The 69,926-nt window shown below is 46.5% G+C and overlaps 5 protein-coding genes, 1 long non-coding RNA gene and 4 other non-coding genes across 13 annotated transcripts; 3 read left to right on the top strand and 7 right to left on the bottom strand.

The window, feature by feature from the left end:
* The first annotated feature begins 10,744 nt into the window (after positions 1-10,744).
* On the top strand, positions 10,745-14,072 carry LOC125548525. The gene is made up of 2 exons (XR_007301110.1): positions 10,745-11,121; positions 13,794-14,072. It is a non-coding gene; the product is annotated as an uncharacterized LOC125548525 (long non-coding RNA).
* A 2,124-nt stretch (positions 14,073-16,196) lies between these two features.
* Positions 16,197-20,352, bottom strand: LOC125544468 (zinc finger BED domain-containing protein RICESLEEPER 2-like). Of its 2 annotated transcripts, none has more exons than XM_048708172.1 (4): positions 20,187-20,352; positions 17,556-19,610; positions 17,386-17,456; positions 16,197-16,558 (listed from the first exon to the last, which is right to left on the bottom strand). In XM_048708172.1, exons 2-3 carry the CDS (start codon positions 19,585-19,587, stop codon positions 17,386-17,388), a joined length of 2,103 nt encoding a protein of 700 aa, XP_048564129.1. In that variant the 5' UTR covers positions 19,588-19,610; positions 20,187-20,352; the 3' UTR covers positions 16,197-16,558. The 2 variants fall into 2 exon arrangements, with proteins under 2 accessions (XP_048564129.1, XP_048564130.1); XM_048708173.1 differs by lacking the exon at positions 20,187-20,352 and adding an exon at positions 19,954-20,103.
* A 411-nt stretch (positions 20,353-20,763) lies between these two features.
* Positions 20,764-22,134, top strand: LOC125548524 (protein STRICTOSIDINE SYNTHASE-LIKE 10-like). Its single transcript, XM_048712106.1, has 3 exons — positions 20,764-21,031; positions 21,127-21,402; positions 21,487-22,134. The coding sequence occupies exons 1-3, from the start codon at positions 20,775-20,777 to the stop codon at positions 21,968-21,970; spliced, it is 1,017 nt and encodes a 338-aa protein (XP_048568063.1). The 5' UTR covers positions 20,764-20,774; the 3' UTR covers positions 21,971-22,134.
* Positions 22,135-30,406: 8,272 nt separating this feature from the next.
* On the top strand, positions 30,407-31,798 carry LOC125546891 (chromatin assembly factor 1 subunit A-like). The gene is made up of 3 exons (XM_048710990.1): positions 30,407-30,534; positions 30,825-30,974; positions 31,211-31,798. The coding sequence occupies exons 1-3, from the start codon at positions 30,460-30,462 to the stop codon at positions 31,796-31,798; spliced, it is 813 nt and encodes a 270-aa protein (XP_048566947.1). The 5' UTR covers positions 30,407-30,459.
* A 1,218-nt stretch (positions 31,799-33,016) lies between these two features.
* On the bottom strand, positions 33,017-33,644 carry LOC125546890 (flocculation protein FLO11-like). Its single transcript, XM_048710989.1, has 2 exons — positions 33,596-33,644; positions 33,017-33,505 (listed from the first exon to the last, which is right to left on the bottom strand). Exons 1-2 carry the CDS (start codon positions 33,614-33,616, stop codon positions 33,017-33,019), a joined length of 510 nt encoding a protein of 169 aa, XP_048566946.1. The 5' UTR covers positions 33,617-33,644.
* A 7,825-nt stretch (positions 33,645-41,469) lies between these two features.
* On the bottom strand, positions 41,470-41,532 carry LOC125549751. Its single transcript, XR_007301473.1, has one exon. It is a non-coding gene; the product is annotated as a small nucleolar RNA snoR101 (small nucleolar RNA).
* Positions 41,533-41,845: 313 nt separating this feature from the next.
* LOC125549752 lies at positions 41,846-41,908 on the bottom strand. Its single transcript, XR_007301474.1, has one exon. It is a non-coding gene; the product is annotated as a small nucleolar RNA snoR101 (small nucleolar RNA).
* Positions 41,909-45,426: 3,518 nt separating this feature from the next.
* LOC125544466 (NKAP family protein UM04995) lies at positions 45,427-50,962 on the bottom strand. 3 transcript variants are annotated; one of them, XM_048708170.1, is made up of 5 exons: positions 49,647-50,500; positions 49,373-49,515; positions 49,139-49,280; positions 48,151-48,948; positions 45,427-46,907 (listed from the first exon to the last, which is right to left on the bottom strand). In XM_048708170.1, the coding sequence occupies exons 3-5, from the start codon at positions 49,229-49,231 to the stop codon at positions 45,519-45,521; spliced, it is 2,280 nt and encodes a 759-aa protein (XP_048564127.1). In that variant the 5' UTR covers positions 49,232-49,280; positions 49,373-49,515; positions 49,647-50,500; the 3' UTR covers positions 45,427-45,518. The 3 variants fall into 3 exon arrangements, with proteins under 3 accessions (XP_048564127.1, XP_048564128.1, XP_048564126.1); XM_048708171.1 differs by having other exon boundaries at positions 49,139-49,271; XM_048708169.1 differs by lacking the exons at positions 49,139-49,280; positions 49,647-50,500 and adding an exon at positions 50,516-50,962.
* Positions 47,153-47,216, bottom strand: LOC125549749. The gene has a single exon (XR_007301471.1). It is a non-coding gene; the product is annotated as a small nucleolar RNA snoR101 (small nucleolar RNA).
* On the bottom strand, positions 47,539-47,601 carry LOC125549750. Its single transcript, XR_007301472.1, has one exon. It is a non-coding gene; the product is annotated as a small nucleolar RNA snoR101 (small nucleolar RNA).
* Positions 50,963-69,926: the final 18,964 nt, after the last annotated feature.

Genomic DNA, 69,926 nt, shown 5'->3' with positions numbered 1-69,926 from the left:
TGTGCAAAACTGGCTTGCACCCGTTGTATGTGAATGTACATCTTATCACACCCGATCATCACGTGGTGTCTCGGCACGACGAACTGTAGCAATGGTGCATACTCAGGGAGAACACTTATACTTTGAAATTTAGCGATAGATCATCTTATAATGCTACCGTCGAACTAAGCAAAATAAGATGCATAAAGGATAAACATCACATGCAATCAATATAAGTGATATGATATGGCCATCATCATCTTGTGCCTTTGATCTCCATCTCCAAAGCACTATCATGATCACCATCGTCACCGGCTTGACGCGTTGATCTCCATCGAAGCATCGTTGTCGTCTCGCCAACTATTACTTCTACGACTATCGCTACTGCTTAGTGATAAAGTAAAGCAATTGCATGGCGATTGCATTTCATACAATAAAGCGACAACCATATGGCCCCTTCCAGTTGCCGATAACTCTGTTATAAAACATGATCATCTCATACAATAAAATTTAGCATCATGTCTTGACCATATCACATCACAACATGCCCTGCAAAAACAAGCTAGACGTCCTCTACATTGTTGTTGCAAGTTTTACGTGGCTGCTACGGGCTGAGCAACAACCGTTCTTACCTACGCATCAAAAAACCACAATGCGGTATAGTGATTGCTTTTTTATCTTCAGAAAGAACCCTATTCATTGAATCCGATTCAACTGAAGTTGGAGAAACTGACACCCACTAGCCACCTGTGTGCGAACCACGTCGGTAGAACCAGTCTCGCGTAAGCGTACGCGTAATGTCGGTCTGAGCCGCTTCATCCAACAATACCGCTGAATCAAGAATCAACTAGTGACGGCAAGCAATATGTATATACCCACTCCCACAACTCTTTTGTGTTCTACTCATGCATATAACATCTACGCATAGACCTGGCTCGGATGTCACTGTTGGGGAACGCAGTAATTTCAATAAATTTCCTACGCACACGCAAGATCCATCTAGGTGATGCATAGCAACAAGAAGGGAGAGTGTTGTCCACGTACCCTTGTAGACCGTAAGCGGAAGCGTTATGACAACACGGTTGATGTAGTCGTACGTCTTCACGATCCGACTGATCCTAGCACCGATGGTACGGCACCTCCGCGATCTGCACGCGTTCAGGTTGGTGATGTCCCACGAACTCTAGATCCAACAGAGGTCGAGGGACAGTTTTGTCAGCACGACGGCATGATGACAGTGATGATGAAGTTACCGACGCAGGGCTTCACCTAAGCTCTACAACGATGTGACCGAGGTGAAAATCTCTGGAGGGGGGCACCACACATGGCTAAACAATCAACTTGTGTGTCTATGGGGTGCCCCCTCCCCCGTATATAAAGGGGGGAGGAGGAGAGGGCCGGCCTAGGAGGAGGCGCGCCCAAGGGGGTGCGATCCTACTCCAAGTAGGTTTGCCCCCCCCCCTTCCTATTCATACTAGGAGAAGGAGGAAGGAGGAGGAGAGGAGAAGGAAAGGGGGGGCGGCCCCCCAAACCCTAAACCAATTCGGTTTGGGCCTAGGGGCGCCCCCACCACTTGCATGCTGCCCTCTTTCTCTAGTAGGGCCCATTAAGGCCCATTGAGTCCCCGGGGGGGTTCCGGTAACCTCCCGGTACTCCGGAAAATGCCCGGACTTATCCGGAACCATTCCGGTGTCCAAACATAGCCTTCCAATATATCAATCTTTATGTCTCTACCATTTCGAGACTCCTCGTCATGTCCATGATCACATCCAGGACTCCGAACTACCTTCGGTACATCAAAACACATAAACTCATAATATTGATCGTCACCAAACGTTAAGCGTGCGGACGCTACGAGTTTGAGAACTATGTAGACATGACCGAGACTCATCTCTGGTCAATAACCAATAGCGGAACCTGGATGCTCATATTGGTTCCTACATATTCTACGAAGATCTTTATCGGTCAAACCGCATAACAACATACGTTGTTCCCTTTGTCATCGGTATGTTACTTGCCCGAGATTCGATCGTCGATATCTCAATACCTAGTTCAATCTCGTTACTGGAAAGTTTCTTTACTCGTTCCATAATGCAACATCCCGTAAGTAACTCATTAGTCACACTGCTTGCAAGTCTTATAGTGATGTGCATTACCGAGAGGGCCCAGAGATACCTCTCCGATACACGGAGTGAAAAATCCTAATCTCCATCTATACCAACTCAACAAACACCATTGGAGACACCTATAGAGCATCTTTATAGTCACCCAGTTACGTTGTGACGTTTGATAGCACACTAAGTGTTCCTCCGATATTCGGGAGTTGCATAATCTAATAGTCATAGGAACATGTATAAGTTATGGAGAAAGCAATAGCAGTAAACTAAACGATCAAAGTGCTAAGCTAACGGATGGGTCAGTTCAATCACATCATTCTCTAATGATGTGATCCCGTTCATCAAATGACAACTCTTTTCCATGGCTAGGAAACTTAACCATCTTTGATTAATGAGCTAGTAGAGGCATACTAGTGACATTCATTTTGTCTATGTATTCACACATGTACTAAGTTTCCGGTTAATACAATTCTAGCATGAATAATAAACATTTATCATGATATAAGGAAATATAAATAACAACTTTATCATTGCCTCTAGGGCATATTTCCTTCAAGATGCCCATAATTTGGCTCCGCACCTTCATGGTCATAGGCGAATAAGTAAAAAAAATTGCAGGAGTGTATATGCCATCATCTAATATTGTAGCATATAATGCATCTTCTACGCAATTGCACAATTTCGCAACACCTCATTGCCGAAAGAATCTAAAAGTATTGTGGAGCAATCCCTTACAAAATGAGAAATGGCTACATTAGAAAGGGATATAGCCCGAAATAACAAGATTAGTGTTCTTTTCCTTGAAGAGCATGATAGGGGGTTAGTTCCTGATTATAATGCCATAAAAGCTAGAGTTTTACAAGAAGATGAATCTTTGCCAATTGATAAAATCGGTGAGCAAAAATATGGTCTCACAACAATGCATACGCCTTCACCTAGTACTACATCATATTATAGACCCCCCGCACAATTGCAAAGGTTCGGCAACACCTGTGTGTCATTGCCAAAAGAATATAAAAGCAATGGGGGCAATCATATCCGAAGTGGGCTGAAATTGAGAAAAAGCTTAAAGCCAATTTTGTCGCTCGCTGCCAGAAACAAACAGAAAAAGAATTGGCTCAAATAAAAGAAGCATTTCCTATTGGTAGAATCAATGAAAAGAAGGATGATTCGGAATATGAAAGTGCTTCGGTTGAAAAAACCGAATCAAGTAGTATATACTCCGAGTCCATCAAATCCAAGGAGGCAAGCATTATTGAGAAAAAGGCATGGCAAGCATAGAAAAACGACCATGCTTGATTTTTCTGAAGTTAATGGGACCTATTTCCTACCCTATGAGTTCTGTGCCACCGAGATTGACAAGCCCCAAGGACAAGAATAAGTAGCCAAACAAAGTTCGGTTCACAAGGATCTTCAAAGTAATGATGCACGGAATCAAGAAAAGGGTGATGAAAAGGCACTGGGGAGCCATTCAAAGATGGAGCAAGATATTGTTCAAGTCACACCACCATCATGCTCTCCGAACATATTTGAAGAGGTATGTCTAGCAAGTAATTTACATGTTTCCAGATTTGGTCACAACTTTATTGTTGATGCATATATTAGAAAAATTCTCATAAGTAATTGTCAAAGACCAATGAAGAAGGGTAATTTACTTGTTAACAATAAAATTGCTATAGAGCATATGTGTTAACCCATTGTGCCATTTATAAAGATCGATAGTGGCTTACTGTTGTAGTCAAGGCTTTCCCCATTGATTTATCTAAAGTTCGCATCTAATTGGGTAGCTTTTCTTATTTCTTACTTGCATTACACTTGGTCTCAATTGAGACATGCGTGTTCTAACTATTTTCGTTCCAGAAATTTAAAGCCGAGGTTAAATTCTTTTGAAGAAATTGATGCTAGTATAATATCTTATCTGATGTCTTCGAGAAAAGAATGTGAAGGAAAATTCATAGCAAGATGTCAAATTTGAACCATTCATGTGCTTAGTTCCAAATCCGTTCTCACAACAAGACCGACTAGAAAATAAAAGGTTTACCTCCAATTCAAGCATGTGTGATCAGATATTTGAGTTGTTACTGAAAAATAATTAAATTAGAATTCTTGATCACCACATCAAGCCATCAATCCAAGGACGAATGTATTGTAGGTTGCATCATTCATTCAAACATAATTTCAAGAATTGCAATATGTTTCATCAAATAGTTAAATCGGCCATTGATAAAGGATGATTGAAATTTGTTGAAACACCAAAGAATGACCAGTATATTCAGGTTGGTCCTGATGGAAAAATGTTTTTGAATCGGGTCTGTAGCGACCCGACCTCAAACGGTCAAGTCTTTGTGCTTCAGTGTCATCCCTGGATCGGTAATGCTGACACACACAGTACTCGAAGGATTTATAACAGAGTGGCAATCACACACTTATTACATCGAATGTCGAGAGAGAGAATTTATTACAATAAATATGGCTTAAGGCCATCTAATACGATAACAGCGGAAGGCTTGGAAGATAAAGTGAGTCCATCAACTCCAACAGCATAACTGAGGGCATGACACGGCCTAGCGAACCTTACTCCTCGTCTGAAAAGTCTGCAACATGATACGTTGCAGCCCGAAAACAGGTCAGCACATGGAATATGCTGGCATGTAACACAGGAGAGTAATGAACAGATAAAAACTATCACTACATGCATATATGGCTGGTGGAGGCTCTAAGGTTATATTGTTTTGCGAAAAGCTAATTTTTCCCTACAACAAAGGAATATATTTTATTTAACTATCATGGTAGTTGAACAACATTGAGAAGGTTCCTCCAACTCAATCCCAATTAAAAGTAATTATCGACCCAACAAATTAATTTAGAGTGATGGGATCCATATGATAATCCACGAACCAGATACTCAATATGTCCATAACCGAGGACATGGCTAACCATGATTACTTTGTACACTCTGCAGAGGTTTGCGCACTTTTACCCAAAAGACTTGATCTCCTCTGTTGGATTTCTTGCACTACATGGTGTTTGATAAACGGATGACCGAGACACAATCTTTCAGAAGCATTTTCTCTCTACTCCGGGCGGACCGGTACACCTACAATCCCCTACATCTGCTAGTCCACCTCTTCAAGAGCTCACGCAACCCCCTCCAACAGGGTGCCAAAGAGGGACTCGATTGATTTTTCGTGGTTATAGAGGCTTGCGGTGGCGGAACTTCCGATCTAGGGTTCTTTTCGGAGGTTTCTGTATATATAAGAGTGTTTGGCATTGGAAAGAAGTCAGGGGGACACTCGAGGGCCCCACTAGCCCCAGGGGCGCGCCCTGGGGGCGCCCCTTGGCTTGTGGCCTCCTCGGTCACCCCCTGGCACAACTCCGGTGCTCCGTGGGTCTCTTTTGGTCCATAAATGTTCACTGTAAATTTTCAGCCTATTATGAGAACTTTTATTTCTGCACAAAAAACGGCACCACGGTAGTTCTGCTGAAAACAACGTCAGTCCGGGATAGTTCTAATAAAATCATACCAAAACCATATAAAATTATTGTAAACATGGCATGAATACTTCATAATTATAGATACGTTGGAGACGTATCACCTGGCCAATGTGGGCGATAGGGGGGGTCCTTTCCGCATGACTCAGAAACCGTCGGGGATAGGTCCTCCGGTCACACACGAAGGGCAAAATGAGCTCGTGTGCGATCAGGTGAGGCAACAGACACAGTGAATCCCAGAAAAACATTTTCGTTTGTATGTATATCACACACAATTTTTTATGTGGAAACGTTTGTGCAAGGTAGCCTAACACAAACAGTTCTTTGGCCGAAATCGTGTGTGATTCTTCATTGATCCAACACGCCTACTTTCTAGAAACCGTGTGGGTTGTTTGAGTTCATCGCCCACGGTGTTGTCTGAGAAACTGTCTGCAATAGAAAACCCCAATAAGCAGGCTAATTGGCCTATGATGTCTACTACACAACTTGTTCTTGTAGACTCGTGTTGGGCCTCCAAGCACAGAGTTTTGTAGGACAGTAGCAATTTTCCCTCAAGTGGATGACCTAAGGTTTTATCAATCTGTGGGAGGCGTAGGATGAAGATGGTCTCTCTCAAACAATCCTGCAATTAAATAACAAAGAGTCACTTGTGTCCCCAACGCACCAAATACAATGGTAATTTGTATAGGTGCACTAGTTCGGCGAAGGGATGGTAATAAAAGCGTAGTAGTGATAGTAGATATTGATTTTTGTGATAGGTACAATAAAAACAGCAAGGTAGAAATTGATGAAACGGAGCACAAACGGTATTGCAATGCTTGAAAATGAGGCCTAGGGTTCGTACTTTCGCTAGTGCAATCTCTCAATAATGCTAATATAATTGGATCATATAACCACCCCTCAACGTGTGATGAAGAATCACTCCAAAGTTCCTATCTAGCAGAGAACATAAGAAGAAATTGTTTGTACGGTACGAAACCACCTCAAACCTATTCTTTCCGATCAATCTATCCTAGAGTTCGTACTAAAATAACACCAAGCTATTCTTTCCGGTCGATCTATCCAAGAGTTCGTACTAAAATATCACCATATGGTACACATCAACCAACTCTAATGTCACCTAGATACTCCAATGTCACCGCGAGTATCCGTGAGTTGATTATACGATATGCATCAAATAATTTCAGATTCATAATACTCAATCCAACACAAAGAACCTCAAAGAATGACCCAAGATTTCTACCAGAGAAACAAAGACGAGAACGTGCATCAACCCCTATGCATAGATTACCCCAATGTCACCTCCGGAATCCGTGCCAAAACACATATCAAGTGAATCAATATGATACCCCATTGTCACCATGGGTATTCATAGCAAGACATACATCAAGTGCTCTCAAATCCATAAAAATATTCAATCCGTTAAAACAAAATCTCAAAGGGAAAACTCAATTCATCACAACAAGATAGAGAGGGGAAAACACCATATGATCTAATTATATTAACAAAGGCCGCGATACATCAAGATCGCGACATCTCAAGAACACGAGAGAGAGAGAGGGAGGGAGAGAGAGAGAGCGAGCGAGAGAGAGAGAGACATAGAGAGAGAGAGATTAAGCACATAGCTACTGGTACAAACCCTCAACCCCGAGGGTGGACTACTCCCTCCTCATCATGGTGGCCGCCGGGATGATGAAGATGGCCGCCGATGATGATTTCCCCCTCCGGCTGAGTGTCGGAATGGGGTCTAGATTGGTTTTTCGTGGTTACAGAGGCTTGCGGTGACGAAAATTCTAATTATCGACTCCCCTAGGGTTTTTGAAATATTTGGGAATTTATAGGGCGAAGAGGCGGTGCCGGAGGCCACCGAGGTGGGCACAACTCACCTGGGCGCGCCTGGGCCCCCAAGCGCGCCCTGGTGGGTTGTTCTCTCCTTGGAGCTCCCCTCTGGTACTTCTTTGGCCCACCGGGTGTCTTTTGGTCCAGAAAAAATCTCCAAAAAGTTTTGTTGCATTTGGACACCGTTTGGTATTGATTTTCTGCGATGTAAAAAACAAGCAAAAAATAGCAACTGGCATTGGGCACTATGTCGATAGGTTAGTCCCAAAAAATGATATAAAGTTGCTAGAAAATGATTGTAAAACATCCAATAGCCATGTCCACGGTAACATGACGACTTGGAGCTGTATTCAAACCTCTTACAACTAAAACATGATACTTGATAAAATACACCCAGATAAGTGACAGGCACAACCCGGTGATCGCTCTCTCACAGGGAGACGAGGAGAGGATCTCAGTGTAGGATTATTGCTATACGATGATACTTGTTACCATTTCAGCTACTCTCTTCTACTACTTAAAGATGGTGGCTGCCAGAAGACGTAGTATTCGATAAGATTAGCTTCTTCCCCCTTATTCTGACATTCTGCAGTTTAATCCACATATACTACCTCTTTTATTGATAACAATGCATATGTAGTATAGATTTGATGTAAGTCTTGCGAGTACTTTGGATGAGTACTCACGGTTGCTTTGCTTCCCCTTTTCTTTCGACTCGGTTGCTGCAACAGATGTTGGCGCCGCAGATGCAGGTTACACAAGTGGAGCCTACTACGTAGAGACCGACGACCAGGAGTAGTCCGTAGGTCCCAGGCAGGAGGCCTCGCCATTCGATCTAGTGGCATTGTTTTGCTCAGACTTCTTAAAGCAAACTTGTCTAACTATGTCTGTACTCAGATAATATTTGCTTGTTGACTTGTGTATTCGGGTCCTCGTGGCCCATGGCTTGTAATATAAAGACTTATGTTTATCCTTTGTGTCGTCGAGTTGTGTTGTGATATCTTCTCGTCAGTCTCTGATCTTGATCGTGCATGTTTCCGTGTATGATTAATGCATGACTGGATCAGGGGCATGACACTTCCATCACATCCACCATGACTGCAGGCGGCAATGCTCTAGGGGATAGCCTATCGATGGCGATGAAGCACGAGCTGGCCGCCCTTGTGGCCACCTGGCAGAGCCACAGTGCCAAGATGATAGAGGTCGGTATGCCGGCCAGCTCGCCTGAGGTCTCCGACGACGAGGATTACCCCACAATGAATATGGGCTTCGACGACACCCCACCGGAGCCTGTGCCTGTGCACGTCGGCTTCATCATGGAGCAAGCGCAGGCGCACTACGCTGCCATGACGGAGGAGCAGCCTGCGTCGGTGCCTATGTCGGCGTTCCAGCAGGCGCGGGAGGAACAACAGTACAATCTGTTCCTCCTACAGCAGCATCGGTTGGCGGAGGGCTAGATCGACGGCGAGCACGCGAGCGAGGAGGTCGTGGCGGCCTTGGCCGCGGTGAACCCTAACTTCGTCGTGGAGCAGCGTGCGATCTACGAGGCCGTCACGTCCATAGGCGACAGACAAGGCGCGGACTCCTCCGAGAATGAGTAGGGCACGGGAGGCGGCAGGGCCTTGTGTCCCTTGTGGGCCGACGCATCTCCCATGTTCTACTCTTCCTCGCTGGAGACCGCAGCTTCACTTCCTCTGTCTTATTGCCGGTGGTCATGGAGGCGGCGGGTGGAGGATGACAAGGGCTTGGATACCGGACGCCGCCGTAGGATAGTTTAGGGTCGGCTCGGAACGGTCTTTTTGTTCTAAATGTTCGGAACCTAACGAAAATCGGATGTGTTTGCATGAATGTTGTCCGATATTTATGAAATCCATCGTGTTTGTACAAATTTCGTCCAGTTTGTTTCCACAATGTTTGAAATATATGCGGGTTGCGTTCGATGGTGGTCTACCACATCCATGTCCCCGAACTGGCCTCTCCTTAGGCTGGTCATAGTGGGAGTAACTTAGCGAGTAACATAACACACTTCAAGAAATTTTTGCTTATGTGGCAAGTAGTTAATGAGAAATAGTAACATAATATGTTACTGTAACATAGTGTTTTCCAGTACAAGATGAGTCTACAAGCTAATAAATGAAGCCATCTATGATACTACTACTATATTACTTTGCACTATGAAGATAGTAACTTAGACTAGTGTCATATGCATGACACTAGTATAAGTTACTCCCCACTATGACCAACCTTATCTGTGATCGGATGCGGAAGAAAATTTATGAGTCACTGTTGGAGATGCCCTAATGCTTCACTAGGCGGCACTCCCCCTGAGAACCACAGCCACATATTCGCTCAAAAAGAAACATCTAAAAATGTTTTTCTCGCTATCCGTATAGTTTGTCTAGGAACCCCAAAGAAGTGGCAACCCAGCAGAGCCAGGCTGGCCGGCCTAGACCTGAGTTGGAAAGAGCATTAAAGAGAGAGCATGCTGCATGCATACCCAAATCTTTGGCAATCTATAGGGATTCGGGCCCCTCGCCTCGCCTCGCCTCTCCTCCCAAGTTCCAACAGCGTTTCCGTCCCTCCCGCCACGACTTTTTCCCGTGTCCCGAGCCAGCCAGACAGACCCACACGATAAAAGCAAGCAAGCAAAGCAGAGGGCGGCGCAGACGCCATCTGCGGCCATGCCGCCAGGGAACAGAAGAGAGAGTGAGAGAAAGAGAGCGCGAGCTTAAGCAAGAAGACTCGCCGGCTGGCTGGCTGGCTGCTGCTCTTGCCGCTTCTCTTCTCAAAAGAAAGGAAAAACATCTTCACACCTCGCAAACACGCACGCGCGACGGCCAGTGCCCGAGACAAGACGGTGAAAAACTCATTCTCGCTTGAGCGGATGGTAGAAAGCCCCTGGCATCAGTCCTGAAAAAAGGCTTCGTGAAAACCGAAAAGCACGGCGTAACGTTGATCACCCTTGCTATTAGTAGTACCTTTTCTTAATCTAAACAAGAAAACCTACACGGATCGAAGCTCTCTCCACGGCTGGCAATGGCATGCCGCTGAGGGTTTCGAGTGTCGACTCTGGATGACATGTGAGGGAGGCCTAGCACGAGCAGTGCGTACTAGCTGAAACTAGCGGGGCTTCGGCACGGTGGCCCACTCCCAGCGAGAGATTGCTTTCGCAGCAGAGCTATGGACATCGTAGTAGACACCCGCACAGTCAGAAAGAGAGAGAGAAACAGACATGCATTGCATGCAGGGGGGCGCTCTGTACGTGTACGCGGGCTGCTGTGCCAGGAGCAGTGAGCCCTGCGCGGACAAGAGAAAAAGCAGGGGAAACAGCTGACAGCCATTGCTCATTTGCTCCCTCCCCTCCTTTTGCCTCTCTGCCACTGCCTTCTCTGCTCCGCGCGCCTTCTCTCTCCTCTTCATTCAAAACCAAACGGAGTGGGCTGCTCTGCTCTCTGCTTAGCCTTAACTCTGCTTCCTTTCTTTTCTTTGGGAGACACGCAGCCCCACCCCTTGCCTTGCCGGCTTGCTTTGCTCCCTCCCTTCTTCCTCGCTCCCTCCCTCCCCTCAAAGAGCACCACCGGCTACAACACTCTAGCTCCCAACCAAGCGAGCAATGGACGCGGATGGGGCCGACCAACCTCCCCCCAGGCCTCCATGGCCTCCTCGGAAGCACCAGGTGGACGCGGAGGAGAAGGTGAGGCCGTGCTCTCTCTCTCTCTCTCTCTCTCTCTCTCTCTCTCTCTCTCTCTCTCTGTGTGTGTGTGTGTGTGTGTGTGTGTGTGTGTGTGTGTGTGTTCGTTCTACTTGCTTCCTCGCTGTTCTTGAGCTTGTGAGTTGCCCTTGTGGCGAAGTAGCACAACATACAAACAGAGCATAGGCATGCGCAAGATACATTTTTAGAACGGGCTGCAGGTGCTAGTTCTAGATATTTTTTTTGGCGGGTGCTAGTTCTAGATTTTCATCGTATAGATTTGGTTCCTAGTTGCTGTTTCCAGCAGCGCTGAATCAGTATCATCCTCGAAAGTACATTTCCACGTATATTAGCTAGACGGCTGAATTTGCCTGTCCAATATGGTTCAAACTTCATGAAACAATGTACCGAAGTAGTATTTGGCTACACATAAGGTAGTCCAGATGATTAGATCCAGCATGCGAGAACTTGAGGTCACTAATTGGTTTAATCATCATCTTTGATGAGCCTCCAGTCGGACCATAGTACCGTTTGGTGGACGTACATTTCGTCTTACTGCACTCGTACTAGTACTAGTGCTAGTACTACTACGAGTACTTCACACATCTCACTGGTGTGTGGTAGTTTAGCGCTTGGTAACTCTAATGTTTCATGTTGCGAAATAAATATAAGTCTTTTTAGATATTCCACTATCACTATGTGCTACATACGGAGCAAAAGGAGTATCAAAGAACACAAGTAGAAAAACTTCAGCATTACTTATCTCTTGAATCGTTCATTTCATAGTTAGGCGGAGATTTTGGAGTTAGGTCATGATTCTTCTAGCATGGGTTTATTTTAGTGCTTTGATGCTTTCATCAGTATATATGCCCTCGGGTGATCTCTCTTTACCTAAATATCAGGCGATTTATTTATATTAGTTAACAGAAACATACTCCTTAGCCATTAGGGTCAAAATCTAGCTCTTTTCTTGAGCCACTGACTGCTAGTGTAGGCGAATAAAGGTTATTACACCTCGATAAGTTATATTTTAGGCGACAGTGAAATGTCTCATCCCCTTTGTGATATGCATTGCCTTGTGGCAAGAGGGCCTTATTGTGCACCCTTTTGACATTATGGGTATGTAGAAAAACCAATTAGAATTGGAAAAGATACATGGCATGCCAAAAGAAACGCAACCATAAACAAAAACCAAATATTTGGCCGCGACCCAAAAGTTACTCCCTCTTCGTGTCGTAGTGAGTAGTAGGGTTGGTTTGGATTGCAAAAAATGAATGGCTCACATTAATTGGGACCATCTTAAAATTTCTCACCATTCAAACATAGAATAAAATTATTTGCTTGTTTTTACTAATTTTATTGTTCCCATCACTGTTTGTTTAAGTAGACTTCCAGTAACTGTGGGGCGACTTTACTAATATGATCAGGATGGAGTTTATGATTGATGTAGTATCAGGTAGGCGTTGCATTAGAAAGTCATATGTCTCTACTGTCTTCTAGCACTGATCATTTTATCTTTTCCCAAAAGGTGAACCTGTGTTTTTCTCTCAAAACATAAAACACAGTAAACAAGAAGACTGCTTCAAATAAGAAATATGACAAATATTTTTCAAAAGAAACACGAAGACAAAAGGCTCATACTTGTGTTGCAATTGTTATTATGTAGACTTAAGACTATAGAAATTCCTCTTGGCATCTCATTGCAACGTGAAGACACCACATTTTCCCCTGACCAGCCTATGCATGTCATTTTTGTCTTTTACTTTGTTATAGCATTGAAATGCTGAAAAGTGCAAACTTATATATTTATGTGGCTCCTGTTTCAACTACCCATCTTTTACTTTTTCATATATACATGATTTGCCTGCCCTACTGTTAGGACCATAGCCATCAACTCACTTTAAAGCAATCTGTTTGCTGTATTTATTTATTTATTTTAGGTTTTTCTAAGAATCCTGATTGTTTTTAGAAGTATGAACTCATTTCCTCACTTCCTAGAAGATCATTGCACAATGAGCTTGTGGAGTTACAGCACTGATATTTTAGTGTATATCAACAAAACTACTCAGAAAGCCGCAAAAAAAAAAACTACTCGGATATTTAGGATTTCCTTAGATGCCATAGTCACTTCTCTTCAACTAAATTTCTTTACACATGCAAAGATGTGGCACCCAAGGTGTGGATTTCTTGCTCCCTGGTTCCATGGAGAGCCCGTTTTTTGAAGAAAAAAACGGAAAACTAAACACACACAAACCTAGCTTTGCAGCCATATTGTGAAAAAGAAAACCTCGGCTTCTTTGCCGCTTCTTCTCTAATGTGATGATGCACATGCTTATGGGTATTCTGAGAGAAAAAGAAAACCTGCCCTTAGCGCTTAATTGTACATATTTGCAAAACTGAACTTGTCCTTAGGCTTATGATTGACCTTTATACAAGCTTATAAGCTTATGGGCCGACGACAAACCATAAAATAAAACTTTATTCTCTCTGCATGTGTCCATATAAACAAACACTTTGGGCCCTAGCTTCTAGAGATGCGTAGGATAATTCATGGGGTTTTCCTGCAAAATAAATAAATAAAAATCATGGGGTTGGCTATTGTGAATGGCGTCTTTCTGCAGCGTAATTTTGTTATCCCAATTGACAAGAGATTTTAATCCTCTCCTGGTCTGCAGGTGCCAGGTCCACGTTGATCACTCGGAGGAGCCGGGCGCCCGCCGGTGGTGAAGCCCTGCTCGATCGCGGGGCGAGGGGGGGAGGAGAAGTCGGGAATGAAGCCGTATTGGTCCGGGAGCGTATACATAGTACTCATATTCTTTTGCGTAACGTCAGAAGACAATTACTACCATCCAGATGGTATACGTTTCAGTTTTCAGGTAGAGGTGTAATCAGTGACTGACCAGCTAAGCCTTGCCTATTCTTTGAATTTCTATCTACTCTACTGTTCGCGCTGCCGCTTTATTCCATCCGAATCCATGGTCCCGCGTGGTGTGGTCGCGCCGCGCCGTGCGAATGTTTCGTTCGTCACTGTCGCTGTTCGCGCGTGCTCGGGCCGCGGCATGCATGCCGGTGCCCATGCTGGGGCGTGCTCGACCGCCGGGGGTGCTGCGTCTGTCAGCACGGGTGACGGAGGGTCGCGTGCCGATCCGGCGATGCCCTGCATTTGGGGATGGAAGTATGCGCTGTGCCGCTGTTCGTGCGCAAAACTCACCGGTCGAAATCAATACACAAACTGAATTGTTAGCTAAAAAAAATTCGCTCTGCTGACTCTTTTATGTAGCGTCCGACAGCCAAACGTCACATCCTGAACTGCTTGAAAATTGTTAAGTCAGAGCAACTCCAACGCTGAGACCCAAACAGACACGGATTCTATCTGTTTTTCGTCCATATGGGTCATCTGTCCGCCTAGCGGACTTGGGGCGGACACGCGATGCACCCAACGCAGAAGAGACCCAAAGTGGACAGGCAAGCGCACAACAGCAGCACCACCAAGCGAGCCGGACGACGGGCATGTGCCCCGGCCCAGCGCCGCCGCCGCCGGCCCTAGGCGCGGGCTCGCCCCCCTCCTCCTTCCTTCTTCCTCACCGGATCTGGCGCAGAGGAATTGCTCCGCCATGGCCGACGTTCGTGCTCGACCGCCGCCGCCATGGCCTTCAAGCGCGACGGCGAGCACCGCGGCGGCTTGTGCCGGTGGCCTCGACTGCGAGCTGGGCGAGCAGGCGCGGCGAGCGGCGTGGCGGGCGGGCGGGGCGAGTGGTCGCGGCGAGCTGCGGGGCACGCGGCCGGCAGAGGGGGCCAGACGTGCCGCTCGATGCAATGCAGGAGCTCCACGGTGACCGGAGCTCGTGACGGGGCTGCTGCTGCGGAGGTCTTCCTAGTGAGCGCGGCGGGCGGCGGAGATCTCCTCGGTGCGTGGCGATGGGCGGCGGTGGCATGGCCAGTGAACAGAGGCCTCGCCGGCGAGGACGACGGAGGAGGCGGAGCCCTCGCCGTCGAAGACGGCAGCTCGTGGCGGCGCTTGGCTGGGTGGGGATCTCGCTGCAGTTCTCGGTCAAGTGGCTCGTGCTGTGTCGCTGACTAGTAGGACCAGGGCAGACACGGGAGGGTAGCAGCGGACGAGAGCAGACGAGAGGAGCGCCCGCTTTTGTCTGTCATAGACCCATTTGTGACCCAAATTTGAGCTCAGTTTAGGTCAGGGTGGATGACAAACGGACAGCAGGCGGACATGCGCGTCTGTTTAGGTCGCTCCGTTGGGCTAAGTTTTCTGTCCGGATGAACCAAACGGACAAAATGGATCGCCCCATTGAAATTGCTCTCAATGTGCAACACCTGAGAGTTAGGTGCTGCACTATACGGTGTAGCGCCTAGTGGCTACACTTTTTGCCACTACAAGATGAAGCAGACACTAGTGCAATGCCTAGGCACTACACTGTATAGTGTAGCGCCCAGCTCTCAAGCGTTGCACACTAACTTAGCAATTTTCAGGCAGTCTAGGATGTGACGATGGCCAGGTGTGTAGCGCGTGTTAGTCAAACGTTGCACAATGTAGCGTGGCGCCCGGCTATCGGGCGTTACACGAAAGGGTCTATGGAGCGATTTAAAAAAAAACAATTCTGTTTGTGAATTGATTTCGAGCACAAGTCATATTTGTCGTTTTTGCCCTGTCCGTGTATCTTGCCATCTAGGAGTAGTCTTCAGCAGCGCCTTCAACTGTACCAGAGTGGGACTCGTCGAGTCTGAAAATAAGCCAAACTGTAATAAGTCTTGACTCTTGAGGTGAACACCACAGTCCTCTTTGCGAACCCTACTCTGGCTACAATTCAGGTGCTTTGTAGAGCTCTTTGCCAACCCTACTCTGGCTACGATTGAGGTGCTTTGTAGAGCTCACGGTAAGTTTTCCCAAATGGCCCTGACGTCTTTCGGTGGCAATTTCAGTCATGCAAGGTTGACAAATTCCAGCAACAGACGGCAAGTTTCTGTCAAAAATAAACTTAAGCACGAAGTTGTCATGCTTGTCAACTAAAGTTGACATCCTTCGATTTGCCATACGCTCGTACCTGACGTGTGACAATTACCAGGGTCCTAAGTTTTGGCATTACTTTCCAAATGCTCGATGCACAATATTGTCCACTCCAAGCATTCCAGGGCATGTCCGAGGCTCCGGGGACGTCTGCAAATAGCTTTGCTGAGCAGCAGGATACACACCCAGTCAAGAATGCAGTCACATTACACCGACCAAATTGTCTAAAAATGGGACGAGATGGCTGCGCCATGTTAGCCTTCATTTGGGGGGCAACACTGATACCTCATTGTACAGACAGTGTAGAACTAGGATGATACATTTACATGATTAAGTTGCTGCTTCCTGGACAGGGGCATGGATAGATGCCATTCTTGTACCTCCGTTCTTCTCCAAACGCCTTCATCACAGATGAAATAACTGCGGACAAGTCAAATTGGTCAGCTTTTATATAATCTAGGTGGCTCGAGAAAGTAAAACGCCACAAAACATCTTTTTGTTTATTTGATGGATCATGAAATTTCAAGCTAACAGGAGAAACAGAGCCACAATGATTAACCTTGGTGTCACTCCGGATGGACAAAGCAAAATGCACAGGTCTAAAGCATTACCATTATGGTGGTAATTAGTTATACGTGCAAGAGTTGTACTATGGTGGATAAAAATGCACAAGTACGCATATGTATGCTGATATGTGTGTGTATATAGTACATCTAAATTTTAGTCTTCAACGTCTGTGATTTATAGCCCTAGTGTAATTTAAGTAATCGGTCAGCTGCATGGCAAAAGTCGCATCCTGGTAGAATTACTATTGTATCAATTTGAGCTCACCACGCAGAATAAGAAGGAAAATACATGCTATATACACAATTAGTTTATCACTAGTATTTGCAAACAAACAGATAATCTGTTTACACCAACTGTCCAAAACACATACTAGGCAATCCATACAATACAAATACCAGTTCCATTTAATTATAAGATTACTTATAGGAGAAGCTCACAAGGAAAAGGAGGCCCGTTTCGTTTTACACAACAGCAAAAGTGCAAGTTCCACTTTCTGGTAAAAAAAACACAAGTTTGTGCTTAGTGTCACTAGCATGCGGGCCTGTGCATTATGACCTAAAGTGGGAAGATTTCAAGTTGAATTAGTGGTATGGGTCAAAAATCAAAATGACTTAGTAATTCAAGGGGGGTGAGATAAAGAAACAAAATAAGTTGAAACTAGTTGCTCCCAATATACTCACCTAATTCGGTGCCACAATAAGTTCGTCGCCACGTGGCACTTTATCATCTGCATGGCCATCTGAATTAGCAACTGTAGAAACACACAGGAAACCAATCATTGGTAAGTGCACATGAGTATTTACAAGAGTAAAACTAAGTTCATAAATATATCTGTAAGACTCAGTGATACCTTCTGTGTCTCCACGTAACCAATCTTGCGCGCAGACTAATCCCTCAACCGTTGAAGGGTCCATAGTACTGAGATACTCATTCAGCACCCGGGCTTCACTGTCCAGTGGGATGATAGATACAGGGATAGCAAGAATATCACGGGCCATTTGAGAAAGGACAGGATACTTTGCCGCAAAAGACTTCCACCATCCAAGGATGTCAAAATTATCTTGATTCCCTTCTTTTTGACGATAGACAGCTTCCTCAAGATACAAGTCCAAGTCAGACTTGAAGGACTGGCCTGACGATGACTCCTGAATATACTGATCAAGTCCCCGTCGGGCATCTGATAATGTGATGCGAGAGAAGGTCTTAGAGTCATTTCCAGTGTTGTAAACAGAGCTCATGCAAGAACTACTGTTTCCAGCGTAGAAGAGAACAGCTGGATTCTTCAATGAATCTGCTGAATGCTCATACTCATTGCACAGGCTGGTAAAGCTTTGCTTGATGGCTTCTATTGTTGCCTTTGCTGTAAATTGGTCATTTCCATAAATCAGCTGAAAAAAATACTCAATTGACTTCATCTTGTACCGAGGATCCAGTATGGATGCAAATGCCATTACTGGCCTAGTAAGATCCCAGTATCCCTCAAATTTTTTCAGCATTCGGCCAGCCACTTGTGCAACAACAGGAGATGGACTATTGCGCCAGGTGTTCAAAAGAACCTGGATCTCACACATGTCATTGAAATATAGGTTAGCGGTTGGGATTTCCACTGGAAACTTCTCCATTGTATTATTGAGCGCGTCAAGTATTTCAGTGAGGGCTTTCACATCAGCCCACTCCTTAGCGGTCAAGAAAGCAGCGTAATTAGCTTCCTGTTCTGCAAGGCGCACAAGCACATCGTGATAATAGCATGCAGAATCAAACATTAAGTAAGTGGAAGGCCAGTTGTTCGGAGAATCAAGAACTAACAGTTTTTGGTCAATCTGCAGCAGCTTTGCGGTATCTAGAAACTTTTGAAGCCTTTCTTGTGAGAACTTGACATTCTGAATCATCTCACGGACTCTATTAATTATGTCAGATGTCTGTTCCAAGCTTTCTTCAACTGTGAGATTCAGAATATGTGCACAAGAGCGCACATGGAACAAATTTCCGTTTAATAGGAGAAGTCTCCTAGGCTGCATAACTCTGAGAAGTTCTGCGGCAACAATGTCACCATTGGTGCAATTGTCTAGCACAACAGAAGCTACCTTCCTTTCAATACCCCACTGTTGCAACTTCTCCAGAATGAGATTGGCAATCTGATTGGCTGTAAAATGTTCCTCGACATGCACAAAGTTAAGAATTTTTTTCCTAAGTTTCCATTCATCGCCGGAATGATCAATGTAGTGGCAGGTCAAACACAAGTAGTCCATCTGTGTACTCGATCGCCACATATCAACTGACATGCTAACCCGACAAGGGGTTTTGAGGAGCACATCCTGCAGCTTCAGCCTCTCACTTTCATAAATTGCCATGCTATCAGCTCTCACTATGTCATATGAGACCATGCTAAACTGTGGCTGGAGATTCTTGACGAACTTTCGAAACCCCAGATCATCCACTATGGAGAACCGGTAGCCATGCTGGACAATCATACGGGCAAGGTCTTGCCGGCTGAGTTCTTGATCAAAGTGTGTGCTATCATTGTCATTGTCCTCACCAGAGGCATGTCCATCGCCAGGCTGCCCAGTGGATGTTTTGTTGTGGAGAATACGGCGTACAATCAGCTTCCGACGCTTACCAGCACGGCGTGTAGAGGTGGTGGTGCATATCGCAAGGTGGTTGCGCAGGTGTGTGGTGCCTGACCGGCTGGTTGCTGTGAGCTGCTTCTTGCAATGGTTACAGATAGCAACACAATTGCCGTCGGCACGGCGCTCCTTGGTGAAGTCCTGCCAAACAGCTGACCGCAACTTGCGTGCCCGTGGATTGTGCACTGCATTCACAGACGCGAGCGTGGTGCTCACCGTGCCATCAATCGGCACTTCCATCGCTGCCGGTGCCAGCATGGTATCCCGTGTAGGCTTACTCACTGCAGCAGGTCCAAAGAAGAAGTATCATGAGAACAGTCGATAGTGGATAGTACTACACATTTTGATCCAATACGAAGTTTAAGGAAATGGCTCCATGTTTCGCTCTTTTGCAGAAACAAAAGGTCAAAGAAGGGTTTGGACACCCCCCCCTGACGAACTGGGAAACAATATCAATGGATGATGACTTCCCAGTTACTGTCCGAATAAAAATTCCTCTTTCCAACTTAACGATTGCTCATGCGTTAAGCGCATACTCACACTACATGACGGCTAAAATTTCGCGAAGTGCTGAAAGCTACCATGGACCGAAGGACCTCCTTTCACTAAATCCCCTTCACCTACCCCGTCCGAAGACCCAATCCCCAAAACCACGACGCAATCAGCCGTGGCAAGCAAGCGATCTCGGGACTCCAGGGACTAATCGAAGCCCGGAGGGGTCGGGTCCTACTCCCGCCCCCCATGCTCGAGCTCCAGGAAATGGGTTCTCAGCTACAGCTAGCGTTTCTGGCTCGGGTAAGCGGACCCGCTAAGACGGAGGAGGCGGAGGTGTAGAGAGCGTAGGGCGGGAGACTGACCTCGTCGGCGGCGGCCGGCGGCGAGCGGCGGTGATGGGTCGCGGGGAGGGGACCCGCAACCCGATCCGGTGGGGGCTTAGCAGATCGGAGCCGGGGCCGACGAGGCGTGGGTTGCGAGCCGCGACCCATTTCGCGAGTGCAGGGTGGTGGTTTTGTCGCCGTGGTGGGTTTCGGGTCCGCCCCTGCGCGATGGACGGCCCCGATGCGGCCGCGACAGCCAGCTCCTCGGTCGGGCGTGGCTGGCCCGGACCCCAGACTACTTGGGTTAGTGGTAGCCAAGGTTGGAGTGGGTGTGGGTGGACCGAGGCGAACAATACCTGAACCGGTCGGGTTCGGGCCGAACTCAGCAGAGACCACAAACGAAACGGGCTCGGTCGGACGTACGGGGGCAGCCCGTCACGTCACGTCACGGTTTTACTTACAGTTCGTCACGGTTTTACTTACAGTTCGTGTGGGATTTTACGTGGAGTTGGTGTAGGATTACTACCGTGTCTGGTCTGGTCTGATCTGATCCATGGGTCGTGGCCTCCCATAAAAGGCATGGAGGTGAGCGCTACGACTTCCCATAGAGGAAAACTTTCGAGGACTATGACGATGGGGCGCAACTTGGCGGCGGTGCTCGTCGTGCTTGCCTGCCTCGTTTCCCTCGCGTCGGCGCAGCAGGTCAAGACGACGGACACGCGGTGGAGCTACCGTCTGCCGCTGCCCGACGGCGTCAGCGGCGCCGAGAGCCTCGCGTTCGCCGGCAAGGACGGGGTCTACACCGGCGTCTCCGACGGGCGCGTTCTCAGGTGGGGCGGGAGCGCCGCCGGCTGGACCACCTTCGCCTACAATGCCAACTACAGGTCGGTGTAATTAAAAGCTCAAAATCGTGTTTTTTCTCTTAGGATCGACCGCGATCTAAAACTTAGCTTACGTGTGGCATGTGGGACGTGTGTAGGAAAATTCCTCTGTGCTCGGATTCTGGGGTGCCGTCGGAACAAAAGGAGAGCATATGCGGGCGGCCGCTGGGTGTCCGGTTCAACAGGAAGACCGGCGAGCTCTACATCGCCGACGCCTACTTGGGGCTCATGAAGGTCGGCCCGGAAGGCGGCGAAGCCCAGGTGCTAGCGACGGAGGCGAACGGCATCCCCTTCCACTTCCTCAACGGCCTCGACGTTGATCAGGCGACCGGCGATGTCTACTTCACCGACAGCAGCGCCAACTACCCCCGGAGGTACCGCACACGCCAGATCACGCCTTAAAAATCGTTTGTAGCATGAACCCCGGAGATGACGAACCAATGTTTATATGCGTGCAGGTTCAACACGGAGATCATCATGAACGCCGACGCGACCGGCCGCCTGCTCAAGTACGACGCGCGCACGAAGCTCGTCACGGTGCTCAAGGCGGAGCTGCCGTACCCGAACGGCGTCGCGCTCAGCCGTGACAGGACGCACCTGGTGGTGGCGCACACGGTGCCGTGCCAGGCGTTCCGGTACTGGCTCAAGGGGCCCAAGGCCGGGCAGTACGAGCTCTTCGCCGACCTGCCGGGGTACCCGGACAACGTGAGGCGCGACGGGCAGGGCGGTTTCTGGGTGGCGCTCAACCAGGAGAAGGCGCGGCTCAACGCGACGGCGGCTCCGGTGAAGCACTTGGTCGGCGTCCGTCTCGGCGCCGACGGCGTGGAGGTCGAGGAGCTGACGGCCGCCAGGGGCGTGACGCTCAGCGAGGTGGCTGAGCAGAACGGCAACAAGCTGTGGCTGGGCTCCGTCGAGCTTGATTATGTAGGCCTCTTCGTTTGATCGATTATGTGCCAGCGCCTTTATGGATTTGTACGGGTTCGTTAGTGGTTGTCTCATTGAGTTAGTAGACAGAGTTAAAGGTCATGGCTTCGTACGGTTTCAGGACTACATGCAACGTTTTTCTACAGATGTAATTATGCGAGTATTAGTTATCCTTCTGTCAAATCCATTTGCTTTGCTTAAGATTTTTCTTTCTGAACTTCGACTATTGTTATGTACTTAATATAATACCATTAATTAGGAAAACATGAAAGGATGATTAAAAAAGTCATCCATAATTCTTTCTACACGGAAAAGGACAACAAAAGATGTTCGATACTGGAGGGCCAGTTCTCTCTTCTCCCATCCAGAAAAGTTGGCTTACCGGAAACAGCCTCTTGTTTCTGATGTCCTTCTTTGGACTGACAACTACAGTTTCTGTATGGTTTAGTGAGATGATGCATCAACCGTGAAAAGGCTCTCATATATAAAACGCGGGGATATGATATAAAGGCTGCAATGCTGACCTGTAAATCGGACACAACATCCGTCCGCAGACATAAAGACCAGTCTGCCGCCATGAATGCGGAAGGCGGACATCTTCAATATTTTTTTCTTTTTTCTTACCGAGTATGCCATCTTCAATGCTAAGGGATTGCATGTATGTTTGATTGAGCTCAAAAAACATAGGAATATTCACACAAGATTGGAGTGGATGAAAATTTTCTTACGAAATCCAGTACAAATGAATCCCAAGAAAAAAAATCCTATGTACAGGATTTCAAGCAAATGAAAAATTTCTTTACAAATTCTTTTAATCAAAGCGGCCATATCTCTTTAAGCAACTAGATGATGCCCCGCGAGTTGCTGCGGGAATCGATTGCAATATATTTCAATGAATGCATAATATCAATATTTAGATTAATAAAATGTGAATCAAAATTAGAAATTCATTAGATTTATTATATTTGATTATGCATAATTGTATGTGGTGGTGAGTCTTTTTACATGCATGGTTGCGTGTGGTGGTGAGTCTTTTCTCATGCATGGTTGCATGTTTAGATGGGTCTTATTGTCTCATCCATAATTATATGGTTATGTGGCACGCTTGCATGTTGAAAAAAATAAGTTAGTATATAAGATTACTTTGCTTATAGCCAAGGATAAAGAAAATATATAATAATATCAATTACCAAGGAAAAGGAAAGGATATCAATTACCCGATCTTTACATGAACGTGATCTTAAGAGTTACTTAGGACATCTAGCATGTACACAACCAAATTATTAAAATAGAAAAATAAAATGCAATCAATAGACCAGCTTCATCAAGCAACAACCAAAGAACACCCCCTAGCTGACATTGCCATGCCTTGCAATCACCCGCCGATCCATCATGCATAACCGCGTGCAGACAAAAAGTCTTGACGTGGACGCAACACATGATGCCAAGCAATGCGTAAGGATGTCCACCGACCACCATCTCCAGCAATCTTATGCAGTTAAGAGTCGAGGCAGCCTGCAGAGAGCCAATTTAGTTTGGACACATGGGGAATCTCGGACAAGAGACAACCCACGCAGCAGGCAGAAGTTGAGTTGCTAGATGACATCTTGGACCATGTCGAGCACCGCAAACCTCTGCAACAATAAGGAGACATCCAATCACCAGACCGCGTCACGGGGAACCTCCAATATGGAGGCTAAAACTTCGCCGACCTTGCACTCGGTAAAGATAGTTGCCAGCCTGGGGTCACATCATCGGGAGAAAAATAACCGATGCACGTGCAACCAAGAAAATTGCAAATTGCCTCCCTACAGGGCCTGAGAAAATGTGTCTTCGTTGTTGCCGGGAAATGGGGAACCAAGAATGTTCATTGTCGGCGCAATTTATTGAACAGAAAGCCTCCATCATAGATCACTGTCGCCATCGTTGAAGTCGCGACCAATCACCGCACTACCCTCACACCCGTTGTGACATGGCCACTATCGAGATGTCCTGGGGTCACCGATGTATGCGCCATTTAGGTCCGCTGCAACACTCTAGCCAGGAGGACTAGAACTCCTGTAGCACAAGGAGATGAGCCCGCCACCCCCCATCAACCAGGCATGTTTTTTCCTACACACTTCCTCCTATGGCTGTGAGGTGAGTGGGGAGGGGAGAAGGTGGGGACATCAACTAGGTTTCTCCCGACTGGCCCCCTAGGAGCTACTCGGGTGTCCTGAAGAAAATGTTTATGATGAATATGCATTTAAATTTTCATTCCTCATAACTATGCAAACGTGAGCTAAAATAGAACTACAAAAGGTATTTTTCAGCAACAAGATATATGTTGGGTTTTCATCCAGAGAGTGCATTGAATGATCATGATCATTCGTTCACCAATTGATCCTAGCGTGTCCTGTGGCGTCTCTAGCTAGCCGGCAACCCATGAGATAGAAACTCTAGCATGACGCCACATTCCCCCCCTCTCACTGCCTCCTTGTTGTCGTATGAGAAAGACGCCACGAAGCCCATGTTGCAACCTGTGAAGCCTGGCAATGAGACTTCTAATACCGTTAGTGTTCTTGTGGGAAGATGGTGCAGTCATCGACCATCTCGCATGGGGGTGGCATGGTCATCGGTATGGTGCTCGAGCTTGTGTATCCGGTGTGGAACCGTGGCTCCGAACCACACGATCGACCATGGTGGTAAGCCCTTAATCTGTGTTCCGGCGAGCAGAAGGGGGAGTTATTGTCTGTTGTTGGGCTCTACGGTAGAACCCGTCAGGGAGGCGTGATATGTGATGGTTTACCCTATGGCGGATGTCAGTGGTTAGAGCCCACTTATCTCCTACTCGAGCGGTTCTTGAGCCATCAATGATCGGTGCAACCCTCAACTAGCGGCTGGTGGCATGGCCTAGTGGTGTTGGTGCCTAGATGCAGCAACGGGGGTTATGACGTGGCCCAACTTGGTGACGCGTCTTATCACAGGCCCAAGACAGGTGGCGGTGACAGTCATCCACACATGGATTTGGGCACAAGTGCTTCATTTCAAGTAGTGATCCATCGCTAGTGATATTCCATTTCGACGTGTTCTGCTACAGAGTGAGCGAGCCTATAGTGCGTTCCTCGTGCCAAGAGCTGACCAGGGCAAGTGTAAGCATCGCTCGTAGAAAGGTTGGACAACAAGAATGGGATATTCTTTTTTGCCGAGATAGCGGCGGATTGAAGAGGAAGTGTGCTTTCATCGGGTGAAATTCCACGATATCGCCTTCAGGCTTCATTAGACAATATCTCAGTGTAGGTTGTTGTGACTTTGTTGAAGGTGTTGGCTCTGCTTTGGGATGATAATCCCATTAATGTCATGTTTGGTTGGAATAGACAACATCGGCATACGCAAGAGAGGGGGGGTGAGGAAGGGGGCCTTTCTTGAACGCATTGTTTTCGGAGTGATGTGTTGTGTGTTGGAACCAATGTTGTATTTATTGCTGGATTTGGTCTAAGCAGTCTGCTAAAGAAGATGGTCTCCTAATTTTTATTTTCTTTTTGGCAACCGAAGTGTTTTGTCTTGCTTCTTGGCATCTTTTTAATAAAATTATGGGAAACGTTTCCCGCCAGTGCGCCGGGGGAACGGTTCCGCCGGACGCGCATGACTCGTTGTATGGCGATAGATCGTGTGACTATGCATCTATCGTGAACAAGTCAAACCTTATCGCTTCAGGCATGACCTCCGCCACTCGTTTTTTTCCTTCCCACCCATCGTCTTCTTCGTTCGTCTCCTCCCTCCCATCGCCTTCTTCCCTGAGCAAGTGGCACATTCTTTTTCCATCACTAACCATGCAAGCTTTGGTCCCTCTAGTTGTTGCGTAGCCGATCGCGTGCCAATGGCCGCTGTTCATCACCTTCAAACCATACGGGAGACGGCCACAATTTTTGCTGCAGTCGACACCATAGCCGCTGGAACCAGCCACACCGTGCTTCATGCTTTGATGATGACCAATGGGGTGCTGCAACCCAGCATGTGAGACCACTTCCCCGGACTGGCAGTAATGGGGGTTGGGGGCGAGGGCGCGAGACGAAGCAACGGCGATGGATGTTGCCGGAGGCACTGCAGAACCGTCGGATACCCTCGTGCTGCAACCGCTGACAAAAAAAGCTTCAAACCCTTCCTGAAAAGCTTCAACCGGATACAGAGAAAGCTGCAAGCAGTCAGCGCCATCGTGGGAAGCTACAACCGTTCGCATAAAATGCTACAACCTTGGATGAAAAAAGCTTCAACTGGAATGATAGAGAAACCTTTAACCAAGAGCCACTCAAAAAGAAAATAGTTGCAACCATTAATAGGAAAGCTTCGACCGTAGATGAAAAAAGCTCCAACCATTGAAAGAGAAAGCTACAACCAGACACTACGCAATCAGAAAAGGTTGCAACCATTGACAAAGAAAGCTACAATCGCATGTGCGAAAAGCTTCAACTGGCGACTTGCGAGGGGGAAAGCTACGACCGGTGACCGGGGTGGGCGAGACGAAGATACTACAATGTTTTTTTTGTTGGAACCAGCACTTGTTTTTGCTACGACCGGTGGTTAATTTTGCTGCTACCGGCAACCCGAGGAGAGATGCATCTTTTTTGTAAGCTCGCCGTCGAGGCGTTCTGCCCGACGAGCCGTCGCCACCGGAGCGTGACCGTCGGGCACTGGAGTTGCCGGCGTCGCCAGCGAATCTACAAGCCTGCAACCCCGGGCACACGTTGCTGCATCCACGGAGGCAAGAAAACGCATGAGGTGATCGATGTCGGTGAGGGCGGCAGCCGGCGGCGACGAGCAGGACGCCGACGAGGGCGGGCGGCAGGCGGCGCAGTTCTGCGACCGGAGGCGACAGAGCACGACGTCGTGCATTCATGGAGCTGCGCATTATGCGGGACTAGCGAGAGGAAGGAGAAGTCGGGGGCAAACCGTTTTTCCGTGCAATCCAATGGCCCACCTGGATCGCATCCGACGGTTCTGGCTCGACCGGCCGAAATCATTGGGCCGGCGCGCCGGCGCGTATAAGTCGCCTAAAATTATTGTTGTGTTTTTGTAGGGGCTAGGAGTCTTTTCCTTCCTTTTTGAAAACGAAAACAAATATAGTATAGTTGGTGAATAAAAGTTGTGTCATAGCAGGTTGGGAAAAATATATATTAGGAAGCACTGATGCACCTGGCTTAGACAAACAAACAGTACAAAAATTGATGTTCTTAAATTTTAGTAATGATATTTTGTTCTCTTCATAATTCATGGACTTCTGGATTCTAGAAACCCAACAAACCAACTATATCCCATGGCTGGTATCATTCAATATACTTTTCTCGAATACACACATAAGTGTGTCTTTGTCAACGATTACAATGTCACTAATGGTAGAGGTAACAAAAACCAAAAACTATCAACGAGAAATTACAACTCAAGGGGCACAAGACCACAAAAGAGCACTCAACCCATCATGGATGAGGACATGACCTACACTCACTCCTCAAAGGGTGCGGGCAACCTTACCATGCGATCAACATTTAGGGGTCAAGATAGTATAGACCTAATTGTGGCACACGAATTACACAATAATCCTAGACGTGCGGGCGAGCTACGCTCATTTTACAAAAACTTCTAAATAATTATTTCCTTCATCCTGAATTTCATGGGGGTGGACTCTCCCTCCCCTACCTCCAATCATAATTCTCCACCTAATCCAGTCCATTAAATACGTAATTAGTTTCACCATAGCTCTAGCATTACTCTGAATTACATGATGTAGAATTTTTTTTAAAGAAAAGCAACATCTCTTGAATCACTAGGGGTGAAAGCCCTGGGAGAGTCGATTGAGGGGTCCGATTTTAGATTGAGCCGTCAGTTTTGACCGGGTCAGCATGGGTCAATTGATTTCATGGTGATGGGACCCCTCCCTCGCTCAACCCCTCTCTCTCCTTTGTTCTGGTTCCCACGCGGACGAATCGCCGCACCAGAGACCCCACTGCCCACGCCCCGCCTCCCCCATCTCCCGACGCTCTCCATCCTCACGCATGGGCTTCAGATTGATATTTCATATACGAAATTTACATTTAAGGTGCACACATAATTTCTTAATCCTGTAACTAAACCAATATGTGTCAACTGCTTTGTTTTAGGTGCGCACTCATTGGATTCGTTCATGGTGCAGGGTAACCAGTTTTTCAAAAGTGACTGGAGCAACCAACATTTAACTGAGAACAGCATGCTTCCTTGACCCGTGTGTATTTCTAATTTGGAACCATCATATGGGAATGAAGCATATACCCAAAAAGCTCAGATGCTTTTCAAGGTGTTCTATTCCTCATGCATTCAGCCAACTGCAGTATTCTATTAATCAGGGTGCTTGCATTCTATTGTATTTGTATAACCTGTGCTAATTTTCAGCCAATCCTATGCTGATTTTTGGACAAAAGAATCCCATGCTGACTACCAAGATCATTGATTTATGAAAGAACTCTTACTTACTGATGAAAGTGTACATGATGTGAGTTCTGTATTTCTATATATAAACAAAATTTCCAAAATACAGTTGACTTTATTTCATTCATCTTCTGTAAGTAATTGATCATGTAGTCACCATCGATGTACCAAATTTTGTATTAGTTGAGAGCAGTAATGCAAACTAGACCTGTTAATTTGACTTGCCAAAGCAATTGCAGACCACTGATACTTTTACTCATGTGGCCTTTTACCTCATGGGCTAAATATAATTTTCCTGAGTAATAGGTACTTCTATTGTTTCCTGAAGCTCGCTCTTTCTTTAAGATTATGCTAAAAGATATTGCTATTCTTCAAACAAACAGTGGATTAAATGCTGAGATGAGTCCAAAGCATCCTTCGGGACAACAAATGTGAAGTAATTTACAAGCTATTCAGGTATATGCTAAGATACTCGAACAACTTGCTACCGAGTTCAAACTTCAGCAATGCTTTCCCCTCCCAACCAAACGTTTCAAAAATAAAAATAAAAGGAAAAACGACATCGTTCAAAATGATAATGCCTGGCCAACAAGACATCACCCACAAAATTAGCAATCCTTCAAAAATTAGCTAGCAAATAGCAATCCACCAGGAGAAAAGGAAACAACGACAGGCAAGTAAATACAACTATTTCAGGTTCATTCAGTAGCAAACCGTTTTTGTTTCCTCTAAAAACCAATTAGCAGAGCTATTCCATTAATTGGTCAGCAGAAAAGAAGCACGAGTGTGTTTTGGGGATAACACAGAGCTAAATTTGATTTCCATCTGCAATGTTCACTGTCGTTTACATCGACGTTGCCTGTCGTGTGGGCGTGGAGATTAGAATGTACAGTCAGTGACAGAGTATTGTTTTGTGAGATGTGGATGCAGCGCTTGCATCTGAACTTGTTCCCGTGAATACCAATTAGATGATCAGTTTTTGTGCACTTGTTGCCGTGAATACCAATTAAATGATCAATTTCTGTGTATTTGTTGCCGTAAATACCAATTCAATGATCACTATGAAGATCAGGAGATGCTCTTGTATTCAATGATCACGCCTCATCTCCTGATCTCCAATACACATGGAGTATTAGAATGACAGCTTATGAGTATTGGAGATCAGGAGATGCTCTTGTATCAAAGAGGCACCAACTGAAGCCTATCTTAAAATTAGCTTCTTTATTCAATGAAATGAATGGATATAGAAGGACATAATAGTTGTACTAATAGAAGATCCATAAAACTACATACGATAGACGTATTGCCATGCATGTTTGCACCAAAATAGGACGGGCAAGAAAATCTCCCTCAAAAAAAAATCTCATACAAGATCACCAACCTGGTCAACCTTGTGAACAATATGCACAAGACCTTCTGATGCCGAAGGGATCAGGCACGGAGAGAACATCGTAGCAAGCAAAATCATCACAAGTAAGATCGGATCTAAAATCAATTTGAGCGTCTCGAGAGGCCCTTCTATCCAGATGTAGGCGCCTGCGCTGATTAGCTATCCATTTATCGGTGCAACTGTCGTGGACTCCAAACTTCATTGACTCGAGCACTTTAGCATTCACCACAAAGAACTTGGCAAAATCCACATCCGACTGCTTGCCCTGGTAGCGCTTCAGCACCACCTCTGTGGAGTAAATAGCATAAAACTACTAATTTACAGGTTAGGGTTCCAAAAAACTACCACTTTTTAATTTTTCTCAGAAAGCTACCAAACGCGCGGTCCGCTGTTTCAAAAAACCCAAACCCGCGGTGACTAGCGATTTAACCGTTTTTCTGACGGATTGGGCCCACATGCCAGGCCACCTGGCCACGCGCGCTCACGGCGCGGCCGTTGACGGCCGTTAGCCGACGCGGCCTGGTCGGAACGGGGGTAAATAAACCCCCTCGGTCGGTCGCTCCTGCTCACTCACTCTCTCCCTGCTCGCTCACTCCCCTGCTCTCACTCCCCTGCTCCAGTACGAGCTCGCCGCCGCTCGCCGTCTTTGAGGTGGCTCGCCGTTGACCTCCTTGCCACCATGCCTTCCTGGAACGACGAGGAAACTAGCTCGGAGGAGGACTGCGAGGTCGTCAGCATGGACATGGGACTTATGGTAAGTTCTTTGCCACCTAGGGTTAGGGTTAGGTGCTAGTAGGCCGAGTAGGCCTAGGCTACCGCCATGGATCTTGCTAAGTGTAGTGTTGGTGTTGTAGGATTCTTGTTCAATAGTGAGGCTGGGGTTTGATTGTAGGATTGATGTAAGCTAGGGTTCATCTCAGTACAGTGTTAGGGTTCATGCTGAGTTGGGGATTTTTTTAGTGTTCATGTTTAATGAAGTGTGCAAGTATATTCTGGTGTTGAGTGCAGATTGAAACTAGTGTTTGCTGGTTATTTTGGTTGCAGGAGGAACCAGACACCACTGTGGAGCCCCTTTTCTGTGGCCAACTTGAGCTTGCTCATCCCAAGTGCATTCTGCATCAAATGAGGCCTATTAAGCGTGTTGCTTTTGAAGGGCCTTTAACAGGAAGGCGTTTCTATGGCTGCCCAGTCCAGGTTAGATGGCAATAAACTTTTCTGCTATGTATGGTCACTGATGATTGATATGATGCAGCACTTTGTTTGATATGATGCCAATAAACATTTTTCTGCTATGTATTTTTGTTACTTTGGGAACTTAATCATGGTGTTGTTATTCATTGTTAGAAATTATCAAGTATATACAAGTTAATCATGGAACTGAAATAAGCTCCTAGTCCATTTGTAATAACTTATCACATTTATAAATGCAGGAAAATGGTGTGAATTGTGGTGTTGTAGAGTGGGTTGATGGGCCTTGGCCAACTGTTCTTCAGAGATGTTTGTGCAAGCTATGGGAGATGTTCCATGAGCAGAACTTTGGAAGGGTACAGGACAAGGAGAAGTTTGAGAAGGAGTTGGCCAGGCTTAAGAGTGAACATGAAAGGGAGTTGGCCAAGCTTAGGGCTGAAAATGACAAGCTTTGCATTGAGTACACCAAGCTTGTTGATGATGTATCCAAGATGTTTGATTGGCAGGATGGTAGGGTGGACAAGAAGGTGCACCAGAAACAAGTGAAGGAGGAGGAAGAACTTGAGAAGAAGAAGAAGGAGCTAGAGGAGAAAGCTATGTTGGAGGTGCAGATGGAAAAGCTCAAACTTGCAAAAGAGCAGAGGTGCATTTTGCAGAGCCAAGCTGATATCATCAAGAACACCAGGAAGGCTATGAAGGATGTTCAAGTTGACAGAGATGTTCTTAAGAAGGAGAAGGCAAAGCTTGAGCTTGTTGTTGCTGAGCTGCTGAAAGAAGGGTATGGCAGCAAGAAGAAGATAGAGCAAATCAAGGCCATCCTTGATTCTTGAAGTGGCTTTGATATGTTGGTGAAGTAAGTACATCCAAAGGCCTTTATATAAGGATGTGGCCTGGCATGACTGCAAGTGATTATGGGTGTACATTTTGGGGGAATGTGAAGTTTAACCTAGTGTAAGAACCTTATTTACTATGTTGTTAAGTTGTAATGGATCACCTATGCTATTAAGTGTTGTAAATGGATCTCCTATGCTATTATGTAGTGGAAAATGGATCTCTTATGCTACTAAGTTGTGGAAATGGATCTTGTATGCTATTAAGTGTTCAACTTGATCTTCTATCTTTTAGATGTTATTTGTTAGCCTACATATATTATTTCTGTGGTTAACTGGGCTTGGTGGCCCACTATTCTCTGACCAAATGCAACCCTAGGCCTACTAAACCCAACCCCATCCATCTGTCAATATAAACCCCTCCCCACCCCCCACCCTTTCGCAGTCACTCCACCAGCCGCCACCCAAAAGAAACCCTACAGATGGATCCTGACATGGGAGATGTCACGAAGGAAGAGGGGGAGGCTGTGGAGGTTAGGACAGCAGCAGCTGCACAGAGGAGGAGGAGGAGGCGCAGGCAGAGGGCCCTAGAGGCGGCCCAGGATGAGCAGCAAGAGGAGTTCAACCGCCGACTCGCCAACAAGGTACTGGATAAGTGCAATGATGAAGAACTAGAGCTGGTTTTCACTGGAGGCAGGGGAAGATCATTCATGGAGATAATTAGGTGGGCAAGGATTAGGGCAGTCATGGCTCCTCATCCAGCAACTAGGGCCAAGTGGGTCCGTTTCTTTGAGCGCTATGACTGATCTAGCTATCTATCTTTCTATCTGTAAGTCAATTTGAGAGAGAGTTTTGGTAGTTTTTGTGAGATTTTGATGTAATCTATCTATCTATGTAATCATGAGACTATCTATCTATGTAATCTATGAGACTATCTATCTATCTAGAGATCTATCTATGTATGTTTCTAGAGATCTATCTTTCTATCTATGAGACTATGTTTCTATCTATGTTTCTATCTGTAAGGTGTATATCAAGTGTTGAATCCACATATAGATGAAATTTACAGATGAAATGAAGTTGCAAACAAGTGCAGAATCCACATACAGTACCATATTACAAACCAAATCAAACAGTGCAGTATCAAGTACTTAGTGAGGCAATGTTATTACAAACCAAATCAAACAGTATCAAGCACTTGGAGTTCAACAACTTCAGCTAGTTACCACTTGCATAAAAGTAATCTTTCAGCCTATTAGATGGCTTCCTGACCCTCTTTGATCCAGTGCCAGCTCTATTGGCGGCAGTTGACCTGGTGTTCTTTGCTGGAGAAGACCTTGATGACCTGGTGTTCTTTGCTGGAGAAGACCTTGATGACCTGGTGTTCTTTGCTGGAGAAGACCTTGATGACCTGGTGTTCTTTGCTGGAGAAGACCTTGATCCATTGCCAGAAATAGTTGTGTTCTTCTTCTTGGGAGGTGGTACTACTGTTGCAGAAGAGGTGTTGGTCCTGCTCTTCTTGAGAGGTGGTGGTGCTGTTGTTGTAGCTGGTGCTTCCCTCTTCCTTGACCTAGAAGCTGTCTGTGTTGACTCAGTTGTTGTTGGAGGAGGAGTTGGTGCAGGTGCAGAGGCAGCAGGTACCCTTGGTGGCCTTTGTGCAGTTGCAGCCATTGAAGAACCAGCCTCAGAGTAGTTTGCTCTATTTTCCTACACAACAATATTAGTTAGAACTATTTTCCTACAAATGAAATGAATGTAACAATGCAATGAATGTAACAATGGAATGAATGGACATACCTGGTGCTTGTTCAGCCTCATCTGAAACTTAGGTTTCAAAGGGACACCACAATTGTTGATCCTATGCCCTTACTTCTTGCAGTTGCTGCATGTCACTGTACCAATCCTAGAAGTATCCTTTTTAGCTGGCACCTCAAACAGGCCTTTCCTCCTGGCAGTTTGTTTTTTACTTTTCTTTTCTCTAAACACAGGGGGAGAAATATCATCACCAGGTGTATGAGGCCAATGGTCAGGACCTGGCACAGGGAATATTATGTGCTTATATGTTTCACAATACATGGGTTTCTTGAAAAAAGCAGAAACATAGTCTTCAGGGTGTATCTTCACTTTCTGCATTGCAGCAATGGCATGACTGCAGGGGATAGCTGCCATGTCCCACCTCCTACAGTCACAGGTCTCATTGTTCAAATTAACACAATATGTGTTTTCAGAGCTACTTGTGACCTGCCATATCCCTGGCCCTGCCATGTATGCTTCACAATATTTAGCCCACTTCTTCCCCTCTTCTAAAATCTCTGAATAAGTAGGTGTGATTTCCCATCTGCATGTCTCTATCTTCTCTCTGATCTTCTGAAACTTAATCATCAGCTTTGTTCTTATGCCCTCTAACATAGTCCTGATTGGCTTGTTCCTAACATCCAATATCATTCTATTGAAAACCTCACTAAGGTTGTTTACTACCAGGTCTGTTTTGCACACAGTGTCCATTTTATACCTAGCCCAGATATGCTCTGGTATCTGTGACAACCACTGCCAAGCTTCTAAACTTTCTTTTTTCAAATTCTCCATGCCTAAATCATGTCCATGTTTGGTAAAGGAATAGGCAGCCTGATCTACATGTTTCTTAAGTTCCTCTCCTCTGAAACCAGCAGATTGGAAATTGGCATAAATATGTCTAAGACAAAACCTTTGTGGAGAGTCAGGGAATACATCATCTATTGCATTCAACAATCCCTGTTCAATGTAAGGTAATCTTAAGTGTTACTCATCTACTAAATAACATTTTACTCATGGCAAATGTAAAGGCAAATGTAAAGACTAGGTTCAGAACAATACCTTCTGCCTGTCAGACATAATTGTGTATTTGCCAAGCTTATTGCCAGTTCCAATGACTGTTCTCAACTGTGTGAGAAACCATGTCCAACTGTCTGTCTCTTCCTTATCAACAACACCAAAAGCTATTGGGAAGATGTTATTGTTGCCATCCCTCCCTGTAGCTGCCAATATCTGCTGACCAGTGCTTAGCTTGATGAAGCAACCATCCAGACCTGCTAACATGATAACATGAGTGCCTAAGTACATCAATGTTTAAAAAGCATATAAATTTCTGAATACTTACCTATAAATGGCCTGCATCCATTCAGAAAACCCTCCTTGCATGCAAACAAGCAGTAAAACATATAGTGAAACCTTGGGGTAGGAGCTGGGTTAAGTGGGTCCTCATGTGTTGTTACTATGCACCTACTGCCAGGGTTAGTATCTAGCACACACTGCAGGTAGTCCCTTATTCTGTGATACTGGAGTTTGTGATCTCCTTGCACAACCTCAACTGCTTGCTTCCTTGCCCTATATGCCAAGCTTTTAGGCACATACACACCAAACTTTTTCTTTGTGTATGACATAATTGTTTCAACACCAGCTCCAGGGTTGGATTTGACTGTATCCTCACAAACCTTAGCAACCCAATTGGCTGTCACCTTTGTGTTCTCTCCACTTGCTCCACAAGTGTGATCCAGGTTCATCTTCTTGATACTGAAAGTTGCCTCATGAGCTATCTTGGAGGCAACTATGTAAAACTCACAACCATGTTTTCTGTCAGAGCACCAAGCAATAACCCTAGTTGGTTCATTTCTGTGATACTCAAAATTCCTAAGAGTCCTCACATGAAAATTTCTAATTGCTTCTCTGAACTCAACTACATTTTCAAAGCACAAATGCATTGCAAACTGTTCATGTGCATCAGGCCTTGATGGATCATACCATATCCTCTGCTTCTTCTGCTTCTTCCTACTCTTCCTTCCAGATGGCAGCCTTGGTGCATCATCTTCATCACTTATGCCAAAATCACCTGGAAAACAGTACTCATCAGCTTCAGGGACATAATCTTCAAACTTGCTGTGCTCAGGCTCACTGTGAGACTTGCTAGTTGGGCCAGGTTTTCTAACTGGCTTAAGCTTTTTGGCTGCTTTTGTAGTTATAGCAGGATCCTCTACTACTTCATCTTCAGAAACAACTGGTTCTTCCTCCCAAAACTCAGAAGGTTCTGAGTTAGCTGCACAAAAGTGCTCTGCAGTATCAGTGCCAGCCTCATCTTCACCCCTACACCAAGCTTTGTAAGAAATTTTCTCCCCTCTGTAATCACCCCTAAAGAACTCAAAATCTGAAGATGATTTGTCATCTTCAACTTCATCTTCATCTTCTTCCTCTGGTACATCTTCTTCTTCTTCATCTGCTTCTTCTTCTACATCTTCTTCTTCTACATCTTCTTCTTCCACATCTTCTTCTTCCACAACTGTTTTCCCTTTGTTAAAATTGCTGCTTTGCTGTGTGTTCATGTAGGGCTCATCAGGGGTTAAAGCTGGCAAACTAGCATTAGAGGCAGGGTACAGAACACCTTCTTGTGAAACTCTGTAAACAACAGGATCACCATCATGATCAATGGGGATCTGTTCCTCATCTGCTGGGCTTGGATCAGTAGCTTTTCTGACACTGATGTTCAGTACCTTATTATCAACAAATAAGTCAAGCATTTCCTCTAATGCCTCCTCACTATCCAGGGCCTCCACACCCTCCAGCCCCTTTCCCTCTTCCTTTACATATGTCAGAAATGCATCCATGCCATAGCCCTCCAACTCAACCAATGCTAATATGGTCAGATAACTGATATCTGAGGAAACTGAATACTTTTTCTCCATATTATCTATTCCTTGGAAATGTAGCCTCAAGTCCCAAATCTCTTCATCTAAGCTGTAGGATTAAATTGACAAACAACCGTTTTTTAAGTCATTGAACATTACTGAACTTTCTTCTAATTACAGTGAATGCACTGACCAAATGAACTAACCAAATGCACTTTCTTCTACACTGACTTTAACCAATAAAATACAGTAGCATGCCAAGAACAAACAATTACTATCTCTAGTTCTAATTTGAACTAAAGCATCCAAAAATACAGTAGCATGCTAAGAACAAACAGTGTTTACCTCACTCCACCAAAGGACGACGCCCAATGGTGGCCGCCTGCTGGATCAGCGTGGATGCGCTTTGCCACTGCCCTGGCCGCGCGAACTTCCGGATCTGAGCTCAGCGGATCCACAGGAGCCGCGGGCGGTGATGGCTGCTGCGACCGCTGCGCCGGGAAGCTCGAGCTGCCTAGCCATTTGTCCACCTCTGACTGTCCACCGCCCTCCTGGCCGGTGCCGCCTTGGCTCAATAGCTCGCCGCCGACGACATTTGGCTGCGCCGCCGCCATCGCCCACCTAGGTCACTGCGGGGGAGAGGAGGTGGAGAGGAGGGGGAGCGAGAGAGTGTCTGGCCCGACCGCCTACTTTGGTTCCGACCGGGCCGCGTCGGCTAACGGCCGTCAACGGCCGCGCCGTGAGCGCGCGTGGCCAGGTGGCCTGGCATGTGGGCCCAATCCATCAGAAAAACGGTTAAATCGCTAGTCACCGCGGGTTTGGGTTTTTTGAAACAGCGGACCGCGCGTTTGGTAGCTTTCTGAGAAAAATTAAAAAGTGGTAGTTTTTTGAAACCCTAACCTGTAAACTAGTAGTTTTATGCTATTTACTCACCTCTGTGAGATGGAGCTCAAGGCATGTGATAGGATCTTGCGGGTTATAACCGTGTCCATCATTTTTCTCACACTTCCGCAGAGAAGTCGTTATGTAAAGTTTCATGAGGTATGGGAAGCATCTCAGCAAGTCGATAACATCATCGAGATCAGGTTCACAAGCCTTGAGAATCAAAACCCTCACGTCGCGCATAGTTGTTCTGAAGCTTTCCAGAACCACTTTTCTGGATTTTCTGAATGAGTCCAAGATCTCCAATTTCCGTGCGTGGGGTACCCAGAAGAACATCGGGGTGTAATAAGTGTAATAGGAACTACGAAAGTCCCGAGATGTGACGATTCTTTCCAGCCGAGGGGCATTCTCGATGACTACTTGAACTCTGTAGCCATTCTCGATGATCCTGAGAGACGGTGAGTTGATCAGCACCCGGACAATGTCAGGTGTACGGCGAACGTCAATGTCAATCAGAAGGCTCTCGAGCACAGGGCAGTTAGAGAGCACGCCTTGGAGGTCGTCATCGGGGACGGTCACGTCATGGAGGGCGAGTCTTTTCAGTTGCCGAAAGATGAGCGCATGGGGCGCCTGCTCGGGGAAGCGCAGAGGACGAAGGTGGCGGCCCGGACGGTCGGCGCGAAGCTGCTCATTGTCAGCGGCAGCGGCAGCGGATCCTGGCCTCTGTAGCTGTAGCTGTAGCTGATGATCTGGATCTCCTCGAGGTTGCTGAGGGCGGGGGACGTGAGCCAGCCGCGGAGCGTGTCGTGAATGTCGCTGATGTAGTAGTAGTCGTGGCGGAGGGAGAGGCGGCGGACGGAACCCTGGTGCCTGGACAGGATCTTGGAGATGACGGCGATAAGCTGGGGCCTATTCTTGCCGAGGCCGAGGCGGTTGACGTTGAGGCCACGCCTATTGCCGCTGATGTCGTAGTCGTCGAGGTTGAGCGGGGAAGAGCGCCAGAGGTGGCGCCAGCGACGGGAGAGGGCGGTGGTGCGCGCGCCGTCGTCCGTGGGCAGGAGGGAGATGATGGTGCCTAAGATCTCGTCGGGGAGGAGGCTGATAAAATCCTTCTCGTCCGGTTCCGCCGCCATGGCCATGCCCGGTAGCGCTGGACGCTCGTATGGTTTTGAGTTGTTGTAGCGCTAGCGCTAGCGCAGGGGTTGTAGATTTTCCATGATATGGATTTATTATGGTCAATGTTATTTTTTTTATTGACGGTCAAGTTTATTGGCACGCGATGGACTTGGACGCCCAGGTTTGGTCGTTCGCTTACGAACAAAACAAACACGCTGGGTTTCTCTAACAACGCTCTTTTTTAGGATAACTACGTTTAAGATCGTAAGGGCAGGCGATTCAGCACGGGCTTGAGCTTTTGAAAAAGGGTATCATATGGCGCGTTAAGGGCGGGTAGGACATCCGCATTTGGCGAGACCGGTGGCTGCCTAGGGAGCCATCACGCCAACCCATATCCCTGCAGGGTACGTGCCGCCTAAGGAGGGTGGCGGAGCTCCTGGATGACGAGGGGTCCTGGCGCATGGACCTGCTCCGCCGCTACTTTCTCCCTACGGATGTCGACGTCATCACCAGTATCCGTACGTCGATCCGCGTCACCGAGGATATTATTGCATGGGCACCGGAGAGGAACGGTATCTTCACCGTTTGGTCCGCCTACCGCCTGGCCATGGACGAGCGCGAGCGTCCTTCGGCTTCCGCCACGAGCAGGGCACCGGATGGTTGTCGCGCCATCTGAAAGATCATATGGGGGTGCCCTGCTCCCCCTAAGGTACGCGTGTTCGCTTGGAGAGTCATCGCCAACTCACTCGCTACTTGGGCCAATAAAGCCTCGCGACACCTCGAGCTTAGTGACATTTGCCCCTTGTGTGGTGTTGAACGCGAGGATGGATTCCATGCGCTTTGCAGGTGTCCCTGGCAAGAGAGCTCTGGCGAGTTATGGCCTTGGACTGGAACATCCCCAAGGTGGAGGCCATCGTCAACATTGGGCCAGACTGGATCTTTTCACTGCTGGACCCCTTGGATGAGACGGCGAGACTGGTGGTGCTCATGACCATGTGGAGAGTATGGCATGTTCGGAATGAGATCACACACGACAAGGCGCCGCCCACTGCCGAAGCCTCTCGACGTTTTTTGCATGGATACATCAACTCACTCTTGTGCATACAGCAACGTCCTGATGGTAACCTATAGAAAAGGAAGATGGTGGTCCTGCCTTCACCACCACGCACTCCAGAAAGTACGGCACCCAAGGTGCGCGCACACTGGGTACCGCCCCAGCCGGGCTGGGTTAAATTGAATACGGATGGGAGCTACATAGCGGCCACAGGTGCGGCGGGAGGAGGTATGATCCTGCGTGATGACAGAGGCGAGATCATCTACAGCGCATGTAGGGAGCTACGTACATGCGACAACGCTTTAGAGGTGGAGCTAGCAGCGTGCAGAGAAGGCTTGGAGCTGGCCTTGCACCAATCTAGCCTACCTATTCTGGTTGAGGTGGATAGCACGGAGGCGGTGTCGATGATTACAGCACGCGAGATGGATAGGTCATCACATCGTACACTTATAGAGGAGATTCGTAGGTTGGCTCGAAGCGATGCTAGGGAGATCTCTTTTACTCTTTGTAGCCGTCTGCAGAACGGGATTAGTCATGAGCTGGTCGCCTATGGCCGTAGCACTCCGCGCACAGCAGTCTGGCTTACTGCCGGGATGAATTTTGTTGTAAACCTGGCTCTCGCAGAGAAGCCTCCTTGAGTAATGAGAATTCCTTTTTCCCCGCAAAAAAAATGTTGAGGTGGAGGAGAGAGAGCTCATAAGAAAAGGCTTGTCTTCTCTTATTTAAGAGACAAGAGATGATCTCTTAGCACAATATGTCTCACCATGTTTTTAGGAATTGCTAATTATTGAAGATAAGGCTAAGAGATGACCCATTGTAGACTTTCTTTTTTGTCATCTCTAAATTACATGCAAAACTTAAGATAAGACTATCTTATCAACCATTGTACATGCCTTAACAACTTAAAACTATGTCTGGTAGTCCCTAATTTACCGGCAAGTGAAAATGCTTTCCAGTAAAATTTGCTGTCCTCGGCTAACATTGTTAACGGTGCAACATTTTCCTCAGGAAACTTGGTCAAGTGGTTCAAGTCACCAATCTGCACCCCCAAGCACACTGGATTCACATCAACTGATCATCAAGCTTTACTCCTGATGTCCTTCAATCCTGAAAAGTGATGAAGTTTTTCTTGACAGTATCCGAAGTTGGCAGCTAAAGAGTCAAAGATATATATGGACCACTTCAAGTAAGATAAATCATTTGGAAACAGTTAAAAGATCAGCAGTAATCATGCTATGCTATATGCTTGTGTCCGTTAAGTAGCAGCTATAAATGCAGACCACAGTGCCAGAATATGATTTTAATGACAAACAAGGAACTGGACTGTAACAACAAATAAAGCGCTGAATGGAAGAGAACATGATAGTACATCACATCGCACAGTGTATTACAGTGTCTCTAATAGCATCGCCCTAATTTTCGCCTTGAGCTCATCTGGGGCCTGAGTTGCTTGTTTGTCAGAAAGCTGCTTCTGTGATGGTTCTGCAGAGCTTCTATCAGAAGTACTGAGTCCTTGTTAGCACCTCCCCGACCCTTGTCATGCCCACCGTCTTGGAGGTCTGAAGAACTGCTATCTTTGCGCTCCATAGACCTTCTGTCTTTACGTTCTGAACTCCTCCTGTCTCTGCGCTCTGAAGAACTCCTCCTGTCTTGGCGCTCTGAAGAGCTCCTTCTGTCTTTGTGATCTGAAGAACCACCGCGGGATTTGGACTGCACAGAAAATTCAGCAAGCGCAGTAGAGTGCGGTTACAATTTGCGTTGGTGCCAGTGCCAGAGCCACGATATCCAAACAAAGTCTTGCACCTTAGAAATTTAGAAACAGTTACAGTATTAGACTATCCAAAGTAACAAGAAAACAATAAATCAACGCATATAGGAAATGCCAGAAAACATAGTGACGCAATACAGTTAAACCAAATACTTCAGTACTTGGCTGGAAATATGAATAAAAAGGGAAAAGGCAGTGCATCAGTGATTCATACTGTCCACATAAGAACTTACCTGAATTCAGAGATCAAGTGTAAGACATCATGTGCACTTGAAAATTAAGACCAAAGAAAAAAGCAATATTGGCATAAACAGGCCATAAGCATATAAGATGAATATTCATTAAAACCCGATGGTATACATTCGACAGAAAATATATAACAGCACATATAAAAGAAACAATCAGACTAAAGCAAACTTATAGTTTACAAAAACACTTGTATAAGGAAAATGAGCCAGAATTTTAAAAAACTTTCCAAACTAAGAAGAAAACCATGACATCAATCAAATCATATACACAATCGAAGAAAATATATGTGTATCGATTGGAATTGAATAAATAAGAATAAACTGTGCATCAGGACTGATATAGTGTCCACACAAACTTACCTGAAGTTAAGAGATCAAGTGTAAGACATCATGTGCACTTAAGAAATAAAAAAACAAGCAATTTTAGCATGAAAAGTATTTAGAAGTCCAAAAATGGGTAAATAACTTAATACATTAGCCAGACAAAAGCGAGTGATCCAGAAGAACAAAGGAAACAAAAAATAAACCACAGAAATTGAAGAACATTAGACCAAAGCTTATACGTATCAAGTTATTATAGCACTGGTGGCTGCTGCAACTTTAAGTGAACATGCCCAGTGGTTCACAACTAACTCGTTTAAACAAAGCATGAATGATGAAATGACCGATTAATGGTGTGAATTCTGACAAATGTTTACTTGCAGTAGCTAACGGAACACCGAGGTGCTCGGCCACCATAAGTTCGCTCTCTTAGAAATGCAGCGTGGTACAAGTAAAAAATATGAATTCTTTGGTCACATCAAGACGTGCAAACAACTTGCTCCATTCGACTGTGCCATATCACATGAACAAGACGGCCCCCGTTTACAAACACCTAAACCACAATCTAACATGTGTACCAAACAACTACACCTACGCCGCCACCTATGCCTACGAGGAGCTAACTGGGACAGTGAGCTAGTACATTACTATCCCAATGCCAGGTTGCACGATTTGTGATTCAGAGCACTGAGGTGCTCCGCCACCATAAGTTCGCTCTCCTAGAAACACAACGTGGTACAAGTCATAACATACTTAATTGTTTTTAGAAGTCATAACATAAGTTTTGATGTTTGGTGTACCGGTAGCACAACTCTTGGTGCACAGGATACACTCTCCACCAATGGTGGGTATGCGAAGGCGGCAACCGTGTGAATGCAAATACCAACAAAAAAAATCACACATTCACAAACTTGTTCTTCATCTGCTTTCCACCACCTGTTATCAAGACATTATGCGACATTGAGACACCTTTTACAACAAGTCTGTGTTCGTTTATGTTTGTTTGCAAAGCCAAAGCAGCCTGCGTGTTCACGTGACAGGCCGACAGTGCATAATCAACAACTTTCAGTTGACAAGGGTTAGCAAAAGGTACTAAAATACCCTTTCCAGATTTCTGAAATTTAGTGTTGGGTCCAATGCAACTACTACCGAAGGAATAATATATGATACTAGCTCAATGTCTTCCACGATAGCATCCTTGCTGATGTGGTATCTCTCTCCAACATGGATGTTTAGAACAATTATGTACTCGACCATTTGGGATGCTATGCTATAATATCAGGGAGACTGACATGGAACACATGGAGTATTAGCAAGACACTTTATGAGTATTGGGAGATGCTCTGGTATCAAAGACGCAAACTCATGGAACTACATTATCTTAAAATTAGCTTCTTTATTTGATGAACAGATATGGAAGGACACAACAGCTGCACTAATAGAAGTTTCAAAAATTAAACATTATCTTAAAATTAGCTTCTTTATTCGATGAAGAGATATGGAAGGACACAATAGCTGCACTCATAGAAGATTTAAAAAATTATACACAATAGGCATGTTTGCACCAAAATAGGACGGGCAAGAAAATCTAATACAAGGTCCGCAACCTGGTCAGCCTCGTGAACAATATTCACAAGACTTTCTGATACCCAAGGGATCAGGCACGGAGAGAACATCATAGCAAACAAAATCATCACAAGTAAGATCAGATCTGAAATCAATTTGAGCATCTCGAGAAGCCCTACTATCCAGACGTAGGAGCTGGTGCTGATTAGCTATCCATTTATTGTTGCAACTGTCGTGGACACCAAACTTCATTGACTCGAGCACTTTAGCATTCAGCACAAAGAACTTGGCAAAATTCACATCCGGCTGCTTGCCCTCGTAGCGCTTGAGCACCACCTCTGTGAGATGGAGCTCAAGGCATGTGATAGGATCTTGCGGGTTGTAACCGTGTCCATCGTTTCTCGAACACTTCCGCGGAGAAGACGTGATGTACAGTTTCGTCAGGTAAGGGAAGCATCTCAGCAAGTCGATAACTTCATCAAGATCAGGTTCACAAGCCTTGAGAACCAAAACCCTCACAGCGCATAGTTGTTCTGAAGCTTTCGAGAACCACTTCCCTGAAGTTTCTGAATGAGTCCAAGATCTCCAATTTCCGTGCGTGGGGTAACAGGACGAACATCGGGTTGTAACTGTAATAGGAACTATGAAAGTTCCGAGCTGTGATGAGTCTTTCCAGCTGAGGGGCATTCTCGATGACTACTTGAACCATGTAGCCATTCTCGATGATCCTGAGAGACGGTGAGTTGATCAGCACCCGGACAATGTCTGGTGTACGGCGAACGTCAATGTCGATCAGAAGGCTCTCGAGCACAGGGCAGTTAGAGAGCACACCTTGGAGGTCGTCATTGGGGACGGTCACGTCATGGAGGGCGAGTCTTTTCAGTTGCCGAAAGATGAGCGCATGGGGCGCCTGCTCGGGGAAGCGCAGAGGACGAAGGTGGCGGCCCGGACGGTCGGCGCGAAGCGGATCACGGGCAGCGGCAGCGGATATTGGCCTCTGTAGCTGCAGCTGATGATCTCGATCTCCTCGAGGTTGGTGAGGGCGGGGGACGTGAGCCAGCCGCCGAGCGTGTCGTGGATGTCGCTGATGTAGAAGTAGTCGTAGCGGATGGAGAGGCGGCGGATGGAGCCCTGGTGCTTGGATAGGATCTTGGAGATGACGGCGATAAGCTGGCGCTCACCCTTGCGGAGGCGGTTGACGTTGAGGCCACGGCGGTCGGAGGGGCAGGAGAGGAGGTAATCCCAGCGCCTATTCCTGATGATGTCGCAGTCGTCGAGGTTGAGCGGGGAGGAGCGCCAGAGGTGGCGCCAGCGGCGGGAGAGGGTGGTGGTGCGCGCGCCGTCGTCCGTGGGCAGGAGGGAGATGATGGTGCCCAGGATCTCGTCGGGGAGGAGGCTGACAAAGTCGTGCTCGTCCGGTTCCGCCGCCATGGCCATGCCCGGTAGCGCTGGACGCTACGTAGTAGGGTTTTGAGTTGTTGTAGAGCTAGCGCAGGTATTGTACTAGCAAAACTTTGGCAACAAATCGAGCAATGGCTTAAATAATAAGCGTTTCTCTTTTTCTTTTTCTTTTCCTTTTCAGGTAGTATTGTACTGTAGGATCGGCACAAAATAAATACCGAGTGCTGGGTTGGAACAAAATCAGTATTCGATCTGGTGCCGTTAGCATACGAACAAAACAAACACGCTGGATATGGTGTTCAGATAGAAGCAGACTACGTTTGAGATTGCAACAACTTGAAACTATGTCTGACGTCCTTCAATCCTGAAAAGTGGTAATGTTTCGCAGCTAAAGAGATATAACTACTTCAAGCAACATATACTCCCTCTGGCCCAAAACTATCGTAGTGTCAAAAAGTATATTACATTCTGGGACTGAGTATCATTTGAAAACGGCAAAAAGGTTAGCAGTAATCATGCTATGCTATAATACTTCTGTGTTCGCCAGCAGACGGAAGCATGCGCTATAAATGCAGACCACAGTGCCAGGCAATGGGATATTTTAACAAGACAAACGCTTGAACAAAATAAAGGAACTGGGCTGTAACAAATAAGGCGCCAAATGTAAAAGAACATGATAGTACAGTGTTACATCACATCACACAATGTATTATAGTGTCTCTAATAGCATCGCCCTAATTTTCGCCTTCAGCTCATCTGGGACCTGAGTTGCCGCCTGCGAAGATTGAGCAGTGTCGCTAGGGGGCTGCTCTGATCCATGCCTGTGCTCGGGCGTGTTTTGGGAGGCTTCAGGACGGCCAAGAGTTTGCTCGTTGAGATCTCTGTCATCCTTGTGTTTCCTTTTGGAACCAGAGCGATGGCTCCTCCGGTGCCTCCTATGCTCGTCATCTTCAGTGTAGTGATGATCGTCCCTATGCCAATGCCTTGACTTGGAACTGCGTAGCTCATCTTCCGAAGAGCTATGATCATGCCTATACTCCCTTTCCTTGGAGTGCTGCTTGTGCTTACGTTTGTGTGCATCCTTACTGTGGCCTCTTGAACGCTCCGAACGATGCCTCTTCCTTGAGTGTTTATAACTTTCCTCCTCCAAATAATCTTTGTCCTCATCGGATTCTGGATGATGCTTTCTGTACTTGCGTGCCCTGTTCTGCTCGTCATCAGAGTCTTTCTCCTGCTTGATCATATTCGAACCTTCACGTTCAAAACGCACAGAGCTACCTTCCCGTTCAAAACGCACAGAGCTACCTTCCCGTTCAGTTGCTAAAGGTTCTGGAGGCACGGGGAGGTTCGAATTAGCAGGAGCGGCCCTTGCAGATTCATTAGTTATCTCACTTGTCACCAGATCGCTCTTGTTGCCACCACCCTTAATAATTGAAGTGAACATCTTTGCACGCCGAAGCCTCTCAGCCTTCAGCTTCTGCTCGTTTGTCATGGAAGCTTCAGAAGAATCTGCCTCTTTAGAGGCGGCAACAGCAACTGCTTTTGCGATTGTATTTGTGATCCAATCATCATCGATAATTCCAATACCTTCCTTCTTTAGCTGATCACTACTTGTGACTGATGTGCCAGGCTCACTATTTGAAGCAGGTTTGGACACTGCACCTGAGCCCTGTATATGGCGAATGTCACTCGTGTCTTTTAGCGTGTTAGGTTGAGGATTGGCAGGCCCCAGTCCACGAGTAGCCGCCATAACAATAGCAGCAGCTTCGTCTGCAGTGACCGTCCGAGGAAGTTCCTTCTTGGCCCCATCAGTGACCAACTGGAACTTCCCCTCCCCTTGCTTGTCAGAAAGCTGCTTCTGTGATGGTTCCGCGGAGCTTCTATCAGAAGTGCTTGAGTCCTTGTTAGCACTTCCCCGCCCCTTGTCGTGGCCACTGTCTCGGAGGTCTGAAGAACTTCTATCTTTGCGATCCATAGATCTTCTGTCTTTACGTTCTGAACTCCTCCTGTCTCTGCGCTCTGAAGAACTCCTCCAGTCTTGGCGCTCTGAAGAGCTCCTTCTGTCTTTGTGCTCTGAAGAACCACCACGGGACTTGGACTGCACAGCAAATTCAGGAAACACAGTAAAGAGCGGTTACAATTTGCATTGGTGCGAGCCACGATATCAAAACAAAGTCTTGTATCTTAGAAATTTAGAAACAGTGCCAGTATTAAACTTTGAAAATAACAAGAAAACCGTAAATCGATGCTTATAGGCCATGCCAGAAAACATAGTGATGCAATACAGTTAAACCAAATACTTCGGTACTTGGCTGGAAATATGAACAAAGAGGAAAAAGGCAGTGCATCAGTGATTCATAGTGTCCACATAAGAACTTACCTGATGTTCAGAGATCAAGTGTAAGACATCATGTGCACTTAGGAGTAAAGACCAAGGAAACAAGCAATCTTGGCATAAACAGGCCATATAAGCATAAAGATGAATATCCACTAAAACCCGATGATGGTATTACATCCCACAGAAAATATAAAACAGCACATATAGAAGAAACAATCAGACCAACGCAACTTATAGTTTACAAAAACACATGTGTAAGGAAAATGAAGTGCACCAGAATTTTAAAAAACTTTCCAAACTAAGAAGAAAACCATGACATCAATCAAATCATATACACAGTTGAATAAAATATCTGTGTATCGATTGGAATTAAATAAATAAGAATAAACTGTGCATCAGGATTGATATAGTGTCCACATGAACTTACCTGAAGTTCAGAGATCAAGTGTAAGACATCATGTGCACTTAAGAAAAAAAACAGGCAATTTTAGCATGAAAGGTAATCAGAAGTTCAAGCATGGGTAAATAACTTAATACTCATTCTACAAGACGTCGAAACTTTTAAGTGTCAGTGTGTCACAGAGAATGGAAGACAAAGCAGTAGCCGGACAAAAGCGAGTGATCCAGAAGAAGAAAGGAAACAAAAAATAAACCTCAGAAACTGAAGAATGTTAGGCCAAAGCTTATATTTATTTCATTACAGCATTGGCAGCTGCTGCAACTTCTAAGCGAACATGCCCATTGGTTCACAGCTCACTCGTTTAAACAAAGCATGAATGATGAAACAACCAATTAATGGTGTGAATTCTGACAAATGTTTAGTCAAATAGAACTCCACAAAATATGGATGTGAAGGGAAGGGGTACAAATTGCAAATGTTTAGCCCAATTAAACTATCTGACAAATGTCTAAAAAAATTGACTTCTATAGAACAGGTCAGGAAAGGGAAAGTTATGCGAATATTACGTCCTAAAAAATAAAAGATGAGTGTGATCCAAATTACCTCTTGGGTTTCCTGAAGCATCTTGAGATAGTACGAGTGATATGGATTAGACGGGAGAAGAAATGGAAACCTCCCTGTCATCCTGTCTTGCTCAATGAGCTTTTGTTCAAACTCCTTCCCGTTCCTGAGAATAAACTCGACTATTTTCTCCATTGTGCCCTTCAAAAAGGATGGTGGTTCCAGTATCATTTCTTTTGTGTCAGACACACCCAATTTAGAGTTGTCAGACTTGGTAGAAGTGGTTAACACTGTCATGGCATCTTTAACCTTCTCCCGCTGAGCAGCAACAATGCTGTTTCCAGCAATTGTTGGGTTCTTCTTGGTAAAAATAGGCTTATCCTTTACTAAAGTGGCTGCTTCTATTGTTACTGTCTGATCTTTTTTCACTTCGTTGTCATGTACAAGGCATGATGAACCTTTGTGGACATTGTCATGCAAAGCTTCATTTCCAGGATCCTTGCCTTTTGAACTAGCTGGAAGCACGCCTTCATCCTCATCTCCAGACTCGTAGACGGCCCCAAGCAATGATAAAGCTCCACTTGACGAGGCAGCATTCTCACTCTCACCCATAACAATTTTGTTGCCTTTATTGGTGTCAGCATCAGAGACATCTTTCAACAGCTGAGGATGATCAACAATGTAGCGGAAGTAGCTGTGGAGATGATGGTCAGGCATCAAGAATCCAAATGTTGGATTACTTCCCTGCTTCACCCTTAACACAATCTCTGATTGTCCCCCATGCTCACTGACAAATAGAGCAGTTCTTGCAATTATCTGATGCACCTTCTCGGAGGGAGGCTGCAAATTAAAAATTATGACAAGAAAAGTGTCTCAGTAATGGTATGAGAGCAGAAAATCGCAACCATATAACTTAAACACAACTGGAGTACTACAGAACTGGTACAACATAGTAAAATTTAGAACAGCTATCCCGTTGCAGTATTCTCTTCTTTTATTATATGTACCATTTACATCATTCTAATCCCACCTGCCTATTCCTTACGTCAAGATAGATCGTAAGGAAACAATGTGGATCACTAGTAGGAACTTCATCTCTGCTCCAACCATCTGAAATAGACATTTAATCCTTAGAAGAACATATGCACCTTGGACAATTATTGCTGGATCAACTGAAGAAGATTAATAAAAATGTATGAAGTGGAAAAATAATATGACAGAATGCATATATGATGAGAGCAGACAGTAGGCTTTGTACACTCACCAGCTTATTCAACAGGCTTTCTGGCACAGGAAAAGATGGGCGATAAGAAGAGACTGAATCCTTCGGATCATCAGAACCAGCAGGTCCCCCATATGAGAAAGCGACGGCATTATAACCGGCCTGCCCAGTATCTGTCCCGTTTCCTGCAGAAAGAAAACATGCCAGTTTGGGTATTGTTACATAACAATCAAGACACAGAAACTAAGATTGAGTGAAAAAGAAAAATGCAGATCCAAAGATACATCTCAGGAGAAATCGAAGAAAATTCCCTTACTTTGAACAGATTAAAGATGCTCATCAAATAAAATCAAGCATCCTTCCTGCAAACTTACAAAACAATATGACAAGAAATATAATAGGAGTCCAACTAGCACCACTGCCTTTGCCACGTGTGCCAGTTTCATTAGGTAAAACTGCAAAATTTTATAACAACTACTGTTGCTCGTATACGCGGTAGACAGTACAGCTACTATAGGAACCCAACAGATGCAATATTAACTTTGTTACAGGCAAACAATAGCACGGGACCACCGAGTTATTTTACAATGTTAGCATTTCACAGATATTTCTCCGAACATACTCCCTCTGTCCGTGAATAAGTGTACATCTAGCTTTTGTTCTTAGTCAAAAATTTAAAATTTTGACCCACTTCATAGAAAATAGTAGTAACATATATGACATCAAATTCGTATATTATGAAAGTACATTTCAAAACGGATCTAGTGATACTAATTTAGTGCTATAAATACTTCTACTTTTCCCTAGAAAGTTGGTCAAAATTTTAGAACTTTGACTTAAGAACAAAAGCTACATGTACACTTATTCGCGGACGGAGGGAGTATCTCAGTGTCATAGCGTACCAAATTCAACATTTACTCCAACTGAGCCACCCATATTTCAGCTCATACAGACCAACTCTCTTCTGACAATAGCAAATGGGGGCATTTGAAAAGAAAACATTATTTGGCATCAACCTTCTATAAGATACGATGGTTCCATTTCCCAAGACCGCTCTCAGAATGCTAAAAGTCCGCAGAATTGCGCTAACAGCGTCCAATTACATAAAAATGGTACAAAAAACAGCTGTTGGCGCCAGAGAGTAGCGTCATATACAATAAGCACAGAGGGTAGAGGGGTTTATACCTGAAGGGGACGCGTCTCCGGTGCCGACGTCGGCGGTGAGGTCGAGGAAGCGCTCGCGGTCAAGCTCGGCCTCGGACACGCCGTCGGGAGAGGGGGTGGAGAGGAGGGCCACGGAGTAGGCGCGGTTTGGACGAGGAGGGACGCGGTCGAGGAGGTGGCGGACGTCGTGGCGGTCAAGGAGGAGATCGGCCGCGCCGGCGGCGGACCAGGGGACGAGGGAACCGCCGGAGTTTACGACCTCCGCCGCCGCGTCGTCGTCAAAGAGCAACGCGTGCCGTCCCACGATCTGCAGATCCATGGGCGATAGTTTCGTCTGCCTTCGCCTTCGCCTCCGCTTGGAGTCTGCTCAGCGAGGCGGCGGGGCCGTATCGGGAGAGCTAGATGGAGAGCTCGGCTGCTAGGGTTTCGATGGAAAGACGTGCACAAGCGAAAAAGGTGTGACCCAGTTTTACCTTTTCGCAATTTGCCCCTCGTATCTCTACGAATATAAATAACGAACACGGAATTGATTTGTTTAGTTTTTTTTAGGGGGATTTGTTTAGCTAGAGAGGGCTCATCTAGGATGGCATTTTGGATCTCGGCCTTTTAGAAAAATCAAAATTCAAACTTCAAAATTTTCGGTATCAGAAAAATCTGAAAAAAATTTACAAGGAAAACATTTCACGACGGACCGCCGGCTCTAGTTTGGGCCGGTCTCATAGCGACTGCAATCACCGCGTGGGTCCACGCACCGCTTCGAACAACCTTTTCCTTTCGGGAGCGGCACCCATCCATTTTCCACCACTACCTTTTCTTTTTCCCCACCACAACCTCCGTCGCCTGCTGCCGCAACAACGACGGCCGACAGGAGATGTGTTGCAGTTTGGGGGGCTAACCACCACGCGAGGGGCGCGGCAGCGAGTCGATTTTGTCGCGGCGAACACCAAAGGAGCTGCGGCGGAGGATGCAGAAAATCAACGCGGCTGCAACTTTTGGGGGGAACCACCGTGCATGCGACGTGACGGCGATGCCGTTTTTTGCTGCGACGATCACTAACAGAGCTACGACGACGATGTGGCAAACCGGCACCGGCAGGGTTACAACACCCGACATGGGGCGAAACGGTGGTGTCCACCAAAATGTTGGAACTGACACCAGCGATTGCTACCAGCACGGTCACCATTTGCTGGAATTGGCAATATCACTTTTTTATAAGGACCATAAGCACTTTCCTGGAACCGGCATCGGCATCTGGTGCAACCGGTGAGGGATGTGCTGAAACCAGCGCACACTGGTGCTGGAACTAGACAACATCTTCACTTGCGATGTTTTTTTCATTGGAATGGTCTTGATTTTTTGTTGGAACCGACTAGTTTTTTCTACAATCAAGCTTCTTTGAATTTGTTGCTATGATGTTTTTGCTGGAATGGGCTTTTTTTGCTGGGACAGACTACCTTTTTGCTACAATTAGACTTCTTTGAGTTTACTACTATGGTGTTTTGGTTCGAATGGGCTTAATTTTTTTGCTGGAATCGGTTAGCTATTTTGTTACAATCAGACTTCTTTGGATTTTTGTTTTGCTTAAAGTAACCATCCTGAGATTTTTGTTCGCTGAGTTTCACTAGGATATGGTAGTCCTAGTAGACAAGACGGCGAGCCGGAGCCGGTGACGCGCAAGGTGCTGCAAGCATGGCGGCTGCGTGCTGGACCACTCGGTGTTAAAGTGCATTCATGGTGCCCGTGTGCTGGTTGCAATCCCGGCGGCCACAAGGATCGAGATCTTGCTGATGCTCGTCGGCCATGGCGACGACGACGGGGCAGACAGTACCCTTTCAGGTATGGAAGCGGCAAGAGGGGGACGATGCTATGCGGGATGGTGAGCGTGGGGGAAGAAGACGACATGGGGAAGGAGACCTAATCCAACAGCTGGACGCGTTCGGATCGGACGGCTGCACAGCGACCGACCCAAATTTGGGCCGGCGCACCTACGTCTATCATTGCCCAATAAATACATATGTGAGGTTTATGTGTGTGAAATTTCGGATGAAATGGGTTGAAATGCAACCTATAGAGAAAATATAAAGCAATTTTCGATTTATTTGAAGTTTTTTTAAGGGAATGCCATTCGGCTAGCTTTATTGGACTTCAAAAACTCATCGCTGGCATGATAAGACTAGGTGGGTCACTATCCCACACATTGTTTCAAATTTTTCAAAACTATTTATTCCTAGACAGGATATAAGCTACTCCTTCAATCCCATAATAATGTAATTACAAGCGATATAGGAGTACTCACGTATTTGTTGTAACTATTTTTTGCGGGGAACTTTAGAGAGCTTTATTCAACAAAGGCGTTCGCTGAACAGTCAGCCAATAGGTTGCTGATCAGAAAGCCAGTAGTGGTATCGAGCCAGCTCTCGGTCACATTAAGCGTACAAGCACGCTTAGCACACAAGTGTGCATGACCATTGGTTGTTCTCATTACATGCTGAATGCGAAAAGAAGTAAAACTAAGTGCTAGCTCTCCAATTTCTAACAAGATAGGTGCTATCACCGACCGACCGGTATAGCGAGAGTTCCAGAGGTGAACTGCCTCTAGACAGTCAGTCTCCATGATCACATGCGTGAAGCCTCAAAGTGTAGCAAGAAGAACTCCTTCCTTCAGCGCTAGAGCCTCCGCGATGAGAGGATCCGTAACACCCGATATCGGTTTGCACCATGCACCCTTGAAGCCTGAGGACGAGCGGGCGACCCCTCTCGCTCCTGCATTGCCATCATCGAGGTGAACCGCAGCATCTGTATTGATCTTAATATGAGGATCGTCAGGAGGATCCCAGCCAAAGCCGGGTAGTGTGATCTCCTGCTGCCTGGGTAATTCCAAGATGGCTAGATCTTCTCTAACCCGTCTGACCGAATAGGCTGGATTCCACCCCTCCTTGTCGTGAGTCAGTCAGTTTCGAGACGTCCAAATTGCCCACATCACTGTGATGAATATCGCCCGTTCCTTGTCAGAGAATCGGGGATCGCAGAGAATGTCTTTCGTCCAAGTAAGAGGATGGAGCCGAGGTAGATCCACATGAAATAACAATCTTGTTTCCTCCCAAAACCTCCTCGCATGCGAACAGTGCAGCAGTGCATGTTCCAAGTCCTCCTCCATGGCTAGACAAATTTTACAAGTGTTGATCTGTCTTATGTGGCGGTGTTTAAGGGTGCATTCATCAGGTAAGATGCCCCTCATCACCCGCCACCAGAACACCCTCACTTTCGGGACGACTTTGAGTTTCCAGATTGCGTTCCACATCTGTTGTTGATTCACTGAAGTGCCGATAGCCTGCCATTCATCTAGAGCTAAACGCTCTTTCTGATTCACTAGAGCCCGGTACGCTGATTTAACAGAGTAGTTGCCTGACTTCTCATGTGCCCACGCGAGAAAATCCTCACCTCCTCCCCGCTGTAGCGGAATATTCAGAATTGCTGTCACATCCGGTGCAATGAAGTTTTCTCTTACTAGTTCCCTTCGCCAACTCCAGCTTTCCGTATCAATCAACTCATCGACAGTAAGGACTGTCGCATTTGCTGGTCGTAGCATCGATGACATTGTAACCGTAGAAGGGATCCACTTGTCCTCCCATACAGATATAGAGGACCCATTGCCGACCCGCTTCACCAGTCTCGCCTGCAAGGCTTCACGGCCTGCCACTATAGCTCTCCACGTCGCCGAGGAGGAGTTCGGTACCGAGGCATGCATGAAGTCCGTGTCAGGAAAATATCTCCCTTTCATTACCCTGGCACACAAGGAATCAGGGTTTGTCATGAAGCGCCATCCATACTTTCCTAACAATGCCAAGTTAAAGATCCGCAGATCACGGAAGCCCATACCGCCATTACACTTTGGTGTTGCAAGTTTGTCCCATGAGATCCAATGGAGTGATCTTCTGTCAATGGAACTCCCCCACCGGAATTTTGCCATATTGGAGGTCAAACCCTTGCACACCTTCTTCGTCAAGAGAAAGCAACTCATGCTGAACGTCGGAATTGCTTGGACAATAGATATGAGAAGTGCTTCTCTCCCGGCGCAAGCAAAAAGCCTCTCCGACCAACCTTGCATATACCCTCGGGCTCTGTCCCCTAGGTACTCAAAGGTACCGATGTTTATCTTTCCAACAGCTGTCGGAAGACCGAGGTACCGTTCTGAAAAAGCCTCCACTGGAACACCAAGTGTTAGTTTCAGAACTTGTCTAAGAGGTTCGGGTGTGTTGGGACTGAAGAAGATTGAGCTTTTGCTTCTGTCAACACTCTGTCCCGATGCTTCCCCGTAAATCTCTAGAATTTCATTCAATCTTGTTGCACTCTCTGTGTCCGCCTTAATAAAACTAAGACCGTCGTCGGTGAACAGGAGGTGGCTCACCCATGGTGCTCTGAAGTTCACCCTTATTCCTTGATCAACAAAGCTTCCATAGTGCTTCAGCAGCGATGAGAAGCCTTCGGCATAGAGCAGAAAAAGGTATGGGGACACTGGACATCCCTGCCGAAGCCCTCTCGATGGGTTAAAGAAGGGTTGCAGCTCGCCGTTGACACGAACTGAAAATCTCACTGAAGTGACACATTTCATAATCAGCCTGACCAGATCCGCATGGAACCCCAGTTTCAAGAGCATTGCTTCCAAAAAATGCCACTCCACTCTATCGTAAGCCTTCATCATATCCAGCTTAACTGCACAAGTATAATTTTTCCCTTTCTTCCGTCGCCTCATAGTGTGCACACTCTCAAAAGCGACAAGAATGTTATCCGTTATCAGTCGACCCGGAACAAATGCACTCTGTTCTTCACTAACAATGTCATTCATGCATAGCCGTAGCCTGTTAGCAATCACCTTGACTGCCAATTTGTAAAGAACAGGGCAAAGTGCAACAGGACGGTACTGCAATATGCTCTAAGGGTGACATACCTTGGGGATCAGTGTAATCGATGTGTCATTAAGACCCACCGGTAGTTCTCCACCGTTGAGAAAAGCAAGCACCGCCTGAGTCACCTCATCCCGCAGCAGCTTCCAATGGCGTTGGAAGAAGCCGGCAGTGAAGCCATCCACTCCGGGCGCTTTGGATGGGGCCATATGGAACAATGCTTGGTGCACCTCCTCGGCCTCATATGGTTTGCATAGCATCTCATTCATCTCAAGCGTTACCTTCGGTGGAGCATGTGATAACAGCGCGCTAGTGTCATTAGCACCTTGCGATGTATACAAAGCTTGGTAGAAAGCTTGGACTTCAGCTTTGTCCTCCGCCTCCGAGACACAAACAGAGCCATCAGCACGCTTGAGTCCCACAATCATGTTTGCCCACTTCCGTTTTCTGGCCTGAGCTTGAAAATATGTTGTATTACGGTCTCCGTCTCGGAGCCATGGAACTCGGGAACGCTGTCTCAGCCATGTCTCCTCGAGGTGCATCGCCTCTTGGAGCTTCTGCATGACGTTCTTTTCCTCATCCGTAGGGCCTCGCCCCACCGATCGTTGGCGCAGCTTGTCCAATCGTTTCTGCAAGTTCCTGACTGTCCTTGTCAAACTGCCAAACTCGCGCAACCCCCAGGGCTCGAGTTGTCGCTGGAGTTGCCCTAGGGAGTCCATAATTCCTTGCAGCCCCGAAACGCGTGTCTGACCCCGCCAAGTATTTGTAATGAGCTGCTCATAATCCTGGTGAGATTGCCAGATGTTCTCATAACGGAATTGCTTAGAACCCGGTGGTCTATGTGAAAAGGCTTGGTTTCTGAACTTAGCTATAATGAAGCAGTGATCAGACTCCACCGCACACACATGCCTGACCCGTGTGTGTTCGAACATCTGTCGGAACTCCTCATTAGCAAAGGCCCTATCAAGCCGTGCTTTGACATTGGCATCTCCAGATTGTCGGTTGTCCCATGTATAGGCCACGCCCGACCAGCCAAGATCTTGGAGAGCACAGTCATCTGTGACCTCTCGAAACTCCCTCATCTGTCGCTCGGGGCGATCAGTTCTGCTGAAGTGTTCATGGGGATATAGAGTTTCATTGAAGTCTCCGGCACACATCCACGCACCATGTGAAATGCTATGGAGTGTTCTAAGGAATCGCCAGCTATGGTGACGATCAGATGCTCTTGGCGCTCCATAGAATCCTGTAAACCTCCACGCGTTCAAGCCCATGGTGTCTGAACTGACCATCACATCAATATGATTTTTACTGAAGTTTTTAAGCTCAACCTTAATGTCATTGGACCAGAACAGCCCTATGCCTCCGCTAAGGCCGTCACTATTTACTGCAAAACTGCCTGCAAACCCTAGAGTATGTCGCAGATCCTCGACTCGCTTTCCACTGATCTTCGTCTCCATGACAAAAACCAGCACGGGCCCTTCTTGCTTCACAACGTTGCGAAGCTCGTGAACTGCCCGGGGTTCCCAAGCCCCCGGCAGTTCCAGCTTATGCAACTCATTGGGACTGGCAGGGCTGCCCTGCAGCGCCCGCCCGAGTTTTCCGAAGTAGTTGGTGTGTCCCTCTTCTTCTTGGGTGCACGTTCTCCTTCCCGCTCATCCGTTTCTTTAACACCCCTTGCCATCGTAGATCATATTGTATGATCGTGTTGGCCTGAGAGTTCTCCTGATCCTCAATTGGTTCAGCGGGCATGATAACCTTTCTGTAAACTTGCTTTGGTGGTCCACCCTTCCTCTTATTGCCGTGCATGCTTCTCTTCAGGTGAGGTGACCTCGGGGTTGGAATCCTTGGTCGAGCTTGATGCAGGAACATCGCCTCGTCCACTATGTTTTGAGTTGCTCTGGCTGGCTCCTGGAGTTGTCGCTCGACCCAGTCCTCCTCTTATCCTCTGGCGCTCTGAGGCTTGTCTTGAACGGTAGGTCGCCGTTGTCATCCCTTGTCCCAGGCGACGGGCACATCAGTTAGCGTGGCCAAGACGGCCACACGAAAAACAGAAATTTGGGACGTTCTCGTATTGTATGTCATACCAGTCGCGGCCACCCCGAGCAGCTGAATCAATAAGTATCCACCTCCGTAGAGGTTTGTTGACATCAATTGTAACCCTCGTCCTCAAGAAACCCCCCAATTGGGTCAAACTGTGTTGATTGGGCGTTAGCATCGATCTGTTTCGCCACCACCTGCCCTCGCTTTTCATTGCGGAGATTGAAGGGCAGGTTGAGAACTCTAGCCCAAAGCTGCAATTTGTTGAACTGCAACTCAGACGGCTTCATACACTCGTTGAACACCGAGAGAATCACTACATGCTTACTAATATGCCATGGGCTTCCTTCCCAAACACGCTCGAGATCACGCTTGCATGCAAATTCTGCCACGAAGATGTTCTCCCCTGCGGACCGGAACGACAGGCCCTTAGGGTTTCCCCATGCTGGCCGAAGGGCATTGGAAATCGTCTGGAATATGGAACGTGTGTCGATGTAAGGACTTTGCCCGCCAATGACCACTTCACCGGCTCACCATCGTCGGCGTCGTCGAGCACCAGCGACGTAGCCTCCTCTTCCGTCAGATCCAACTTGCCCATCGCCTCCTCCAGTCGCGCCCTCGCCGCGCGTGGCGAGAGAGCTCCCTCCTTCCCTTTGCCAGCGCCGAATGGATTCCATCTCACGCCGCCCTAACGCGCCCCGCCGATCGAGATCTGACGTGTGCCGCCGTTTCCCCTCGAAACCCTAGTCACCGCTCGGGAGGGCTCCTAAGTTTTTGGGGCCATTGGTATTATAATGGTGTATTTGTTGTAACTAGTAAAAGTGTAGTACATGCAATGCATGTTAATATTGAGGAGAAAATTAATTCCTTATTTATATTAGGTAGGATATCAATTGTGCGTAAATTGCATGTTTATATTAGGTAGGATGTATGTTAATTATGTGATTAACACAAATAATTGGTATTTGGTATGATATTAATTGCACACTAAACATGTTGAACGCTTGACATTGGATTGACATGGTTTGATGGACGAGATTAATTGAATCTGCCCCTCTTGATCTTTTTATATTGGTATAGATAACATTCTCTGTAACTCCTACAATGCTTGCATTTTATGTTAGCAAAACTTGTAAGCATGGTGCAATCAAAGAAGATAGTTGTAGCCCCAGAGGCTGAGATATCTCCATCATTTATAGTTTCAACAACTTTATAAAACTAGTCAATGTGTATGTGCAATGCATGTTAATTTGAAATTATATTAAGTGCATGCGGATATTAAGTGGGATATTATTTGCATGATATTATGTGATTAGCACTGTATTTGACATGATATTAAATGCACGCTAAACGTGTTGAGCGCTCGACATCAAAGCAATTTAGGTCATTGGATTGACATGATTTGATGGCCGAGATTAATTAGATCTGCCTCTTTGAGTCTTTTTATATTGACTAGTCAATGTGTATGTGCAATGCATGTTAATTTGGAAGTATACTAAGTGCATGCGGATATTAATTAGGATATTATTTGCGTGTTATTATGTGATTAGCACTATATTTGGCATGAAATTAACTGCACGCTAAACGTGTTGAGCGCTCGACATTGAAGCAGTCTAGGTCGTTGGATTGACATGATTTGATGGCCAAGATTAATTGGATCTGCCCCTTTGGGTCTTTTTATATTGGTATAGATTATATTGAAGTTTGATTCAGACGCAGCTCCCTTGACGTGTAGTTGGCACACTGCCGTGTGGATCCAGGCCCACACGTCAGGGGTAGTGATGCGGAGCATCCTACGATCATCCCCATGGACCTACCGTCGTCTCACCAAGTGCCAAGAGGACCTATAACACGAGCTAGAGCTAGAGCTCTCAAGACCGAGGTGACATCCTTCCTTAGTGATATCACATATGATCCACTCGAGACATGGCTACTACCTAAGTCCAGAATGTTGTGCATGATCAGGTACCAAGAGGACCCTCCTGAAGATGCATGTGAAGACGGACAAGTCCCCAAGTTCACGGATGAAAAGAACCAACAGAAGGAGTCAAGAACAGCTTCCAGGCCCTGGACATCCGGCCATGACCCCGGACATCCGGCCCCTGGAGCATCGCCCACAACAGCCGCCCAGCCACCAAGCACCTACAGGCCCCGAACATCTGGCCTCAGCCCAGACATCTGGCCCCAACCCGGAAATCAGGACCAAGCCCGGAAATCCGGCGCCCGCCTTCCCAAATGCAACAAGACCGAACCCGCCAGCCCGGACATTCGGCCCCTCCAGCCCGGACATCCGGCCTCCCCTGTCTGCGCACAGTGTAGGGCCAAGGCCCATGTACCCCTTCGACCCCCTAGACTATATATACTCCTCCTCCTCCCTCTTTCCAGGGTTAGCGTTGTGTTAGCTCATATGTGAGATAGAGCTTCGCTCATCCATCCGGATCTACTCCATCGTGAGGGACCATCACCTCTTTGGAGAAGATCCACCTTGGATTCAAGACCCCTAACGGGAAGACATCAAGACCTCCTCACGGAGAAGAACCTGTTACCCTTTGTATCGTCCCTTGTTGACTTTGGATTGTGTATCTCTCTTTGTGTTTCGAGAATCTAGCACATGTGTAATCATTTCTTGTTGATTTGAGTGATTCTCTCATATTTCCCCTCGTGATTTCTCCTCGTGTTCTTCGTGTTCACCGCGGGTGAAAGATCGTGGATGTCGCCTAGAGGGGGTGAATAGGCGTTTTAAAATAATTGCGGTTTAGGCTTGAAACAAATGCGGAATAAACCTAGCGGTTAATTTGCCAAGCATAAAACCTAAAACAACTAGGCTCACCTATGTGCACCAACAACTTATGCTAAGCAAGATAAGCAACTATGTGATAGCAAGATATAAGACAAAGAACAATATGGCTATCACAAAGTAAAGTGCATAAGTAAAGGGCTCGGGTAAGAGATAACCGAGGCATGCGGAGACGACGATGTATCCCGAAGTTCACACCCTTGCGGATGCTAATCTCCGTTTGGAGCGGTGTGGAGGCACAATGCTCCCCAAGAAGCCACTAGGGCCACCGTAATCTCCTCACGCCCTCGCACAATGCAAGATGCCGTGATTCCACTAAGGGACCCTTAGGGGCAGTCACCGGTACCCGTCAAATTGCTCGGGGCAATCTCCACAACCTAATTGGAGACCCCGACGCTTGCCCGGAGCTTTACACCACAATGATTGAGCTCCGAACACCACCAACCGTCTAGGGCGCCCAAGCACCCAAGAGGAACAAGCTCAAGGGTACCAAGCACCCAAGAGTAATAAGCTTCTCAACTTGTAACTTCCACGTATCACCGTGGAGAACTCAAACTGATGCACCAAATGTAATGGCAAGGGCACACGGAGTGCCCAAGTTCTTCTCTCTCAAATCCCACCGAAGCAACTAATGCCAGGGAGGAAAATGAGAGGAAGAACAAGAAGGAGAACACCAAGAACTCCAAGATCTAGATCCAAGGGGTTCCCCTCACATAGAGGAGAAAGTGATTGGTGGAAATGTGGATCTAGATCTCCTCTCTCTTTTCCCTCAAAAACTAGCAAGAATCCATGGAGGGATTAAGAGTTAGCAAGCTCGAAAAAGGTCAAGAATGGGGGAAGAACACGAGCTCAAAGGATTAGGTTCATTGGGGAAGAAGACCCCCTTTTATAGGAGGGGGAAAAACCAACCGTTATGTGCTCAGCCCGCACACGAGCGGTACTACCGCTTAGGCGGAAGAAGCAGGGAAAAGGAGCAACAAAACATGAACCTTGGGGAGGTGTACCGCATATAAGCGGTACTACCGCTCACCCCGACGGTACTACCGCTGGAGGAGCAGAACACGGGACCAAAAAGAGGCAGGGAAGAGCAGAGTACGGCGGCAGTAATGCAGTAGTGGTACTACCGCCCGACCGGAGTGGTACTACCGCTTATAGGAGGTAGGCGGAACTACCGTGCCTTACTGCCGTGCAACTATTGCTAAACCCAACACGAAAAGAGCAGGACCCAAAATCGAGGCGGTACTGGAGAGGTACTACCGCTTGATGCTACAAGCGGTACTACTGCTGCCGACCGCGGTACTACCGCAGGGAGAAAACCAGAACTGCCATAACTTCTTCATACGAGCTCCGAATTGAGCAAACTCAAGCTTGTTGGATACAAGACAGCGAGTAGCATCAAAACAGCGACTGGTTATAGTAAGAAGAGGCAGGGGAGGTATGACAACAAATAGAGGAGTGAAACCTCCAACCGAGAAGAACCGGCATAACCTCCAACATCAAAAACAACAAAGAAGATGTGAGTGAACTCCGTTTTCGATGAACTCGAGCTTGTCACCAAGATGACCATAAGCTCTAAAACTCATAAATAGAACCAAACAAGAACCAAGAAAGATGATGCAAGGATGAAATGGTTTGAGCTCTCTACGAACGATACGATCAAGCTACTCGTCGAGAGCCCCCCTTGATAATACGGCAATCGATCCTATAACCCGGTCTCCCAACCACCACTATGAGACTGGTAAAATAGAAAACCTATCAAGGGCAAACCTTTGTCTTGCACATAGTCCACTTGAGCTAGATGATGACGATCTTGACTTCCTCAAGTTGGACCACCTTTCTTGATTGTGTTGGCTCGATGAAGACTAGTTGATTGCTCCCCCATACTCCACTATGGGTGAGCCACTCTTCCGCACATCTTCACAGGTCCATTGTCACCACAATGGACGGCAAGCTTCAAGCATTTGATCTCTTCATGATGCTCCACTTGAACTTGCACACCGCAACCTAACCCCACAAAGAACTCTCACGAAGACCATGGGTTAGTACACAAAACGTAATTGGCAATGCTTACCATACCATGGGATCACTTGATCCCTCTCGGTACATCTTCTATGCTTTGTGGGTTGATCAACTTGATTCACTCTTTGACTTAGTCTTGATCAACCTCTCACAAGACCAATCTTTAGGTAATTCCTTGAATAGCACCTTGGTCGACACAAACTCTCCTTGAAACCAACACATGTACTCCAAGAAAAGCCTATGGACAAAACCTTCAAATATAACTCAAGGCAACCATTAGTCCATGTAGATTGTCATCAATTACCAAAACCAAACATGGGGGCACCGCATGTTCTTTCAGCGGGATCCGCTCCTTTCGTGAAAGATCGGCTATCTAGGGTTCCACCCTACATCATCTTGGATCAAAGCAATGTTGATCATGAATTTGGAGCCCCTACCCCTTGTTTTTCTAGCCTTTCTTTTGCTTGATTTCGTCCTAAATTCGAAAATCCCCACCAAAAATAGCCCCCAAAAAATTTGTGATTTGTTGGTGTGATGAAGTTTTGTTTGGATTTGATCTGCGGATTTCGTGTGTTGCAGGTACATCTAGCTTTCCCCCATCTTTTCCCCAATTTTCATCCACAAAATCCCCCGATTTTTGCCCCAATTTGCCTCTTCCACGCGGAGTTCCTCGAGTTCATCCACGGATCCAGAACCGGGACATCCGGCCCCTGACAACATCACTTCCATCCACTGCTTCGTTTTCCACCTAACCTCTGCCAAATTTTGTTCCGGTGCCCACTTCCACCTCCGCATACAACCAGCACTTCCGCATAGCACCACCATCGCTTACCCGCTACAAACTTCGACAATTTTGTCACATTTTGCTTTGAGAATTTGAGTTGCGGTTCCATGTCCTATTGTGTTTCGGCTATTTAGGTATGGTTCGACATCAACATCACCACTGCTCATCTTTGCCACGGCTCGTCATCAACAACGACCACTTCACTATTTGGTCACTGTCATCCGTTCTTGCTTACAAACAACCAACCTCAACGGTAACCTCAGCTTGGTATCATGACATACCATATTTTCACATTCTTGCCATTTACATTGATAACCACCATAGCCCAATTTTGCGTATCTTACCCATCGAGACTAGCCTTTGAGTATTGCTGGCAACGTCACTTGTGCACATTAGTGATCATACACCCCATAGCATACATACCATATCATCGTGGTGCATATCTTGGTATCATCTTTTGTGTCACAAAGTTGTCATCGCATACTCAATTGATATCTTGGCTCGTGAAGCATTGCATGAGAAAAGAGCTCAAAAGAGAAAGAGCCAACCAAGCTTTTAAGCAAAAGGAAAAGATAAGTAAAAAGCTTTTAAGCAAGAACCATAGCATCATACTACATTAAGATTGTCATACTAGATCATCTTGGATCGTATCATCGGAATACCATACATAGAGCATACTTGGGATAGAAGTCATTGCATTTTTGCTTAGTAGGTTGTGCACAAGTCTTCGTATCCGCCTATTGTGCAATCATGCTAGCGTCTCTCTAGTGTTGTGCAACACGAGCATTTTCGTGGACTCCACATTTTGGCTCATTCCTTGGTTGCACGACCCCATTTATCTCTCCGTGTGTGAGTTCCCGTTTACCAAATTTGGCTATTGGTCTACTTGTTGCATTTGCAAATTTGTGAATCTTTTCCAACATTATTGAAGTTCACTAACAATTGCATCAAATTTTGTGCCACCATCCTAACCAAGCTCCACTATAAGATTTTACTTGTGTGGTGTGAGAAACCGACAAGAATTGGTACCAATTGTGATATTTCCTTGTTCCACATTTGAGTGATCATTGATCCATCTTCAACATCGGTCAAGGTACATTTGGTATAAGTTCTTCTCTTTCTCCCACTCACATATTTGATTGGAATGATGGATAGGCCAAGTACTTCTACCAACCCACTCTTCATCGAGCAAGACGACGACATGTCCTCCTACGTCACAAAGGGCCACCTCTTTGGTGCACAATGAGCTTTGCATCAAAAGCAACAAGCAATGAGCGAACGCATCGACAACCTCGCCACCGACTTGTGACTCTCCAAGCAACTTACAAGAGACTACTTTGACCACAAGCTCGACGACCACAAACAAGAGAATGACGCAAGAATGGATGAGATCCATGCTTTGTTGCTCAAACGCCCTTCTTCCACTTGGTCGTCCTACTTAAGACAGAGCCGCTCAAGTCGACACTCCGACGACACCATCTCCGGCTCAAGTACACCAACATCGAATACTCTTTGACGTGTCGTGCGCCAAGACCGTCAAGCAAACCGAAATCCTCTACAGAACAACGACTCTCAAGAGCAAAGCCACCGTCAAAACCAAGCTACTTTCGCGCAAGCACGAGAACGACAACGTCAATGCCAACAAGAAGAGGAAGAGCGAGCGCGTAAATTTCAAGAGGAGCAAGACGTCGAGGCACAACATTAAGAACAACAACTACGTGAAGCTCAAGCACTTGAGGCACAACGTCCCCTCCGAGATTCAAGTCGAGCCGTAGCCACGTGCAGCCGACAAGCTCGTGAGCAACAAGAAGCGCTTCGCGATGAAGTTCAAGAGAGGATTTCTCAATCAAGAGTGCATCGTCAAGTCCCTCAAGCTCCTCCACGAGCTCGACAAGCACCTCAAGTTCGACAAGAATAAGAAGACAATTGAGATCCTCCAAGACAAGAGCAAGTTGAGGGAGACAATCCTCCTCGTCAAGGACGTCATCATCCCTGACCCCAACACAATGAAGAGCAATGATACGGCAAGCTAAAGTTCACCATGCCCAAGTTCAATGGAAGCAATGATCCCGAAGAGTACCTTTCATGGGCATTGAAAGTTGACAAAATCTTCCGCTTGCACAACTATGAGGAAGAGAAGAAGATCGCGATGGCATCCCTTGAGTTCCAAGACTACGTCCTCATTTGGTGGGAACAAGTCATTGAGCGTCGTGAGGCAAAAGGCAACCCACCCATCACTACTTGGGCGCAAAAGAAGGACGTCATGAGAGTACGTTTCGTGCCAACATACTACAACCGCGACCTCTTCAAGAAACTCCAACTCCTCAAGCAAGGAACCAAGAGCGTTGAACAATACTACAAGGAAATGGAGATTGCCATGATACGAGCTAATGTCACGGAAGATGATGAGCAAACTATGGCACATTTCTTGAATGGACTCAATCATCCTATCAAGAAGATCGCCGACTTCCAACCATACTCGAACCTCATCGAGCTAGTGCATCAAGCTACCAAAGCGGGACGTCAAGTGCAAGATGACTTCAAATATGCCAAGTTCTCATCCAAGTCCTATGGTTTCTCCAACCCACAAGCTTCAACGACTCCAACACATTCTACCTCAACCAAGCCATCTACAAGCAACGACGACAAATCAAGTTACAAGAAAACTTCGACGACCTCCATTCGTCCTCCTACTACAAGCAACTTCAAGCCGAGAGCTTCATCATCATCTACCCCAACCGATGAGACCATCAAGACAAGTTCCTTCAAATGCTTTACATGCGGCGGCCGAGGCCACAAGTCCTTCGAATGTACAAACAAGCGCACCATGATCTTCAATGACGATGGTACTTATGACTCCATGAGTGAAGGCGAAATGGAAGCCCTTGAGCAAGTGGCCATGCACCGGCAAGTAAACGAAGATGAAGACGATCAAGTATTTCGTGACGAAGACTCAAGCCCCGCTCTTGTTGTCTCCAAGGTCTTAACACTTCAACATCAATGTCGGGGTGATTGACCACGGGTACCCCGAAGACGACAAGACAATATTTCAAGACATCGGGGGCTAGCAAAGCCCCTCAGTCCGACTGCTCAGGCCGCCCCAGACGGCCCCTATCCAACTGCCTGGGCTGGCTCGCCACCCGGCTTGCTCTCCGTCCGGCTGCTCCAGCCGGCCTGCTGCGCTGAGTCAACCGCTGCTTCGACCCGACACCGACAAGACCCCGACGAGACGGTCATACCCGGCACTGCTGGAGAATAGTGGAGTGCTGTAGCAGGTGTAACACGTCACATCAATGTCCCCCGAATAGTGTAGTTGGTGGGTGGGCCACCACCCACCATGCCCACACCCATTCTCACATAGCTTACTTCCTAAGCTAGCCCACACATCCATTCACCCATGTATGGGCACACACATGCTCTCAGGCACACACTCATGGCCACACATGGCCACTAGCTCATATGGCCACCCGACCACGGGCAGGCATGCCCAAGCATTTGTGCTCACAAATACGAGGCCAGATGCCTATAGCACTGACCTCAGATACAACTCCAGGAGCAACTCTGTACCAGACATGTACACCATATATATCCAGACATGCAGGAGTAGGGTATTATCTCTCCGGAGAGCCCCGAACCTGGGTAAACTACCGCGTGATACTCGCATACCCGTCCCCGGATATTCTGATAACCCACAAGTATAGGGGATCGCAACAGTTTTCGAGGGTAGAGTATTCAACCCAAATTTATTGATTCGACATAAGGGGGGCCAAAGAATATTCTCAAGTATTAACAGTTGAGTTGTCAATTCAACTGCACCTGAAAGACTTAATATCTGCAGCAAAGTATTTAGTAGCAAAGTAATATGGAAGTAGCGGTAACGGTGGCAAAAGTAACAGTAGTAGTTTTTATAGTGATTGTAACAATGGCAACGGAAAAGTAACTAAGCAAAGATCAATATGTGAAAAGCTCATAGGCAATGGAGCAGTGACGGATAATTATGTCGGATGCGATTCCTCAAACAATAGTTATAACATAGGGTGACACAGAACTAGCTCCAGTTCATCAATGTAATGTAGGCATGTATTCCGAATATAGTCATACGTGCTTATGGAAAAGAACTTGCATGACATCTTTTATCCTACCCTCCCGTGGCAGCGGGGTCCTATTAGAAACCAAGGGATATTAAGGCCTCCTTTTAATAGAGTACCGGAACAAAGCATTAACACTTAGTGAATACATGGACTCCTCAAACTATGGTCATCACCGGGAGTGGTCCCGATTATTGTCACTTCGGGGTTACCGGATCATAACACATATTAGGTGACTATTGACTTGCAAAATAGGATCAAGAACTCACGTATATTCATGAAAACATAATAGGTTCAAATCTGAAATCATGGCACTCGGACCCTAGTGACAAGCATTAGGCATAGCAAAGTCATAGCAACATCAATCTTAGAACATAATGGATACTAGGGATCAAACCCTAACAAAACTAACTCGATTACATGGTAAATCTCATCCAACCCATCACCGTCCAGCAAGCCTACGATGGAATTACTCACACACGGAGGTGAGCATCATGAAATTGGTGATGGAGGAAGGTTGATGATGACGATGGCGAGGGATTCCCCTCTCCAGGGCCCCAAACGGACTCCAGATCAGCCCTCCCGATGAAGATTAGGGCTTGGCGGCGGCTCCGTATCGTAAAACGCGATGAATCCTTCTCTCTTATTTTTTCTCCCCGAACGTGAATACATAGAGTTGGAGTTGATGTCGGTGGAGCCTCAGGGGGCCCACGAGGCAGGGGCGCGCGCCCAGGGGGGCGCACCCTGCACCCTCGTGGACAGGGTGTGGGCCCCCCTGGTGTTGATTCTTTCGCCGGTATTTTTTATAAATTCCAAAATGTGTCTCCGTAAATTTCTAGGTCATTCCAAGAACTTTTATTTATGCACAAAAATAACACCATGGCAATTCTGCTGAAAACAACATCAGTCTGGGTTAGATCCATTCAAATCATGCAAGTTAGAGTCCAAAACAAGGTCAAAAGTGTTTGGAAAAGTAGATACATTGGAGACGTATCAACTCCCCCAAGCTTAAACCTTTGCTTGTCCTCAAGCAATTCAGTTGACAAACTGAAAGTGATAAAGAAAAACTTTTACAAACTCTGTTTGGTCTTGTTGTTGTAAATATGTAAAGCCAGCATTCAAGTTTTCAGCAAAGATTATGAACCAACCATATTCACAATAACATTTAGGTCTCATGTTTACTCATATCAACGGCATAATCAACTAGCGAGCAATAATAACAAATCTCGGATGACAACACGTTCTCAAAAAAATCATAATATGATATAACAAGATGGTATCTCGCTAGTGATGCAGGGCATGAAGGAAATATGCCCTAGAGGCAATAATAAAGTTGTTATTTATATTTCCTTATATCATGATAAATGTTTATTATTCATGCTAGAATTGTATTAACCGGAAACTTAGTACATGTGTGAATACATAGACAAACAGAATGTCACTAGCATGCCTCTACTAGACTAGCTCGTTGAATCAATGATGGTTATGTTTCCTAACCATAGACATGAGTTGTCATTTGATTAATGGGATCACATCATTAGAGAATGATGTGATTGACTTGACCCATCCATTAGCTTAGCACGATGATAATTGAGTTTGTTGCTATTGCTTTTTCCATAACTTATACATGTTCCTATGACTATGAGATCATGCAACTCCCGAATACCGAGGAACACTTAGTGTGCTATCAAACGTCACAACGTAACTGGGTGACTATAAAGATGCTCTACAGGTGTCTCCGATGGTGTTTGCTGAGTTGGCATAGATCGAGATTAGGATTTGTCACTCTGAGTATCAGAGAGGTATCTTCGGGCCCTCTCGGTAATGCACATCACTATAAGCCTTGCAAGCAATGTGACTAATGAGTTAGTTACGGGATGATGCATTACGGAATGAGTAAACAGACTTGCCGGTAACGAGATTGAACTAGGTATTGAGATACCGACGATCGAATCACAGGAAAGTAACATACCGATGACAAAGGGAACAACATATATCGTTATGCGGTTTGACCGATAAAGATATTCATAGAATATGTGGGAGCCAATATGAACATCCAGGTTCCGCTATTGGTTATTGACCGGAGACGTGTCTCGGTCATGTATACATAGTTCTCGAACCCGTAGGGTCCGCACGCTTAACGTTCGGTGACGATCGGTATTATGAGTTTATGTGTTTTGATGTACCGAAGGTAGTTTGGAGTTCCGGATATTATAACGGACATGACGAGGAGTCTCGAAATGGTCGAGACATAAAGATTGATATATTGGATGGCTATATTCAGACACCGGAAGTGTTTCGGGTGATTTCAGAGAAAACCGGAGTGCCGGAGGGTTACCGGAACACCCCCCGGGGGGAACTAATGGGCCACATGGGCCTTAGTGGAGAGAGAGAGGGCCAGCCAAAGCAGGGCCGCGCGCCCCTCCCCCTCTAGTCCGAATTGGACTAGGGAAGGGGGCGGCGCCTGTCGGCGTTCTGGGAATGGGGGTCCCCAGACTTGCCTGCCTGCGGCGTGGCTCAAAGGGGGCCCAGCACGGCCCATCTTCATCAACACAAGACTCAAGGCCCTCGCGAGGGGCCAAGCCTCACGGGGCGGACGACACGGACCTTCCTCAGGCACAGCCTCGTCAGGCTGGCTCGCGAAGAGGCGGAGAGATCAAGGCGGGGTACCTCGCGAGGTGCCCGTGACGCAAGCCATGACGACTCGGGGCGCCAGGCGGGTGCCAGCCCGCGCGGCGTCCTCCTTTCCTCTTTGGTGCAAAGGGGACAAGCACAGCCGCGGAGTACCGAGGCATCAGGCAAA

Source organism: Triticum urartu, chromosome 3 (genome assembly GCF_003073215.2).
Source record: "Triticum urartu cultivar G1812 chromosome 3, Tu2.1, whole genome shotgun sequence".
In the NCBI taxonomy this organism is placed as follows: Eukaryota; Viridiplantae; Streptophyta; class Magnoliopsida; order Poales; family Poaceae; genus Triticum; species Triticum urartu.
The sequence above is the reverse complement of the archived record's forward strand: the minus strand, read 5'-3'. Positions and strand labels throughout refer to the sequence as shown.

What these genes read in the sequence shown, in the direction of transcription:
- LOC125544468 (XM_048708172.1), bottom strand. Translation starts at nt 19,587, where the DNA reads ATGCTGGCACCGGCAGCGATGGAAGTGCCGATTGATGGCACGGTGAGC. An exon ending in GTTACGTGGAGACACAGAAG is followed by an intron (nt 17,457 to 17,555) that starts GTATCACTGAGT and finishes GTGTTTCTACAG; the next exon opens with TTGCTAATTCAGATGGCCAT.
- LOC125546890 (XM_048710989.1), bottom strand. Translation starts at nt 33,616, where the DNA reads ATGAGGCTGAACAAGCACCAG. An exon ending in TGAGGCTGAACAAGCACCAG is followed by an intron (nt 33,506 to 33,595) that starts GTATGTCCATTC and finishes ATTGTTGTGTAG; the next exon opens with GAAAATAGAGCAAACTACTC.
- LOC125548524 (XM_048712106.1), top strand. Translation starts at nt 20,775, where the DNA reads ATGACGATGGGGCGCAACTTGGCGGCGGTGCTCGTCGTGCTTGCCTGC. An exon ending in GCCTACAATGCCAACTACAG is followed by an intron (nt 21,032 to 21,126) that starts GTCGGTGTAATT and finishes GGACGTGTGTAG; the next exon opens with GAAAATTCCTCTGTGCTCGG. An exon ending in AGCGCCAACTACCCCCGGAG is followed by an intron (nt 21,403 to 21,486) that starts GTACCGCACACG and finishes ATATGCGTGCAG; the next exon opens with GTTCAACACGGAGATCATCA.
- LOC125544466 (XM_048708169.1), bottom strand. Translation starts at nt 50,813, where the DNA reads ATGGATCTGCAGATCGTGGGACGGCACGCGTTGCTCTTTGACGACGAC. An exon ending in CGGAGACGCGTCCCCTTCAG is followed by an intron (nt 49,516 to 50,515) that starts GTATAAACCCCT and finishes TTCTTTCTGCAG; the next exon opens with GAAACGGGACAGATACTGGG. An exon ending in AAAGCCTGTTGAATAAGCTG is followed by an intron (nt 48,949 to 49,372) that starts GTGAGTGTACAA and finishes TTTAATTTGCAG; the next exon opens with CCTCCCTCCGAGAAGGTGCA.
- LOC125546891 (XM_048710990.1), top strand. Translation starts at nt 30,460, where the DNA reads ATGCCTTCCTGGAACGACGAGGAAACTAGCTCGGAGGAGGACTGCGAG. An exon ending in GCATGGACATGGGACTTATG is followed by an intron (nt 30,535 to 30,824) that starts GTAAGTTCTTTG and finishes TTTTGGTTGCAG; the next exon opens with GAGGAACCAGACACCACTGT. An exon ending in TCTATGGCTGCCCAGTCCAG is followed by an intron (nt 30,975 to 31,210) that starts GTTAGATGGCAA and finishes TTATAAATGCAG; the next exon opens with GAAAATGGTGTGAATTGTGG.